Genomic DNA, 72,089 nt, shown 5'->3' with positions numbered 1-72,089 from the left:
CCCACAGGAGTGCCAGGGGGTGGGGGTGGGAGGGGTGTCCTGTGTACACCTGGCAGTAAACCTGGAAGTTGACTGAAAGTACTTCTGGTCCATGTCCAAGTCTGCTTGAGAGCACATGGCGGGCTCTCCCACACCCACTCCAGCTCAGTGATCGGTCGCAGGGGGACCCCAGGTGCCCCCCCCAGACCCAGGAGGCACAAGTTGCTGAGCTGGGAGGTGCAGGGGAGCCCCCAGCACACTCCCTGGTGGACCTGGAAGTGGACTGGAAGTGCTTCTGGTCCACTTCTGGATCTGCTGCTGAGAGTGTTGGGGAGCCCCCCACACATTCTGTGGGACGCTCTATCTGGCCCACCATCTCAGCATTCATGAGCCATCTGATACCTTGAGGTATGTAGAAAAAACATTTAAAGCTGCATCTATGTCTGAATCACCAAATCTTTCTGAATCTCTCCAAATCAATTTGGAGGCTTCCAATTTGGAGGCATTCGGGAACCAGCAGCGGGAAGGAGAGGAGGCAGCACACGTGTGTCCCGCACGCACGTGTGCCCTTCTTACCAACCAACTGACCGGAGGCGGCGGCGGCAGCAGCAACAACAGAGGAATCGGCAGCGGGGGCAGCAGCAGCTGATCCCCCGAAGGTAAGTGGGGCGGAGGGACCCGGCGCAGCTGAGCCGGATCCGGAGGGGAAGCCCCCCGGGTCCCATATAGCTGAGCCAGTAGGGAGCCGCGCTCCCGAGCCACGCGGCGCGAACAGAGTGCGCAAACAGGTGCGCTCTGTAAGAGCACGCCGGCGTTTGCGCGGGCGTTCGCGCCGGAGGGCGGGCCAGGAGTGGGACTCCTGTAGGGGTAGGGCATAGACACCGCGCAGGTCTACAAACAGCAGCTTGTAGAATGGTGTCTACGAGGAGTACTGCTAGGGCCTCTGCCCAGGGGGACAAGGCTACCAGGGGCAGGTCTGAGGCCTCCACCCAGACCGAGCCCATGGGGGAGCCGGTGCCCCCCTACCTCCTGGCCTGTGGGGTATCCCCAGCAGGGCCGGGGGGGGCAGAGATTGGGGGCCCCCACACCTGTCCAGCAGGTGCCCGTCTTAGGGCTCTGGAGGCGCAGGTGAGGGAGCTCTGGGAGGAGGTTAGCAGGCTGAGGGGGATCAGGGAGGCGGAGGATGAAATTGACAGTTATTTCCTTTCCCTGCAGGCCCAGGCACCCAAGGAAGAAGCACCCCGGGGAATACCCTCCACAGCAGAGTGGCAGACGGTCACAGCCAGGACCGGAGCGGCACGCAGTGAACCGGTACCAGCTTCTCCAGTCTGACTGGTGAACAGGTACGAGGCCCTGGCGACCCTGCAGGAGATGGAAGGGGAGGAGGACACCCTTGGGCAAGAAGAAACACCACATTCTTCACACTCCAAACAGATCAAGAGATCCACGATGACCCAGAGGAGGAGGCGATGAGTGCTCGTCATAGAAGACTCCATCCTGAGAGGTACGGAAGGACCCATCTGTCGCCAGGACCCCTCGGCACGAGAGGTATGCTGCCTCCCTGGAGCAAAGATTCGGGATGTGACGGAGGTAATCCAGGCCAGGATCAAGCCCACCGATTACTACCCCATGGTCCTAGTCCATGTGGGTACTAATGATGCGGCCAGGAGAACCCCCGATCACTTGATGGCGAACTACTGTGCTCTGGGCGGCGTGCTGAAGGAGTTCGGTGCCCAGGTGGTTTTCTCTTCCATCCTACCAGTGACCGGATGAGGAAGACGGCAGGAGAACTGCATCAGAGAGACCAACTGGCGGCTTCGGCAGTGGTGTCTCGAGGCAGGCTTCGGCTTCCTGGACAATGACCCGCACATCACGACAAGGGACATGCTCAGCTGGGATGGGCTTCACCTGTCCCCCAAAGGTAAGCGTGTGTTTTCTTCTAGGTTGGCGGATCTCCTCCGGCGGGCTTTAAACTAGGCTCATCGGGGGGAGGGGAGTACGAGGGCAGGGGAAGCTGTGGACCACCAAACCATGTGGCACCCACAAGGACAGCCCAGCCTGAAGAAGGAGAACATTGGGAACCTGAAAGCCATGGGGAGGCCAGCACAACAGAACAGGTAAGGAACAAGAAGGTAAGAAACAATGGGCCCCATGGGACTGGGAGCGGGGGGGCAGCAAAGGCGCCAGTCGCAGGGCTCAAGTGCCTATATACTAATGCTAGGAGCATGGGGAACAAGCAGGAGGAACTAGCGCTCCTGCTTGCACTAAACACCTATGACTTAGTGGGGCTAACAGAGACCTGGTGGGATTCATCCCACGACTGGGCAGTACATATTGAGGGCTATAGATTGTATAGAAAGGACAGGTCGGGGAAGAAAGGGGGGGGGGGGTTGCACTTTATGTCAGTGAGCAATATACATCAACCCTCATCAAGACAGAATCCAAAGCTGAGGAAGTAGAAGGATTGTGGGTTAGGCTACATGGGGGACAAGGAGAAAGGGATTTGGTGGTAGGGGTCTGTTACAGACCCCCACACCAAGGGGAAGAACTAGATTTGGGGCTCCTGAGGCAACTCTCGGAGACCATAAAAGCTAAAGAGGCGGTAGTCATGGGGGACCTAAACTACCCGGACATCTGCTGGGAGACGCAGACAGCAAGGTCCCATCGCTCACGCAGGTTTCTAACTTGTGTACAGGACCTCCACCTGACACAGGAGGTGTATGGTCCCACTAGGGGGAATGCCATACTGGATCTGGTATTGGCAACGGGAGATGACATGATAGGGGACCTCCAGATCGGTAGCTATCTGGGAGACAGTGATCACCTTATAATAGAATTCAACATAAGACGGCGAGTGGGTAAGGTAACTAGTAGGGTAAAAGTGCTAGACTTTAGGAAAGCTGATCTCATTGCACTCAGGCGATTAGTCAAGGAAGCACTGCAGAGTAGGAGTTTTGATGGGATGGGTGCCCAAGAAGGGTGGCTGTGCCTAAAGGAAACGATCTTTTGGGCACAAAGCAAGACGATCCCCGAGCGAGGCAAAAGAGGGAAAGGGGCCAGGAGGCTTCCATGGCTAACCAGAGAAATCCAGGGCAGCCTAAGGGCCAAAAGGGGAGCACATAAAAAGTGGAAACAGGGTGAGATCACTAAAGATGAATATACCTCCTCTGCTCGTGCTTGTAGGGAGGCAGTTAGGCGGGCCAAAGCTACCATGGAGCTGAGGATGGCATCCCAAGTAAAGGACAACAAGAAATTGTTTTTTAGATATATAGGGAGTAAAAGGAAGGCCCAGGGAGGAATAGGACCCCTACTAAGTGGGCAGAAGCAATTGGTGACAGATAGGGGGGACAAGGCTGAACTCCTCAACGAGTTCTTTGCCTCAGTGTTCCTAAGCGAGGGGCACGACAAGTCTCTCACTGGGGTTGTAGAGAGGCAGCAGCAAGGCGCCAGACTTCCATGCGTAGATCCTGAGGTGGTGCAGAGTCACTTGGAAGAACTGGATGCCTTTAAGTCGGCAGGCCCGGATGGGCTCCATCCGAGGGTGCTGAAGGCACTGGCCGACGTCATTACAGAACCACTGGCGGGAATATTCGAATGCTCGTGGCGCACGGGCCAAGTCCCGGAGGACTGGAAAAGGGCTAACGTGGTCCCCATTTTCAAAAAGGGGAGGAAGGAGAACCCGGGCAACTATAGGCCGGTCAGTCTCACCTCCATCCTTGGTAAAGTATTTGAAAAAATTATCAAGGCTCACATTTGTGAGAGCCCGGCAGGACAAATTATGCTGAGGGGAAACCAGCATGGGTTTGTGGTGGGCAGATCGTGCCTGACCAACCTAGTCTCTTTCTATGACCAGGTTACGAAACGCCTGGACACAGGAGGAGGGGTGGATGTCGTATACCTGGACTTCAGGAAGGCCTTCGATACGGTATCCCACCCCATACTGGTGAACAAATTAAGAGGCTGTGATGTGGATGACTGCACAGTCCGGTGGGTGGCGAATTGGCTAGAGGGTCGCACCCAAAGAGTCATGGTGGATGGGTCGGTCTCGACCTGGAAGGGTGTGGGCAGTGGGGTCCCGCAGGGTTCGGTCCTTGGACCGATACTCTTTAATGTCTTCATCAGCGACTTGGACGTGGGAGTGAAATGTACTCTGTCCAAGTTTGCAGATGACACAAAGCTATGGGGAGAAGTGGACACGCCGGAGGGCAGGGAACAGCTGCAGGCAGACCTGGATAGGCTGGACAAGTGGGCAGAAAACAACAGGATGCAGTTCAACAAGGAGAAATGCAAAGTGCTGCACCTAGGGAGGAAAAATGTCCAGCACACCTACAGCCTAGGGAATGACCTGCTGGGTGGCACAGAGGTGGAAAGGGATCTTGGAGTCCTAGTGGACTCCAAGTTGAACATGAGCCGGCAGTGTGACGAAGCCATCAGAAAAGCCAATGGCACTTTATCGTGCATCAGCAGATGCATGACAAATAGGTCCAGGGAGGTGATACTTCCCCTCTATAGGGCGTTGGTCAGACCGCAGTTGGAGTACTGTGTGCAATTCTGGGCGCCACACTTCAAGAAGGATGCGGATAACCTGGAGAGGGTACAGCGAAGGGCAACTCGTATGGTCAAGGGCCTGCAGACCAAGCCCTATGAGGAGAGACTAGAGAAACTGGACCTTTTCAGCCTCCGCAAGAGAAGGTTGAGAGGCGACCTGGTGGCTGCCTATAAGTTCATCACGGGGGCGCAGAAGGGAATTGGTGAGGATTTATTCACCAAGGCACCCCCGGGGGTTACAAGAAACAATGGCCACAAGCTAGCAGAGAGCAGATTTAGACTGGACATTAGGAAGAACTTCTTCACAGTTCGAGTGGCCAAGGTCTGGAACGGACTCCCAAGGGAGGTGGTGCTCTCCCCTACCCTGGGGGTCTTCAAGAGGAGGTTAGACAAGTATCTAGCTGGGGTCATCTAGACCCAGCACTCTTTCCTGCTTATGCAGGGGGTCGGACTTGATGATCTATTGAGGTCCCTTCCGACCCTAACATCTATGAATCTATGAATTTGATTCAGAGAGATTGAAGGGTCTCCTGATTTGATGTGGATTTGGAGAGTTGGCCACTGAATTGGGCCGAATCTCTGCTGTATCGAATCAGGGACTGAAGCTTTGCACAGCCCTGTTGACTGGCCTCAGGGGGAGCTCAGAGAGACCAGACAAGACAATTTCAAGCCAATGCTCCCCTGGGGGAATCCATGACAAGGGGAATATGCTGTCAGTTCCACTGGTTGACCTTTCTATATGTGGCTCAAACAGTCATTGGAGAAGTCACTGGGCTACATCCCTTTTCACGTTACATGTCTAAATGGTGCATACATAGCCATGTAGTTGTGGTTTTGGCCTTTGCACACAGTTTGTGATTCAGCATTACCTGCACTAACGTACTGGTTATGTTCAGCAGATCTGTGCTCTGACTTGGCCACTGAGTGAGGAAATAGAGTTGTCCAGGTAATCACATTAGGGCAAGAAAGTACTGAAATTGTTATCGCGCAAAACCACTGACTAGCAGGTGCTAGATAATGAAGGAAGAAGGCCCTCCAATTTTTTAGACTGATAACCTTATGGTTAGTGCAGTTGTCCAGGAAGGGAGAGGTGGAGTTTCTAGGCCCACTTACATAGGTGTTTGAACCTGCATCTCCTGTGGTGGGAATATTTATACTTAAACTAGATTAACTTGAGCATTCACACCTGAAATTCAATCTCTCAGACTATCCTTGCAGTATAAAATACCTCTCCATCCCTAGGAACTTTAAGTGCCTAGCTATTAGCAGAGTGGAGGTTGTTAAGATGTCAGTGATACCTAAATGCTGGGTGTAGATGCATTAGGTGTCTATGTTACTATGTGCATTAAACTATAAGTCCCTAAGATTGTGACCTTTCCTGATATAATAGATATATGCACCCTCTATTTACATCACAAGTCCAGGTCCTGCCAATTCACAAAATGCTTCTCACGGCTGACAAGAATCACCTTGGTGTTAACTAGACTGAGTCAGTCAGTTGGTTTTGTATGAGGCCCTGGCTTCAAAAGACACTGGGAAAGCAACAGAAAAAGCAATGCTCAGAAAAGATGAAGAACTGAGTGTTATCAACAGGCTGGTGAGGTTGTATTCATATTCTTACACTCTTTTCCTTAGTACCATTCAGCAGGTGCGTTAAGCCGGAAAGGTAACAAAATGGAATGTATTTTGTAGTAATTGTCTATATGTCTGTTAGCCAAGTCTTAATGTGTTGTGCTTCCTTAGCACTATTAATACCACTTAAAAATATTTGGGGAATATTTTTTTTCAAAATTCTGGGTGTTTCCAAGATTCTCTAGTGAGTTCAAGGGTGTAGAGTTTCCCCAGGCTTCACTGATCCCATTTGCAGGGCTTTGCTATCTTAATTGCTGTGCTGTTGCTCTGGTATGAGTTCCACCTTCCCGCTGGGTCTGCTGAATCTTAAGGCTCATCTGCTGGATATTTTCTTATGTCATAGCTCAGATGCCTTAATTATGTCAGCAGAGCCCCCTAGTGTAGACAGAGTGTATACCTACTTAAAGGTTTTTTCTACAGGCATAGCCAACCAAGCCTGGATGACATAAACTAGGCTGGCAAAGCTCTCTTAGGCCATAACTACATTCTGAAGAGTGGTTTTAGATAAGTCAGCTAGGGGTTGAGATTTTCACAGGTTTAGCTGACATTTCTCTGACGGACAAACTTTACAATGTAAACTATGATTTAGGAGAGTGGTCTGTCTGGTATTTTGCTCTTGACATTGGTGGTTCTGTTGTTACTTACCATATTCAAAGCCTCCCCTCCAAAAACCCCCCCAAAAAACAAAAAACCCAACCAACCAAACCCCATTTAATCCTGTCACTCCAAAAATGGTGATTTGGAAGAGTTAAAATGTTTAGTGCCTCTGCTAGAAAGTTTTTAATATCCACAAGTTTTATTTACAGTTTTGAAATATGTTAATTTTGTTTTGCAATGTTATTTGCTCTTGGCTTTGTCTTTTGGCAATGTATTACAAATCATGATGTGTCTGGAGCAGTTTGCCGAAGAATGGGATTTTACTCCTTTGATTGACCTTCTTAAATAAAACAGTCAATCTCATATTTTTTAAAAGTCAATAAAAGTGGAACAGTCCAGGAAATAGCTAGGGAAGTACCTCTTTCTGGGTGGTTTAATATTCTCTGGCAATTTCATATACATTATACTAGCAAGTGTGAGCTTATGTGTAGGTGGTCCCCATTTTTGACACATTATATTTATCTGCATCTTTGCAGCTGATCAGAAAAAATCAGGGTATTTTTTATTTCCTGAGTATTACCATTAATATAAAGTATTATGGAGATTGCATTCTGCATCTTGAGCATTCAGTTAAAGATAGCTATAACTACAGTTGGTGATATTTTGCCAATGAAATAAAAAGGAGCTATATAGGGAGAACATGTAAAGGCAGGCAATAAATTTTTTATGGCCTCAAGTGGAATGACCACATTACTCAAGACTCCTAAGTGGGTAAGCTATGAATGGTTCAACCAAATGAGCAGCAGTTAAAACTTTATAGTACCTCACACGGCTAGGTATTTTGTTTATGCCAGCTGGGTCATATTCCGCCCTTCGTTTCATTCTAAGTGGCATAGCTGAGGGCAGAATGCGCCCTGAATGTTCATTTTAATGGCATGCATGTCTATTTTGTTTGTATTGTGCCCTCCCTTGTACTGTCCCTCTGCTTTTTCCTCTTTTAAAGTGTATTAGTTGTTATGGAACTGTGACCTTATGGGTGGTGCTCCTGCATAATGGATAGTTAAAACCATATAGGTATGAATGCGCCTTAACCTTGGATCTTTGGATTCAGATCTAGAGTGTTCTGGTATGGGCCTATCCATAGAAATTACTCAGGTTCTCCCATGACTTTTTTTCCCCACACCTCTTGCACCCATTTTTTTTCCTTTTAGGTTTTCACCTATACCCCTGTCAATGCCAGTCAGAACCTGGCCCTGCACTGGCAAGGGGTGGAGAAGGAATCAGATAAGTGTTATGGAAAGGATAAAACACCTTATTAAAAAAAGAGGACAGAGTCTGGGGAACAGGAAATAAGACAGGAGGGACTATTGAAGAAAGGAGCTGGGATTGCAGGATCAGTTTAGAAAATAAAATAAATGGTCTGAGACTTTTTTTTCCCCCCCCTAAACACCAGTTGCCAAAACCTGTCTGGCTCAGTCCAATTCTCATAATGAGAAAAAATGGCCCATTTCTATATCCAGTCCACAGTCATTTAATCTGAACCTCTCCTTGTCTGTCTGTGTTTGGACTTTTACCATGCTCACCAACACAGCATCTGAACCCAGTGGGATCTGCTGCCAGAGAGACAGACGTCTGTCTGCTTGCACTGTGGGGAGGCAGATGACATATAGAAGGCAAGAGGGTTTGAAAGGACAGACTTCATTCTCTGCAAGATGGATGACACAGGTAGGTGGGAGAGCAGTGAGGAGAAGGGAAAAATGTGGAGACAGATGGGAGTAGAGCTAGAAAGGGAAATGGAGTTTACTTTATAGTTTTTATTAGAGAGCACTAACAAAGGTAATGGGTAGGGATTTGTTGTGCTAAAAGCTGTTCCTGCCCTAAATGCTTCTGGACCAGATGGGCCCTTTGTTCTTATTGTGTGATGAGCTCATGCCCTTTCATTATTTTACAGTGTAAATAATTAAAGAAGTCTACTTGGAACTGTTATAGATGAGCAAGATAAGGAACAAATGAACACTAAATCAGAAAAGAAGTTTGAGCCTTGTATGGAAGCTAAAATACAATAGCTCCAAAGAGCCAAAAGATTTTAAAATGCAGAGTTCCAAGTGTCTCCTCACTGACTGGTAACATTTCAAAATATGAGTGCCATTCCATGCCATATTTAAATTTGAACCAATAGGGATATATTTCTGGGCAAGAAAGGATTTGACTTTGCAGAAAGATTTGCAGGAAGTTCAGCGTTGATGTGAAGTCAAAGAGGAAAAGTCTTCAAGGCCGTTCTGGAACTCAGCAGTCAGATGGAAAGCTAAAGCAGCAGGAGAATCTTTCTAGGAAGCACTTCAGTCTTTTTTTCATGATAAATATTCTGACAACTGATTAAATAATAATAATAATAGTAATAAACCCTATATTAGTAGAAAATAATAGTAGAAAACCAGAAAGAGGGAAGCTGAGAGGTGGAGCAAGAGGCATCTCTCACCACACAGGGGATGAAGAATACTTATCCTTCCATGCCACCTAGTGTAGGAAGCAAAGCAGTTCTTCTCTGCAATACTTTGATCTGGCAGTGAATGGGAGTTAATGATGCTCAGGAGCACCTCAGAATTAGGCCCTGTGGGCTGGGGTAGATTAGATAGGAAGTGAACTAGAAATGTGAAGTGCAGCATTCAATCCATTCAAATCAGAAGTGGCTTAAGTATTACAACAAAGTATGCCATTTGTTGCTGGTAAGATTTCAGTTTGTAATAGACTGAGGTTTCTAAATAGGACTGCTTGCTTTATTTAGCCAAAATATAAGAACTAAAAATATTTTTAAAAATCCAAAATATTTTTGATAGCATTTAGGCTTGGCTATTTCTCTTTTTTGGAAAGAGAGCAAGGCTCAGTAACTAGCAGTTGTCAGCATGCTGGGCACAAAGTTAGTACAGTCAAATGAAATGTTTGCCTTATGTCACTTTGTATTAATATACAGTTTAAAAGTCCTCATTTCAAAGTAGTGAAGCTGGTGTGTGGTTAAATGGGCATAATGTGTTTTTATGACAGGCCTGTCTAAAGGGGAAGAATCCCTTTGCACTTGGCTTGTCTAAAGCGAAAAGTACAGGGGAAAATATAAGCTGTGACTGCAATTATTTTGACACAAGATAAAGAGGCTAAAAATGTGGTGAATCTTTTAACTGCTGGCCAAACACATGCTTCAGTGAACTGGTTAGGAAAAATAACTCACCCTATCGGCAGGTAATTCATCGCTGCCTACTTGAGGGCTTCTTAACCTTTTGAAGTGCTTGGTGCTGGCTATTGTTTCAGATAGGGAAGCAGATTAGAAGGACCACTGGTCTGGTGGGTATAGCAGTTCCTGTCCTATCAAGACACTTACAGCAGAAGAGGATGTCCTGTTTTGACCTCATTCAGTAACTGCCTCTTACAATACTGTACTGTAAGAACATTCCAGGAAGTTACCAGTTTCAGAGTAATCAGACATATGCACATGTTTCATTTATGGTCTCTGGAAGTGTTTAACAGCCCCTGTGCTGATTGGCTCCTGCAATTTGCCAAACTTCTTTATGCATAAGCTGCTAACAATGTTCAGTGCAGGGCTGCAGGAGCCCCTGTAGTTGTATATTAGCAGTAGCGTACTGAAAATGTACTCTCTCAGTGGTAAAACGTGCTGATGACTTCAATGCCATAATAGATATCTATTCCAATAACAAAACTAAAGCAATATATTATAATTATTACTGAGTTTCTGACCTATCCCGCAACTGAGTAACATTTTGCCCTTAGCTTCCTAACCTATCTAAACTCTTTATATTCCTTCCAATAATCATCTATGTATTCTAGCCAACTACTGCCCTGCAGGGACTGTTAAGTAGGTACACAAGTCTCTACTTTTAATTTCAGGGTTTATCTAGTCACCTTATCCCTAATTTTAAAACAGAATAGTACCCACACACCTTTACATACATGCTACCATACCCCTATGTGTATACCTAATGGCATATACAAAGTTTATAAAGTATATGGATGAGAAAACTCCCAGGAGCAAAACTGCAAAGAAAAGACTGGTTTGTCTCTTACCAAAGTACAGAAATGTAGGCTGTAATATTAATAAGGTCGATACATCTTTGCTGTATGTTAAGAAAAGGGTAAGGCATGCTGCAGTGGAGGAGGAGACGGAATCACATCATATGCTTTCCATTTGCACCCACGTAAAAGAGATAATATTTCTACTTTTTCCAATTCAATATGATGTATGTGTCTAGTTGCATGATTAAAAAAAGATTAAAATGATTTAAAATATGTTTCAGCATTAAAAAAGTGGACACTGGCCATTTTGAGTATGTAGCCAAATGCTTGGCTTCCTGTTGTTTTCTTTCCTAGAGCTTGGAAATCCCACGTATCTATAGTTAATAGTGTCTGTAAAGATGACTGGTGTTTAAATATTTAAACTTCTTCTTTTTCAACTTTTTTCTAACCTAATTATTGATCCCACAATGTTTAGTATCCAAGAAGCAATCCCAAGTTCCTCAAATGAAAACCACCTTCCAAAGGCCAGGCTTTTATAAAGATGACTCGTGGGCTGGCACTTGAACATTTTCTGGCACTTAACTTAAAAGTGAGAGGTTTTTGAGGAGAATTTTTGCGTGTGAGAGAAAGTCAGAAAAAATTGCCTGGCACATAGCCTGTCAACATTCAAAGAAGAGCATCATAAAATCACCAAGTGTCCAGACTGAATTTACGGTGCATTACTATTACTTGCTTAACTGTCTCAGAAAGAGTTTTTCACTTTTGAATGTTCAATTAGCTCTCTCAGAGTGATTCCATTTTTTGCATGAAGTGTGTGGGGTATAATTTAATCAGAAAAAAAAAAACCTGAAAGGGGCTGCACTGCTCATATGTGGGAACATGACAATTCACTGTTGGAGTTTAACTGCCTTTCTTTTGCGGAATGCTAGACAACTTAGCTCCTTCAAAAGAGCAGTTCCTCTGAGAGCTGCATTCCTCTCAGGTATAATTGGAAGCCTGGGTGTGTGCCTCCTAGTCCTGTTCTCCTGTTCCTCATGCCCACTGGCTTGCCTTACAAGAGCTGCATTGTTAGAACAACGGTAACCAGTTCTCTTGGAGCCCTCCTCCTGCTTTTCAGGTATTAGGGTGACATTACATGTAGACAATAGTCAATCTATGAAATATTAAACAGATTAAGTTGGAATGTGCTGTGAGCAGTCACACATTGAGGGTTAATACAATTTCTTGTCTGCATAGTTCTGACTTGCCGCTAGGGCTAGGGACAGACATTCAAAAAGCCGGAGCCTGCATTGATTCAATCTTTGCAGGTTAGTCCAACCTGCAAAGATCGAACCAATTTGCAATGAATGGACATTCACTGTTGATTCGGGAAATGCAGGCGTGTGCCTGCAGTGGCTCAGGATAGGAGCTGGGGGGTACTAGAGCAGCCCTCCTTTCCCTTCCTTAGCAGCCACAAGTCTGGAGGGAAGCTGACCTGGGCAGCATGGCCAGGCCCTGGCAGGGGCTCAGTATGATTGTGGAGGGGTTTAAACCCCAACCCTGGCCTGTAGGGATCCCAGTCAGGGCGTGCTGGAGGGGGAGGAGGAAGGGGAGGGAGAAGCAGCCCTTGCAAGGCTTGTCCCAGACGCCAGACATTGGTGCCTCAGGTGAAGAGGGGCAGGGGGGTGGATTAAACTCCCCTGTCCCAGATGTGATTGGGCCCCCAGCCAGAGTGTGCCCAGCTTTGCTCCATGTTTCTGCTTGGGCAGCGGGGGGCCTGGCCAGAGCTGGCTGGCATAGCCTTGCTATCTGCCTGGGGCTGGAGCTGCGAGGCAGCAGGACTGGGGCTGTGTGGCTCAGTCGAGCTGGTCTGTGGGTGCTGCTGAGGGTGGATGCGGAGGGGCCAGCCCAGGCTGGGCCAAGGGGACTGGGCCCTTCTCAGTGGGCTGAGGCTTGGGCTGGGGTCATGGGGGCTGTGTAGCCAAATTACTCCCGGCTCCCCATTCTCAGGCTAGGCAGGGATGTCATGGACCTGCACCCAGGTCCAGCAGCACGGGTAGGGGCTGGCTGGGCAGCGGGCTGCCTGGGCTGGCTCGCATGTGCCAGTGGGCCCTGAGCCCAGCAGCCACTGTGCCCTTGCCCCGTCCTGTGTAGTACCTGGTGGCTGCAGCTGTACCACAAGCTGTGGGCTGGCCAAGGCTGGGCAGGCTGTTTTGCCTCCCTTGCCTCTAGCTGCTGCTGCTGCCACCACTGCCACCCCTGCCCTTGCCCCTGCTGCACTGCTTTGGGTGTGTGGGCAGGAAGATTCAGCCCAACGGCTTCTGCCCAGCACATGCAGATCTGGCTCTAGCTCCTGGACACCTTCCATCCACTCCACCCTCAGGGGTTGCTCATCACGCCAGGCAGGCAGAGAGGATGGAGGGCAGCTGGAGCCAGAGCTCCATGCGCTGGGCAGAAGCCACCAGGCTGAAGCTTCCACCTTCCCCAAACAGTGCTGCATGGTGGAGCAGGAGCAGGAGCCACAGCTGGAAGTGAGGGGAGCAGAACAGCCCTGCCAGGCCAAGCTAGCTTCCCCTCACCTCCAGCAGCTCCTCTCCCTTCCACTCCTGCCCCTGCTGTGCTGCTCCGGGTAGTGGAGGTGGGGGGTATTTCAGCCCAGCAACTTCTGCCCAGCGCATGGAGTTCTGCCTCCACCTCCGGCTGCTTTCCATCCTCTCTGCCACCTGGCATGATGAGCAGCCCCTGCGGGTGGGTGGAGTGGGTGGAAGGTGGCTGAGAGCTGCAGCTGGAGCTCCCTGCACTGGGCAGAAGCTGCCAGGCTGAAACTCTCCCTGCTCCCCTGCCACCCAGAGTGGTGCAGCAGGAGCAGGAGTGGAAGGGGGAGAAGCCGCTGGAGGCGATGGGAATCTGGCTTGGCCTGGCAGGGCTGTCCTGCTCCCCTCACCTCCAGCTGTGCCTCCTGCTGTACCATGCAGCACTACTCAGCGTGGGTGGAAGCTATAACCCAGTGACTTCAGCTGAATGTGCAGAGCTCTGGCTTCAGCTCTGGCTGCCTTCCATCCACACGGCGAGATGAACAGCCCCTATAGGCAGAGCAGATGGAAGGCATCCAGGAGCTGGAGCCAGATCTCCATGCACTAGGCAGAAGCCATGGGGCTGAAGCTTCCTCCCACCCATCCAGAGCAGCATGGCAGGGGCAGGGGCAGCAGCAGTGGCAGCTGGAGGCGTGGGAGGCAGAACAGCCTGCCCAGCCCCGGCCAGCCCACAGCTTGTGGTGCAGCTGCTGGGTGCTGCAAAGGGCAGGGGGCATGGAAGCAGCTGTGGCGGGTGGCTGCCAGGCTCAGGGTCCATTGGTGCCTCCAAGCTGGCCTGGGCAGCTCATTTAACTTACGTGCTTACACCCCTTGCAATATGGGAAGGATAGTCCTTGACAGTTTGGTTTCCTCAGTCATATTGGGCACACCTACATGAGACACTACATCACCGTAGTGATGAGCTATGGCGACATTGGTCATTGCTACAGTGACATAGCATCAGCCAGCACTAACCATGACACCACTGCTACTGCACAGTAGGGTTGGAAATGACCTGTGGGCCACCAGGACTGCACAGTACCACTGGTGGTAGTGTACAGTCATTTAGTACTTATTAAATGTCAGGAGCATATGTAGATGTGCCCACTACGGGGATTTGACAGAGGTACGCTGGGGCAAGAAACCATTGTAGAAACACAGGAACTCTACAGCTACCCAGCAATACAATGCAACCAATGGGAATTCTGGGGATCCATGTATTTTATTCTGTAGAGTTAGAAGAAATTAATAACCCTTTAGAGGGTTTAATCTAAAAATGCATCTACACATGCATTTTCAATTTTCACACGTAGATGCAACAAATTATCCCGTATTTACTCTGTTACTATGAAAACGCATGTTCTTCTGTGGAGACGGGATGGAAACTACAAAGAAATTCCACTGGAAATAATAATGGTAATAACACAGCAACTCATGTTATTTGTTGGTAATTTTGTGATTAATGTGCTTCATTAACACATGTTTCTAAATTAAAGTGGTTTTTCTCTTTGTTTTCCTGCTGAAAGCTGCAAATCCAGCTGTGGAAAGCTCTGTCACTGAAATAATGTAAGATTAACACAAAGACCATGGCAGACTGAAAGGTGGATCAGATGGTCTGAAAAGCCTTTTTCCTTTCTAATATGAACATTTGTGACTAATTGCCTTGAATTTCCAGCGTGTCAAGTCTTTGCTGTAGTTTACAGACATACTTTATGGAAAAGAAAAATCTGCCTTTCCCCAGCGCTTCTTCTGAGTGCTCTCATGTTAATGGCAAGTGACTACCTCAGTTCCAGGACCTGATGAAAATAGTCAGTGTTGGAGATCAGGAATCACATTGTCTAAACTCTGGAAAGACAATTTTCTTGTGATTTTTCCAGTTGGTCTACTAAAAGATATCATTTTGGAACCAAGAGTTCTAGCTTTTTGTATGTCTTATTGTCTAAACTAGAAATTAGCATACAGAGATAGGGAAGGGCACTGAGTTTGCAAACCAAAGATACCTGGTGTAGCTTGTCTTCTGGAATTTCAGTCTGTGGGATATGGTTCGCTTGCATTCTAGTGGTAATAAAGCCACCGCTCTTTAGAAGCCCCAGAGAGAACTTCATATGACTAGTCCTTAAAGAAGAATTATCAACTACTGCAAAAGTGTTACCTTTCTATGTAAATCCTTAGGTACCTTAAGACATGGACATCTTGCAGTGACAAGCTGTTCAAATAGCTCTATGTGGGAGCATGTTTGGTCAGATTCAAGGTTTGAGTTAGTGAAGTTATAACAGGAATTATTTTGACCTTGTATATGTACCATCCACTGAAAAAACAAGAACACCAACTATGCTCCCAGGGAGTAGCAAGGGATACATTAACCTTGGGAGGTAGACGGAGTATGCGGTCATAAATTAAAGCTGTCTCTAGTGGAGATGGTAGACTTGCAAATTCCTGGCTTGCTTACCTAACCCAGAGAACACTTGTATATTCCATACTGCCTGCCAGCATGAAGACTTAGTGTTTGAGTCTGACACTCCTTTCGTTTACACTGGAGTAAATCAGGAGCATTTCCAATTAAAACAAGCAAAACCAGGAGACTCCGGTTATAGCCTCCCTCTCAGAGGGCCCAAAATCTGCAGGGCTGGAGGGTCATTACTTTCATACTTCAACGGTATTTCGTTTTGTGCATAATAGTGGGCTCTAGTCAACCTGGCACGCAGATTAAGTGAAAAGTCACTTTGAATTATGAATGTGAAAATATTTTGTATCAGAAATGTCAATTAGATGTTCCATTTTTTTATTAAAAATAATTATTCAAAAATACTTTTCCCCCTGACACAAACAATTTGGTAAAACAGAGATGAATTTGGCAAGTGTTTAAGTGTGGCCAAATGTGTATTACTGTTTTTGCTAAAATAAAAAGTATGGGCTAAAGAAAATTGACCAGTACTAGTCACCATTCTCCATGACATGTTAGTATTATGCTAATACAGAATGACTAGGTAACTCATGTTGAATGAAGGCTGCCAGTTCTGTAATGAGCCTTCCTGATATGTCTTGAACACACTGCACTCAGTTCTGAATGGGACAACCCAGAGGAGGGAGTTAATTTAATGTGTAAAATAATTCAGTTCAAGGTGGATTTTCAGGCTCATTACTGAGTCAGTGCTATACTCTGTGAGTGTAAATTCACAAGTAGGGTCCCAGGTTCTTTCTGGTTTCCACCACTTTGGGTATATTGGGTGTGTCAGGAGCAGGAGAGGGTAAGGAGGTAAAATGGGAGATGTGGAGGAGCTCTGCTATGTCTGGTCCATTAAGGTCTCAACATCAGCGATGCAACAGCAGGCATTCTAAGTAGTCTGGGAGCTGCAGCTGGCACTGAAGATGAGCAAGCTGTAACTACTTCTGTCATGGTGTGCACCCCATAGAGCTTTGGAATCTGACTTTGAGTTAACTTCACCTTACCCTTTACAAAAAGACTATCACATATGTTTCCAAGTGTAGCAGAAACATGGGCTTGTTTCTGGACCCATCTTGAATGAATTGCCTGAATTCTGATCTGTAAATCTCTACATGCTCATTTCAGATTCCATCATTACTTTGCTGTTGAGTTACATGCCCCAGATATCATTCTCCCAACAACATATACATTACAAATGAATGTCTCAGGGGGGCCATTGCAGTCACTTCAAATGTCACCATAATCCAATATTATTGCCTCTTTTCTCATGGAAACAAAAGAGCATATAGACCTCCATTACTCACAGTCATGCATCAAAGCAGTTTTTGAATCTAAACCGCAGGAAATGTTTGAGATTCATTCCTCAGTGACAAGGGTGACTTAAAACACTGCTACAGCTTTTTTCATGTCAACCTGAGTTTGCCTAACCTCTTATTTAGCTGACTCTGATCTTTTTTGAATAGATGTGTTTATCTTCCTCATTGTGCAGTGGCAGTACTAGTTCTGCTTCTTCACTTAGGGCAGTGGTTCTGAACCTTTTTCAGTTGACGTACCCCTTGGTCTCAGAGTGAGACTTCACGTACCCCCTTTCAATGGGAAATTAATTTTTTTAGGCCCTTTGACCTGTGTTAGACAATGTATGAAATATATCTCACGTACCCCTCTGATGAGGCTTCATGTACCCCCTGGGGGTACATGTACCCCTGGGTCAGAACTGCTGACTTAGGGCATCTCAAGAGCTGCTCTCATTAAAATGCCAGCAGTGTCTTGTGCATTCAGTGCCCCATGCTTCAAAATGGTGGTGGAGGTGCTTTAACTAAAGCTTGTTCAATGAGCTTTAGTTAAAGTGCCCCCACTGCCATTTTGAAATGCGGGGATACTGAATACACCTGATGTCAAGGCTGCTGGAGTGTTCTAATTAGAGAAAACTTGATTAATCAAATCTATCTGCCTGATTGTTCCAACATGGTTTAATTGGAATGTGTTGGAGCAGGCGTCGGGCACATGTATAGGTGCCCTTAGGCTAGGGACAGACATTCAAAAAGCTGGAGCCAGAATTGATTCAGCCTTCACAGGTTAGTGTAACCTGCCATGGTTGACCCAGTTTGTAACAGGACAGACATGCAGGCACATGCCTGCAGCTGCTCAGGCCCGGTGCTGGGGGTGCTAGAGCATGCCCTCGGCTGCAGGGAAGCTGTTAGGGTGGGGTGGGGAATGGCCAGTCCTGGCTTTACTGGGTAGGGATGGGTTTAATTCCCCCTCTCTATCTCACTGGCAGGGACACAAGCTGGGTCTGCTGGGGGCTCCTCCCCCTCCTGCAGCAGTAGTGGGATACCATGGTCCATGAGGCAGAAGGGGGCAGAGAGGAGGGTTAGTCTCCCTTCTACCCCCACTGGCAGCCAGGTCTGCCCACCTCATGGCTGCAGTTGCTCCCTGCATAAGAATAGGACCCTGCTGTCCCCCCTGTGGGACACTGGAGGGAGGAGGAATAACCCTCATGCCTGCTCACCTCCAAGGAGCCCTGCCAGCTGGCATCTGGCCATGCCCCTGCCCGGCCACTGTAGGGCCCTTGTTGCCTTAATGTCAGGGAGTGTGGAGGGGGGCCCCACTGCAGGGTGGGCAGAGCTGCGGGGGACTGGGTGCTGCCGCACCAGGGTCTGGAGCCCCTCCCTCAGTGCTGACCCCACAGCAGGCAGCAGCTAGCACCACCTGTTATTAGGTAGTATGAGGCAATCTTATTCTAATGCCCAATTGCTATTTGCTAATAACTTGGCCAACCTTTAACTGTTTGCACTGAATTCTGTGCTGGATTCTGACTTGGGCTGAATTCTTCTGGAAAACTGAAACCAAAACCTTTTGGCCACTCTAAGAATGAGGCTGTACAAATATATATAAGGTAAATATACATTTTTACTCACGTTAAATATTTGGGGTGACCATTTTTGATAAATTATAGTGTCACCTTATGCTTTGGAAAAGGGACTTGAAAGCTGGTGAAAGGGTGGTCTATGTCAGAAGTTTACTTCTTGCCATTTCCATGAAAATCCAGCCTTATTTGCCCATGGTTTGAACCTCTGCAAAGTTCTAATTTACAGATGACATGCTTGATTTTAGAAGGTAAACTTTTTGATATTCTGCCCTCACTGCATGCTCAAACCACAAAACTCCTGGTGCTGATTGAAATGTAGTTTGCATATAGCTAGCCTGCTAAAGCCTGAGCAACAAGGATAAAGCTGAATTATCACTGTAACCGCTGTTTTCAGCTGTCATGGAGCTAGACAACTGAATTGGGAGCTCTCTCTCCTGTGCTCTCAATGCTCCCTCTGCAGGCTACTCTCTATCTAATATACACAGCTCGTATCAGATTCCTTGACTACCTACATTTCTAAATAGAGTTTCCATTTAATTAAATGGAAATTAAACTCTTCCCATTAAACTAATAACAACAACAACTAACAACTATTAACAACACAAGGAGAAGATAATCAAGAACAGCAGAATAACTTCCCTTTCCATATTTTATGTCTTTACCAAGTGTCTTAGTAGTTCTGTAGTAATCAATAGCTTGGGGTCTACTTGAGAGTACATAGCAGGTGGGGTTTCCCAAGAGTTTGTCTTGGATCTGGTAATAGAGTGTACAGTTAGCAAATTTGCAGATGATATCAAACTGGGTAAAGCTGCAGACACACTGGAGAGTAGAGCCAAGAGCCAGAATGACCTGGATAGACTAGAGAAATAGCCCACAGTCAATTAAATGAAATTAACACGGACGAATGCAAAGTCCTTGGGATGGAAGAATAGCATGCACAAACGTGGACTGGGGAATGACTGGCTAAGTTATAGTATTGCAAGAAGGACCTGGGGCTTACAGTAGACTGTAAGCTGAATATAAGCCAACAGTGTGCTCTTGTTGCAAGAAACAACAACAACCCCCCCAACCCCAAAACAAAACCAAACCCCAAACAAACTAACAGCATCCTGGGTTGTATTAACAGGAGTGTCACGTGCAAATCAAGGGAAGTGATTCTTCTACTCTATTTGACACTGGTGAGACCTCACCTGGAGTACTGTGTCCAGTTTTGGGCCCCTCACTTCAAGAAAGATTCGAACAGTTTGGAAAGAGTCCAGCACAGTGACAAGAATGATTAGGGACCTGGGTGGCAAAACTGATGAGGAAAGGCTTGAAAATTTTCAAGAACAGGTTATACAGACACTTGGATGGGATGGTTTAGCCAGGGGAGTGGATCTGATGACCTTGAGAGGTCCTTCCCACCCCTACTTTCCTATCATCCTATGATCTCTTGACCTTAGCCTAACAAATAACTGACCTTGCTGCTCTCATAATTGACTGTGCTCAACAAATAACTTGAGCAGATGCTTAATTTTAAGCACATGCCTAAATACTTTGTTGAATTTACTGGACCTTTATTCTTCAGCCTCTGCTGAAAAGAGTGATAAATATGTGGAAGTTCTGAGGTTAGAAAGAGCTGTGCATTAGGAACAGCAGAAAAACCACCAAGTGATTCCACATGGACCACCACACCAAACCATCTTCAGATTATAATTATTTTCACTCACAATCCCAGTCTGTGGTACAGATGAAAAGTTATGTAGCCTTTGTCCAACTCCCTGAGCCATCTAATCTTCCCTCCATAATTTCTTTAATAAATTCTTCATCTGTTGCTCTAGTCTCCTGACACTTCGGCATCTGATTCTGAGAACAGCTGAATTCTCACATGAGGGAAAATACATTTCCACATGTTTTTATGTATTTCATAAGCCTAGTTTTTTTCAGTGGGTTGCAAATGTTAAAAAACAAAAAAACCCAAACTGGCACATTTTCAGTGGACTTCCCATGAGAGTATCCAGCAGAAAGGAGAGAGAACCTTATATAAAAGCATGATAGAAGTTCAAGTAGCATCAAGTCAAGACATGTGTCTGTGTAAATGAGTGCCTAATATTTTGCATAAACAGAACTGAGTCTCTCTCTCTCTCTCTCTCTCTGTGTCTTTCAACATTATTCATGCCTCTTTTACCTGTTTTTATTCAAAACTCTCTTTACTTTTTTGTAGGACCGAGTAAAATATACAAGGCCCAGTTCTCCTTGTACATTAATTTTATATCTGTGTTACTTTGGTCAGCTGTAACGGACACACACATCATACATGGTAAAAGTGCACTTCAGCATGCTGCACTGCCCCTTAATTACTAGGGGCAGAGTACTTTTGTCTCTGTGGTGTCATGGATAAGCTGATTAACATAGGCTAATTGACACGGTCATTTACCATTGTTAGAGGTCACTCTCCTGTCTCTAGCTTAGGAGATCAACCAGACTGAACCAGTTCAGTATGCGTGAACACAGTACTGCTAAGCATAGTAAATTTACCAAGTACGCAGAGCCTCTAACTTCAGTGGAGTTATTTCTGATTTATGTTAGGAAGGGGAGAGCTGGCATTGTACAATCTGATGTTTGCTATTTTACTAAGATACTGTGCTTATTTCTGCTATCATTTATGCCAGTGCAAGTTAGAAGTCAGTCCTTTCAAGTTAGTGGCATTATAGCAGAAACTAGTGGGCTAACTTCTGCTCTTTATTCCTATCACAAGGAATTATGGAAAGAAACAAAGAAAGAGATTTTCTGTGCAGAAGATAATGTTCTTGGTTACTCCCCCCATCTCTAATGATATGAGTGGAACTGCCCAGGTTAGAGCCAAATTTGGCCATGTATATCCATATAATAGTAAAATTCTGCCTCACTGAAGCCAATGGGCCTGTCAATTTGTTGTCAATTTTAATGGGGCCAGGATTTCACATCCAGTATATTATGTTTTATACAATGTATAGTATGCTTTATATAATGTGTAGGAATAATATACATATTATGAAATGGAATATATGCATAATATAGAATATAATAACCATAGCTAAATTGAAACTGAAAGCTCTTCTTTTAAAAGAGTGGAAAGCTTAGTAACTACTAATAACTTACTGGAACAAGAAGGATGTATATCAGACATGATGCCTGTATTTTTGAAGCATTCTATCATAGGTGGCATAAAAATTATGTTGCGTCATAGATTTAAAAGATGGCATTTGTAATTAGCAGCCTATAAGAATCCAAGGCACAGCACTGGGAAGAAAGAGATTACAGGTAGCTGAAATAAAAGAACTCTTTGCATATAGCAATAACATGGAGTCCACGAACTTTTGTTCTTTGGGCTAACAGTATTCTCTGTATCCAAGGAATGAAACTGGATCATGTCAGGCATCTATATTTTCCAAGAGAGTGGAAATCTTTCCAAATTAGAGAAAATGTGAGAATGGCAGAACTCCATTTGGAGATCCCCCCTGCTGTGCATTTTCCAAGAAACTTTTCCATTATTTCATGGATCACCAAAGCTGAAATGAGTCAGTGATAGACAGAAAGCTTCCTGGATGGCAAAAGCACAGGGTTTTAAAAAATATATAAATTGTTATTGAAGATTTTGAAACAATGGAGAATACTTTACCATCCATAAAAGGTAGTACTGCACTTTTGCTATACTGCAGATTCCTTGGCTTACTGTCAATTAATTAGGCGACATTCCAAGTAATGACAGAAGAATGTATTTTGGAGTACTCTTGGGATGTATGCAAGTGACATTATGTTTTCACTAATTTTGAGATTTCCCCCTTTTCATATTGGATAATTGTGCTCAGGGCAAGCTGCAATAGAAATTGTTGATTATGTTGGCTGGAAAAATAAAGATTCCATTTTAATAGAAATGTTTGAGGTTTCAGAATTTGATTCCATTCCATGTGCATGTCATCTTTTTAAAGGTTTCTGGAAAAAAGACATGTTGGGGGGAAGACCAACCCCAGAACAAACCTATAGCTTGGTGTTTAGGGCAATCACCTGGATTGTGGGAGATAAATCACTGCCTAAAACAGGTAAATGCCCTAAGTGCTAGGTTATTAGGTATTGTTCCTCTCTCTATTTCTCTCAGCAACTGACCAATGGAAACCCTTCATAAAAATCCCCCCCACCCCTGTTCTGTGCCATAGTTTAGGTTTGATAAATTGCCATTTTGGCAGAGAAATTTCACTGAAACTTTTTTCACTAGCTCTATGGTTGACCTGCTGACCTAAGTGTACACAGTACCTCAGCACAAAAGGCCTAATAGGTATCCGGGAGGAAGAAGAACTTGTGAGGATGTGAAGTAAAATTGACAATGTACTGACAGAATGTCAGATCTGCCACCAACTCACTGAACAAGTTACTTAAATTGGCTGGGCCTGATTCTCTCTTATTTAACCGTATAGATTAAAATAGAGTTAAATTAAGCAACTGTTGGTCCTCTGGATCCTGGTGTATGCTTAAGAGGAATTACCATAGGATAAATGATAAGAGTGAGCCTCCTGTATCACTATTTTTCCATCTAAAAAATGAGCATAACAACTATTACCCACTTCACCTTGGCAGGGCAATGCTTAAGTAATGTTTGGAAAGAGGGCTGAATCTGTAGGTCAGGTCCTGAGGAGGTTTGAGGAGTATTCCTGACTCTAGACTGGGAGAAAAGGTAACTTAGGGCATTACCAACCTGAACAGAATAGAGCTGGTGATGTAGAATTTTAAAGCTCCATAATTACTATTCCCCCAAGCTATTAATTTCCCTAAACTTTATTAATATATGCCTAACAATATCCAGTTTCATGGGAAAGTTTTAGCAGCACTGAAATGTTTTACTTTTCAGCCTGTTCTGACATAGTGAGAATAACTTAAGAATCATCACCGGTGCCCATTATGACAAATGCAAACCTAATAGCTGGCAAAATTATCTCAGGGCTAGACCAGTTACTCGTGGAGAAAGAGGTATCATTTGCTTTCATAATAAATATGCAGAAATCATTAGGATTTTCCAGCAACTGTAAAAAAAAAATCTTATAAAGGGGCACAGGATATAGGCAGGTCAGATGAATGCATATGTTATTTACATATGTTATTTACGTTGATATTTGAGGGCCAGATCCTGTTTGCCTAACAAGCAAGTTTCCTCTTGACTTTATGGGACAATAAAAGTTCTGCTACAAAATCAAAAAGACCATACTTAAAGAAATTCAGTAAACATATGGAATAAATTACCAGGAAAGGAAATTGAAGCAAACAGTGCAAATGGGTTTAAGAGACACTTAGTTTTATTTCTGGAAGAAAGATGGGACTGGGGGATGTGGTACAAAAGAAGGGAAGCAAGAATTAAATTTAAGTGAAAGAAGGACAGATGCATTAAGGCAAATAACCTTGTTCTTGTTTTTGACATGTCTTGTGGTTTTTTCATAAATCTCCCTTACAGGTATGAATGCATTTCTGACTATGAAGTAGTGCATTGCTTAGTGGTGCTAAATCTATGGAATCTGCATACTGTATATTCTAAGTGCAAGCAGGTGCATTATCAATACCAGATCAGCAAGATACATATGGTGCATAGGATAAAATCTATTTAGAAGTTAAAGAAACATTCCAAACACAATGGTTTAAACCCTTAGTTCTCACTAAGGGCTTGATCCTGTATCACTGGAGTCAACGGGTGCATCTACACAAGATGCTTTACTGCACCGTAGCATAGCTTACTGCATAGTAAGTGTGCACATTAACATGTGAGCTTGCTTGCTGCACAGTAAATGATAATACTCAGGAGTAAATTTTGCTACCTTCAAATGCAAGTAGCAAATTTACTTTCAAGTAGTCACTACACAAAAACACATGTGTAGACACCAAACAGGAGCAAATCTGCTCCTGGTCAGCCCTGCCACTAGGGGGACCAGCCTGAGGCTAGCCCCAGGGTTTGGCTGGCTCTATGCCTGCCCCTGCCTCAGGCTCTTAAAAACCTGCAGGTGTTTTGAGCCCTGGGGCACATGCAGATAGCTTGAAGCCGCTCTAGCCCCTGTGTCTCTCTGGGCAGGCTAGCCACACCAGCCTGCCTGCAACCTGGTGCCACTGCCTGGCACCACAGTGCCGTGTGGCTGTCAGGCCCATGCTGTTCAGGCCTGAAGGGTACTTCAGAATCCTGCAGGCAGGTCCTGGCCTTTGGGGTCTGCTTAAGCTGTCCATACCTTGCCCCCAGCAGCCTGCTTGATGCCTGCAGGTTCTGTGGGGCATTGCTTCTCCATGCAGCTGCTAGTCCCACACCGTGTCCCTATGCAAGGTGCTGCAGGCATCTACCAAGGTCTGGAAGTGCAGAGACAGTTGCATGGAGGCCTGGTGAGCTGGCGCAGGAGCCCTGATGGCTTCACTGCCTATGCCAGTGCCCTCTGCCCTCTGGCCCTGGGGCCCCTCCCCAGGCATGCCCCCTGTGGGGAGGGCAGGGGAACAGCCAGTTCCTCATCCCAGTAATCCAGGTGCCCCGTGCCCCCTGAGCCGAGGCACTGTGGGCTGGCTGGCACCACAGGAGAGCAGCTGGCCTGTAGGAGGAGAGGTGGGGGAAGTGGGTTCTGGAACTGTAGCAGCAGATGTTGCCAGGAGTCTTGCCCATCCCACTGTGGGAATGGGGCAGGGAAGGCAGGCTCCCCATGGCCAGCACCCAGTGGCCCACCTGCCCCTGGGGAGAGTGGGGTGGGGGGCTTACCTGGCAGTTGCCTAGGCCTGGCCCTGCCCAGTGACTTACATTGGTCCCTGGGCACTTGTGCATTGTGGATCCCCGATTTGAGGCCAGGCAGCACATGGTCCCTGAGACAGGGCATTTTATCTCAGAAATGTTGCAAACTCTCATAAACAGCTTCTTTCTCGAGGCTCTGCAGGTCCTGCAGCTGCACACAGGGCAGCTGGGATGCAGGCTTAGGGTCGTCACTACCCACAGCCAGGGTCCTGTGGATGCACCAGGTCATGGGTGACTGGTGCCTCCAGAGTCAAGGGGGGCACTTGTCCCCCTAGTGGCCAGTTAGTGACTGAGGGGGGGCCCCCACAGCTGATCACACCGACCAACGGAGGTGTTCCCCCTGTGGCCGATCATGCCGACTTCCAGGCACGCCGCTGGCACTTATGGATCAATGCAATCAGCCACGGGGACACCCCCCCCACAGTCAGCATGATCGGCTGTGGGGAGACTGTGGGGATCGCTTCTCCTGGTGCCCCCACTTCCCAACTGGTGCTCTCAGGGGGGCACCAGTGCTCTCGCCTGCCCCCGCTGCCTGTTGCCTAAGTGGGGAATGCTGGCTGCCAGGGGGTGCACCCCCATGCACCCCTTACACATCACCACTGTGGCAGGTCCATCAGAGGCAGACGCAGGGACTGCACTGTTCTCCTTGACTGGCTGGTGATGGTGTTGGAGGACCTTCTTGAGGATGCACGTGCCTGGTGGGTGAAGGATGAGGCCCACGAGCCCATGCGTGACCAGGCAGACTGGGAGTTCTGGGCACAGCATCTGCCCAGGAGTATAAGCACCTGGAGGCCTTGTGGGAGCAGAGCATGGTCCTGGGCAGGGCAGTACAGGCCATGGATGACAACTGCCGGGTGCTGGACAGCACCCTGGCCCTGGCAGTCATCTTCATGATGCCAGTTGCCTGCTGCCTGGTCCCTGACCCTAGTCCCTCCTGTCCCCAGACAGCCACCTGCTGCCCAGCAGTGAGCCTCCCCCACCCCCCTGGGCCTGGGAGAAGGTCCTGTACCACCTTCACCAGCCAGAAGCTCCTGCCCCCCACCCCATCTGGGTCCCCCTCCACCCAGCCCCCCCACCTGGGTCCCGGCCTACCACTTGCCCCAGCTTCATGTGGGCATGGACCCGGAGCTGCCTGGAGTGGGACCAGGACTGTACACTAGCTTGAAGAGAAAAGTAGAGGACATAAAGGTGTTGGTTTTTGTATCAATAGAGGGCAAAGGAGAGAGTAGCAGAAAGCTGGAATGTCCTCTGTGATGGCCACCCTACTAGGCAGACATTTTTTTCTGGCTTCTCTGCCTGTTAGTTTGGCTTTAGAAAAAGAAGGCAGAAAAAGGAAAGAAAAGGGAAATAAATATAGGGAAAAGGGGGAAGAGGATCAGTCACCCTTAGATCCCCTCCCTCTCTTGTAATGGGGTAGGCCCCTTTACAGTGGTGCAGAGGTTATACTCATTCGGGTTACCTTGCTTAGCTCACTTCTCCCTCTGAATAATATGACTTAATAAATGCATACTGATTAGGCGTATATATCACCACATCATTCTGTATGTACTTTTGATCTCTTTGCTATCTATACATACTGCTATATTGAACCCTATATGCATGGTTTGACAAATAACAGCTTTTGTCATGGAAAGCACCTGTTGTATTAAAATAATGTAATTGCTTATAAGCACTAGAAATATCTTAATTTGATTTTTTTTGCACTTTATATTAAATTTCTTCCTCACTAGGGAAAACCTAATAGGGCAGATACTGAACAATATTACTTAACAGAAGAAGTGATGCCCTTGTGAGGCCCTTCAGGATAAAAAATATGTTTACTTTTCCCATATCGGTGTACTGTCTGAGTTTATGCCACCAGGCATTTTTTGTTTACTGCTAAAAAATATATTGATGTTAGCTGTCAGTTTGCATCATTTAACATTGTTGACGAGCCAAAGTCACAAACCTATGATCCAGTATGCTGCATAATGTTATATTTGTGTTTCTTAACAATGCACTTTTAACTAGGCAAGCAATGTAACTATCAAGCAGGCAGTTCATTAGACTGGCCCATCAACTTAGCAGCTTTCAAGAGAGTGAATTCAATTCCTTTTCAATCTGTGGGCTGTATGCCTGGTTGAAAGTAGCCCCTAGGGACCATGTGTCAGCCAAGCATTGCTGGAAACCCAGAATAACATCTGCACACCTTTTAGATCAGAAACTGCTATGCAGTAATGCAGGAACTGGCCATAGCCATTGTGTGCCAGCTGGATTCCTCCCATGCTCAAGAAGCTCGAGCTGTCAAGATTTATGTGTCTCCATTGTACTCCAGAGTGATGCCAAAAGATTGGAATGCAGTGAAGGCAACAAAAACAATGCCCCCCTTTTTGTATGGGCATCAGTTGGTATGTCTATATGGCCTCTGGAGTAAGCCCAGGGCCACCAGCAGGGAATAAGTTCTGCCCACTCCATGCACCCACAAATTAGGCAGTGCAGATGACAAAGGAACTCTAATGGGTCCTCTGATCGGCTCTGGCCTGGTCCTGAGTCATCTACATTGCTCATTTTGTGGAGTAAGGCACATACAGAGTGGCCATGAGTAGGAAGAGCTTATTTCTCAACAGCACTCCTGGACTCACTGTGGAGGCTGTACAGACATAGCCTGTGACTCCATGAGGTGTAAGGTGAGGAAAGTGTTTAAAATGGTTGGTAGGTGTGTTACGTTAAAGCATGTTTTGTACATTTGCTCTGGACATGCTTTCCTTTGCTTATTTAAGTCTTCCCCTCCAAATTAACATGAAAATAAATAAATAAAACCAAAAAGCCTAATTTAATGATGAAAACCAAAATGTAAGGGCATGGACTCCATAAGCCCAATGACTAGCTGCCAAGTGTGAGTGTGTCAGTAGTGATGCTAAATGCATGAGATTTTGCTGGTACCCAGCTCTCAACAAAGACTAAGGTGTACAGGGAAGAGGTTTTGCAGTAAGTAAGGTTGTGAATTTACAGCACAGTAACTCCTTTGCCTTAATGCCTCACATGAACACTGCTAAGGATGACTTTGAGGTCCTTAGTTCATTTAAACTTTTCTAAAACCACCCTGATGGATCTGATGAAGTCATAAATAATCCGATAAAGCCCAGAAGAATGGCTCTTTCCATTATAGGGCTTGTGAACATCACAGTGGTGCTGAATTCTGGCTTGGTCATGCCCTGTCTGCCCATGTCCACAGGCATGCTTCAACCCCAGAACTACACCAGTGGACTGCTCCAGATTCTTCTCTTTGTGCCTACTTTGGAGCCCTATATTCTGACATTTCTGAGAGAAGCTAGCAAGTCCAGAGCAGCTTCATTTATGAACTTCTGGGCTTAGAGCATGTCAGTGGGCATTCTGAGATATGCTTCTGCACTGGGATTCACAATGACTGCCATATGGGCAGTCCCTTAAGCAGGTTACTCCACTGTCAAAAGCATTCAATGTGGAGTAGGTAGCACTTTGTAAAATAATTTTGTAGATTACTGCCAAGCCTTAAATGTCCTTAATATTCTTGCCTGTTCAGATGTGCACTGCAAGCTTCGCCCCTGTCAAACTCCCATTGGTACAATGGAATGCACTCAGTAAGGTCCATCCGGTCCAATATGCACAATGTAAATGTAGTTAGTGCCCAAGTGTTCCAGTGCAAAAACCCTATAGTAGACACAGAGGACGTTTTTATATGTGCTCCAGGAGTGGGCACTTTAATTAGAGTGGCTCCAAGAGCAGCTCTAATTTGAGCAGGTCTAATTAGAGCAGCTCATCAAATGAGCTTTAGATAAAGCACTCCCACCACCATTTTGAAGTGAGGGGATGCTGATATAGGAGGTGCAGAGGCTGGCTGGAGCATGGTAATTACCACATTAATTATCGCGTAATTACAGTGCATTGGAACAGTCTCTAGGCTCGTGTACAGGCACCTAGAGGTCCCAGGTAGAGGCTTTTTTTTCTCCCAGCTGCATGTAGGATACATAGCGTAGCAGTCTGGAACCCACGGCAGTTGCCATGACTGACTTGCCCCTATAATTGGCTCTGAGTGGATACTTATGGATTAACCAAACTTTCTTTTATAACTCCAGCAACGATTAACCGTATATTACTTCTAATTTTACATAGTAGATATGCATGGAAAAGGAGGTTGATCCCTGAATGCTCAGACCATAGATGGCTTTGGTGTCACTGAAAAACACTACACACGTTGTGGATATCAGCAAGATGTAGTATTTCCTTTGCCTTGTCTTCCCACCATCTATTCTTCATATCATGGGTCCTCCTTTGGACCTCTGCCTTGGATTCTGTCCAAATAAATTGATGAGTCACTTTCTTTTGCTTGGAGTTGATGCCATCCTGCCAAGCACAAAAGGCTTTGCACTTGTGGTTGATCAACTCTTGGATCTCCCGGTCATTCTAATCAAACCAGTTTTGATGTCTTCTGGTAAAGAATCCAGGTGTCTCCTCACAGGTGTAAGCTGGGTGGTACTCAGACAAGGTACCCGCTCTCTAACAGAAGGGATTTAGCGAGTGCTAGTATGCTGTGGGAGGGGTAGCTGCTCCCTTCCTATCCCTTATAGAGCAGAGCCAAGACCAGTTGGAACATAACCATATACAGGTTTAATAGGGAAAGAACCAGATAAAAATATGACCCACAGATGGGGTGAGGGAAGGGCGGGGAGAGCAATGGGTGCAGGAGAATTAGAGGGGATTCAATAAGGGAAGGTATACATATACATCTGGCTGAGGCCAAACAACAACAACTTGAGGTGCAGGGTTTCACAAAATATAAGGCGCAGGTACCTTGGAGGGGTGGGAGAAAAGAAATGAAGAACCCTCCTCCCGGGTGGAGATTCCCTCTTCAATCAACCCACCCCTCAGTTGTCTTGGTCAGGAGTCAAAGCTGGGTCTTCCATGGGGCAGACTAGAACTCTAGCCCTTAGCTAACAAAGCCTATGCTGCTACCTGCAGCTCCAGCCTCTAGTCCCTCCAGGATCCTCTGTATGCTGTCTGCACACCAAACCTCCTGCCCAGCCTCATGCTGGGGAAAGGAAAGCCCAAGCTCCTCCCACAGCTCGGGGCAGCTCTCCTTCACTTCAGAGAGCCCCTGCCTTCTTCCCAGGGATGTTGTGGGGCCCAGGCCGCCTAGTGTAGGCCCAGGACCCTCTGTATACTGACCTGTACACCAGTGCCAACCATGTGCCAGGGATGGGAAGATGGTGGTTGCATCCACGCCACCGCCTAGGGTCCAGGCAGCTGTAGTCCCCATTGGGGATTCCCCGCATGCCACTCTGCATGCTACCTGCACACCACCTGCATGCCGAGGGCAGCTGCCCTCTGCGGCTTCTACTGGAGTCCCTGCTGGGAGATTCCCTGCATGCCACCCTGTGTATGGAGCTCCTGCTGGGGGTCAGATGCCCGAGCCAGAGAAATCCAGGGCAGCCTAACGGCCAAAAGGGGAGCACATAAAAAGTGGAAACAGGGTGAGATCACTAAAGATGAATATACCTCCTCTGCTCGTGCTTGTAGGGAGGCAGTTAGGCGGGCCAAAGCTACCATGGAGCTGAGGATGGCAACCCAAGTAAAGGACAACAAGAAATTGTTTTTTAGATATATTGGGAGTAAAAGGAAGGCCCAGGGAGGAATAGGACCGCTGCTAAATGGGCAGAAACAATTGGTGACAGATAGGGGGGACAAGGCTGGACTCCTCAACGAGTTCTTTGCCTCAGTGTTCCTAAGCGAGGGGCACGACAAGTCTCTCACTGGGGTTGTTGAGAGGCAGTAGCAAGGCGCCAGACTTCCATGCGTAGATCCTGAGGTGGTGCAGAGTCACTTGGAAGAACTGGATGCCTTTAAGTCGGCAGGCCCGGATGGGCTCCATCCGAGGGTGCTGAAGGCACTGGCCGACGTCATTGCAGAGCCACTGGCGGGAATATTCAAATGCTCGTGGCGCACGGGCCAAGTCCCGGAGGACTGGAAAAGGGCTAACGTGGTCCCCATTTTCAAAAAGGGGAGGAAGGAGGACCCGGGCAACTATAGGCTGGTCAGTCTCACCTCCATCCTTGGTAAAGTATTTGAAAAAATTATCAAGGCTCACATTTGTGAGAGCCCGGCAGGACAAATGCTGAGGGGAAACCAGCATGGGTTTGTGGCGGGCAGATCGTGCCTGACCAACCTAGTCTCTTTCTATGACCAGGTTACGAAACGCCTGGACACAGGAGGAGGGGTGGATGTCGTATACCTGGACTTCAGGAAGGCCTTCGATACGGTATCCCACCCCATACTGGTGAACAAGTTAAGAGACTGTGACTTGGATGACTGCACAGTCCGGTGGGTGGCGAATTGGCTAGAGGGTCGCACCCAAAGAGTCGTGGTGGATGGGTCGGTCTCGACCTGGAAGGGTGTGGGCAGTGGGGTCCCGCAGGGTTCGGTCCTTGGACCGATACTCTTTAATGTCTTCATCAGTGACTTGGACGAGGGAGTGAAATGTACTCTGTCCAAGTTTGCAGATGACACAAAGCTATGGGGAGAAGTGGACACGCCGGAGGGCAGGGAACAGCCGCAGGCAGACCTGGATAGGTTGGACAAGTGGGCAGAAAACAACAGGATGCAGTTCAACAAGGAGAAATGCAAAGTGCTGCACCTAGGGAGGAAAAATGTCCAGCACACCTACAGCCTAGGGAATGACCTGCTGGGTGGCACGGAGGTGGAAAGGGATCTTGGAGTCCTAGTGGACTCCAAGATGAACATGAGCCGGCAGTGTGACGAAGCCATCAGAAAAGCCAATGGCACTTTATCGTGCATCAGCAGATGCATGACAAATAGGTCCAGGGAGGTGATACTTCCCCTCTATAGGGCGTTGGTCAGACCGCAGTTGGAGTACTGCGTGCAATTCTGGGCGCCACACTTCAAGAAGGATGCGGATAACCTGGAGAGGGTACAGCGAAGGGCAACTCGTATGGTCAAGGGCCTGCAGACCAAGCCCTACGAGGAGAGACTAGAGAAACTGGACCTTTTCAGCCTCCGCAAGAGAAGGTTGAGAGGCGACCTTGTAGCTGCCTATAAGTTCATCACGGGGGCACAGAAGGGAATTGGTGAGGATTTATTCACCAAGGCGCCCCCGGCGGTTACAAGAAACAATGGCCACAAGCTAGTAGAGAGCAGATTTAGACTGGACATAAGGAAGAACTTCTTCACAGTTCGAGTGGCCAAGGTCTGGAACGGGCTCCCAAGGGAGGTGGTGCTCTCCCCTACCCTGGGGTTCTTCAAGAGGAGGTTAGACGAGTATCTAGCTGGGGTCATCTAGACCCAGCACTCTTTCCTGCTTATGCAGGGGGTCGGACTCGATGATCTATTGAGGTCCCTTCTGACCCTAACATCTATGAATCTATGAATCTATGAGCCACTGCCTGCAGCTTGGGGTTTGGATCCCTGCCACACACCGCCTGTGTGCCAAGTCCTGGTTTCCCTGCTGGGGGGTTGGATGCCCCAGCTGCTGCTAGCAGCTTGGGGCCTGGATCCCTCCCACACATCTGCATGCCAAGCTCCTGGCTTCCCTGCCAGGGGTCGGATGCCTGAGATGCTGCCTGCAGCTCGGGGCCTGTATCCCCGCTGCATGCCGCCCTGCACACTTCCATCGCTGAGCCGAGCCACCATCTGCAGCTCAGACCCACTGCTGGATTTAGGGCTCTTCTGGGGGGCAACTGCTCCACCCCCGCTGGTCAGCTCTCACCAGCTGTTCAGGGCCCTTCTTCTTCGTCCCTCAGTGATCTCTTCTCCTGGGTCCAGGCGCGCTGCCCCTTTTATCCCCCTCCAGGTGGCTGGTGGGACCAATCAGGCAACATAGGAAGTGAGTGTACTTTCAGTCCTGGTTTTCCTACCTGGCCCCTTCTCCTCTTCCAAGGCCTGACTGATGGGAAAAAGGAAATCCCCTTCCCCACCAATCATTTTCGAACTTTTCAAAACCTCTGGGCCAAACCGCCACCAGCTAGTCCATCACATCGGCACAGATGATGGTGGACTTGAAGGTATCTCAGGAGCTGCTGACAGTCTCCCATTGTTGTTGATTAGAATTTGCTGGTTTCTTATTGAAGCACTGGTAGAAAAAGTCATGCTTGACTGGGTCCTTGAGTCCTTTGATCTTGATCTTCTGTCAGCATTGCTTCTTCTGCAGCTGTCATTTGGGAACCTGTTTGAACAACATAACCGCGCGGATCACTCTGTGATTGGTTCGGCAATTGTCAGCTCCTAGCATAACTCAGGTGATGAAAACATCTTTGTAATTCCGGGAACAAAAAATGGCATAGTTAATCAAGTGCCAGTGCTTGGATTGAGGGTGTTGGCATGATGTCTTGTGCCTATTTTTCTGGTGGAAGAGGGTGTTGAAGATGATGAGTCCATGTTCCATGCATTTGGTCAAAAGGAGGATGCTGCTGGCATTGACCTATCCTACTCCTTCCTTGCTGATGGTTCTGTCTCTTCCAAATATAGTGTTGAAATTGCCAAGAAGAATAAATCTGTCTCCTTCCAGAACACAAGAAAGGACCTGGTAAAGGTTGGCATAGAACTCCTTCTTGGTTTTGTTGGCAGCATCCAGAGTTGGTGCAGATACGCTAATGACAGTTGCATATTGCTCCCTGCCAGTTTAAGACAAGTCATGAGGCACTCATTAATTCTGATAATGAACTTGTTGAGTTGGTTTATGAGTTCATTCTTGATGGCAAAACCAACTCTGTGAAGCCAGGGTTCTCTTTCTTATTTTCCCTTTCAGAAGAGGGTAGAGCTGCCTCCTTGTTCTTTGAACTGCCCATCTCCTGCTGGCTAGGTCTCACTAAGTGAAGTGATGTCAATGTTGTGTTTCCTAAGTTCTTAAGCAGTGCAGCACTCTGGGTGTTCACTATTAGGATTGTCCATGAGGGCCTTGATGTTTCAGGTCCTAAAATTGAATGTGTGTCTTTGTTGATTTCAACCACAGTAACAGTTATCCCACTGGCTGCGGTTATCCAGTCAGGAAAAAAGTAGCCAGGCTATGCTTAGAGAACCTTTTCTAGTCCCCTCCCCATGTGGGGTAGTAGAGAAGATCCTGAAGAGGGCTGCTCAGTCACAGTTATAGTTGCCTGATTGCACTCCTGATTATCTCCTTCAAATGCTAAATGACCTTCTTGTAACTGCTGCCTTTGTCCTGGTTTGTGACTAGGAGCTTCCAGACCTCACAATCCTGTGTCTGTTGTCACTAGTTGGTTGCCAAAGGACTTGAAGGATGTGTTGGACAAGCCATTTCCGTAGAAGACATCTGTTCATGATTTCTTTTATCATGGAGAAGCTGTTGCCCATCAGCTTCCACATATTTTTGACAAAATGGGGCCTTGATCCAATGGCAAAGAGCCTAAGACAATTGGAGATCTCATTCCACTGCAGCCTTCATCTGCCTTCACAGCCATTGAGATTCTAACACCTTTTTCTGCCTGCTCTGCTGTTGAGGACTTGTAAACTCCCAGCTGGGGGCTGAGCAAAATTATTATAATGGTGATGTGTACTCACCACATCATGGTGCTGTGAATTTTCAGGAGGGAAAGTACTGCCATCCCCTGTTCCCACAGTGCTACTACTACTTATTTGTCTGCAGCTGCTTATTTGTTAAGAGTTACCCCTGCTTATTTCACAGCTAACCTTCCCTGAAGGTCATTCCACTATTTGCCACCTGTGGATACACTGGGTAGCAGTGCAGCTTCTGAGGATGAAGAAGACCTGATCAAGGAAAGGGGAAGGAGTCATCAGTGGCCACTGGAAGGAGCATTTAAAGCCATTTTCAATTGAGACTCTGTTGATGATGAGAGTGTTCTCAACTCCATCCCACAATAGCCAGTCAGAGATGATCTTGGAATCCCTCCAACCTTTGACAAGGTGAGGATGGCCATCAAGCATATGAAGAATGACAAGGCACCTGAAGCTGATGGAATCCCCACCAAAATCTTCAAGCAGGGGGGAAAGGAACTCAAATCACACCTCCATGACCTTATTTTAAGGATCTGGAATGATGGGGAAATCCCAGATGACCTCAGGGTCACTATGACAATCTTCAAGAAAGGACTGTGTCTGACTGTGGAAATTACAGAAGGATAATTTGCTGTTCACCACAGGAAAGAGCACTGCAAGAACCCTCCTGTAACCACCTCCTTCCACTTGCTGAAGAGCTCCTCCCGGAATCTCAGTGTCGGTTTAGGACATCAAGAGGCACAACTGACATGATCTTCACTGCATGACAGCTGTAGAAAAAATTCTGGGAACAACATAAACCACTCTACATGGTCTTCTTTGACCTCATGAAAGCCTTCGACTCTATCAACTGAGAAGTGCTGTGGAGGATCCTTCTGAAATAGAGATGCCCACCAAAATTCATTGCCATTCTTTGCCTGTACCATAATGGTATGTGAGTGGTATTTCTTAATAATGGATCTATCACAGCCCCTTTGAGTTTAAGACAGGAGCTAAGCAAGGCTGTGTCATTGCTCCAACACTCTTCTTGATATTCTGTAAGGCAATGCTACATGCTGTTGCCAGGCTCACTCATTTTCAAGAGGTCTAGGCCTAAGCTACAGAAATGTGGCTAGGGCAGAAAGGGCCAAGAAGCCTGTGTCTGAGTGACTGTAGCATGAATCTTCGCAGATGTGGCAGCTAGTTTGATCAGCAAAGCAATGCAAGGCACCTATATGTTTAATTAGACACAATCAGAGCACAAAACCAAAAAGGAAACACTCTAAGGAAGAACCAGACATCAAATAATCCAAATACTCTATATCATAGCTTCATCTTAAAATAATTAGAAGTAATGATTAATATAACCAAATGTATTGAATGTTATGTTACTATAATAGATGTGTTTTTGTTAGCTTAGATAAATTGTAAAAACAAAGCAGCCTTGTGACCCATAAACTAGGGTGAAGAAATAACAAACCAGTTTGAAACAACATTCCACAATGGGAAGGAAAAGGAAATAAGGAAGCCTCCCTTTTTCTCCCCTTCCTTTTTTCCTCCCTTTTTCTCCCCTTCCTTTTTTCCTCCAGTCAGTGATCATTCATTAGAATATTAAAACCAGCCATCTATACATTTTGGGCATAAGCTGGAGAGAAATTTCAACTTCAATTTTTTTGGACTTCTCTGGAGCTCAGCAAATCAAATCACATTCCCAGGGGAACACAGAAGCCTGGCTAGTGGACCTGTTTTCTCCCTGAATCTGAGGCTATGTAAGCATTACCTTTATTGATCTAAATAAGTCTTTGCTATTTTAAGTTGTGACTGGACTATTCTCGTTGGTCAATAAATCTTTTTTCACGCATACTTAAAATTAAGTGTAACATTTCCTTACTGTGAGGTTACATCTAACCACCAACAAGCTTCCAGTTGGAGTGAGGCTAAACTGACAAATGGATGGTAAACTATGTAATTTCTGCTGACTCTGAGCCAAAACCAAGATCACCCAAATCTCAATCACTGAACTCCAGTACACTGATTATGCTGCAGTGTGTGTTTATTCAGAAGTAGATCTTCAGACAATCACCAACGTGTTTACTGAGACGTACAAGAAAATGGGACCAATGTTTAATATTTAGAAGACTGAAGTCTTCCATCAACAAGCTCTTAATGTGAAGCCTCCAGCTCTGGAATTTCAGATTCATGGTGAGACTCCGGAGAATGCTGGGAATTTCCCATACCTCAGAAGCCATCTCTCACAGAAGACTGATATTGCTGGAGAAATCCAATGTCACCTCAAATGTAGAAGATCAGCCTTCAGACGCCTGAGAAAACGGGTGTTTGAAGATTGCAGCATTGCCAACTCTCATGATCTTTGGCATTGTTCTTAAAGTCTATGCTTCAGGAATGTGAACAACTTAGCTCTTTCTTTCATACATATATATATATATATATATATATATATATATATAAAAGAAAGTGCTAAGTTGTTCACATTCCCAAGGCATAGACTTTAAACACAACTATAAAAATCATGAGAGTTGGCAACACTGATATTGTGATATCAGATCCAAAACCAAGCTCATGGTTTATCAAGCAGTCATGATCTCCACCTTACTGTATAGTTTCATAGTTTGTAGGGTCAGAAGGGACCCTGACAGATCATCAAGTCTGACCCCCTACCATGGCAGAAAAGAGCACTGGGATCAAACGACCCCAGCAAGGTGTTCATCCAGCCTCCTCTTAAAGACCTCCAGGGTAGAAGCCAGCACCACTTCTCTTGGAAGTTGGTTCCAGATCCTAGCTGCCCTGACAGTGAAGTAGTGCCTCCTGATGTCTAGCCTGAACCTACTCTTAGTCAACTTGTGACCATTATTTCTAGTCACTCCTGGTAGTGCTGGGGGGAACAGGGACTCCTCCAATGCCTGCTGGTCCCCTCTGACTAGTTTGTAACAGGCCACTAGATCTCCCCTCAGCCTTCTCTTGTGGAGGCTGAACAGGTTCAGGTCCCTTAGCCTCTCCTCATAGGGCCTGCCCTGCTGCCCCCTGATCATGTGGGTGGCCCTCCTCTGGGCCCTCTCAATGCTGTCCACATCCCTCCTGAAGTGCAGTGCCCAGAACTGGATGCAGTACTCCAACTGTGGCCTGACCAGTGTCGGATAGAGGGGGAGGATCACCTCCTTGGACCTGCTTGAGATGCATCTGTGGATGCATGACAAAGTGTGGTTGGCCTTCCTGACCGCATCCCCACATTGTCGGCCCATGTTCATTTTGGCATCAATAATGATTCCAAGATCTTTTTCTGCCTCTGCACTGACAAGAAGGGAGTTCCCCAGCCTGTAGGTATGCTGCTGGTTCTTCCTCCCCAGGTGCAGCACCTTCAACTTGTCAGTGTTGAAACCCATCCTGTTCTCATCTGCCCACCCCTGTAACCTGTATAGGTCTGATTGCAGCCTATTCCTCCCTTCTAGCGTGCCCACTCCCCCCCACATCTTAGTGTCATCAGCAAATTTGAACAGGGTGCTTTTTACCCCCTCGTCCAAGTCACTGATAAAGATGTTGAACAGTGTGGATCTGAGGACTGAGCCCTGGGGGACCCCACTGCCCACATCCTTCCAGGTTGAAAATGACCCATCCACAACCACTCTCTGAGTACGGCCCTCCAGTCAGTTAGTGACCCATTTGACTGTGTAGGTGTCGACACCACAGTCCCCTAGTTTTTTAATGAGAATGGGGTGAGAGACAGTGTCGAAGGCCTTCCTGAAGTCCAGAAAGACTACTTCCACTGCTACCCCCGCATCTAAGGATTTTGTGACCTGGTCATAGAAGGCCACCAGGTTGGTCTGATCTCATTACTTTGAAACCTTCTGAAGACAATAGGAAATAGAAAAGTGGGGGTGATAGAAACAGTGTGTCACAGACCTGATTAAGAACCCATAGCCACCCAACCCACACAGAAACGTGCTTGGTTGCAACAGAGTCTGTTGATCCTGGATAGACCTTGTCAGCCATCTTCAGACCCACAGATAAGACAATCATGGAAGACAATCATCCTTAACTGCAAGGGATTGCCAGTGATGTAGGGAAGGGAAGAACGCAGAATTACAAATCATTTCAACTTTATATTTATTAATAACAGAGTGAAAACAAGTTACAAGTGCAGGGATTCCCAATATCAGTAAGTCCCATGGAAAAGGATGAGACTATTCCCAACTGTTTTGTCTGCAAGGGGTTAAAGGAGATTTCAGATGAACACATAGAAGATGGTCCAAAGAACAAAGTCTCAGTGAAGATTTCAGAAGTTCCAAGATGCTTAACAGATGTATTGTCTTTCAGAGTTAAACCTTTGGGAACTAGAGACTTACATTTTTATATGAGAAGTTGATTGCTGGTTTCTTTTGTTGTTATCTTCCTGTTTTAACGTGCTCAGTTGGAAAGATTCTTAAGTCAAGCATGGCAATTGAAGTCTTAAGTCTTAAACTCCAGCTATTTCATCTCCTATGAAACAATATCACATTTGTGCCCATTGAAATGTACATACCACTTTTTAAAAAAGATATTTAGATATCTAAAAGGTTGAGATATTTGCAATTCCATCAGGCAGCTGTGCTCTTGAAAATACCACCATATACCTATCATATTTACCCAAATATAATTTAATGTATTTCTCCCCGTTCCACATGAGAAAAAGAGCTTGCTGTCTTACATTAGCATATGAGAATGCCTCATTAAATATATTGTATGTCATTAAACTGCTTCCAACAGCAGCATATGCTCAGTAATGGAACCCAACTATGAAGTTGACTAAATACAACCAACACTAAACATAACCATAATATACATAGCTCATGGTGGGCAAACATGCTGATAAAAACCTACCACAAGCATAAGTTATTGCATCCAGTCTTAATAAGATATCTAGTCAGTCCCCCTCAAAGTGGACTCTTTTTCAAGTCATGGTGGGCCACTACATTGAACTTTCTCTTCACTTCCATAACTTCTCAACTTTCTCTTCACTTCCACAGCTGCTGTGCCTTTCTTTCCTATTTCCAATGATTCCTGTTTCTTTACCAGCCTTAAATATCTGGCAAATGTCACCATATGGGGCCCCAAACATTTTACCCAGAACCTCTCTGTCGCTCTCTCTCAGACTGTTGCATATGATTAGTGTGGCCTTGCCCTTCATGAAGTGGAGCTGGACCAGGTTGCCCAGCACATAATCTTTATATAAATGTTTGGAGGATCCCAGGACTCGTGACAAGAATACCTGGTTCCACTCATGAGTGGGGGGCTAATTAACACATGGCACCTTTCTGGGGGAAATCTGGGGTATACACACCGATGGAGCAGAGGTGAGTTATGGGGTCACAGTATGGCTTGAAATGCTGTTGACTCTTCTGGGGCCTGGGTCAGTGAACTGTATGGTAAATCATGAGCTTTTTGGCTTTGGGCTAATATCTTGCATAGTTTTTACTATATATAGGTACAAATGTACTACTTAAAATGTGTGTTTACAGAGTCCCTTTGCTAAAACTTGCAGCAATTTCAAAAAAGGTAAAATGCATTAATTCTTGATGAACCATAAGTCTATGGTTACCCGTAGCAATTTGCCTATTTGCAAATTATTGTAGGTAGGTTTATTTTAAAGTCAGTGGCTTCAAATTTTCCCTTTGATTCTATGTGGTAGGGGAGTGCAGGGCATGATAGCAAAGTGACAGTGGGAACGGGCTGCAGTGGGGTGAAGTTTGTGGTTCAGATGGCAAGGCCCCTGACTCCCCACTGACTCCCAGATTTATTTTCACTGCTGTAGCAGTGGGAGGGGGACAAATTCAAGGTAAACCTCTAATACTTAGATTCTATACCTGGAAAAATATAACAAATATATACATTTTCCATATATAGACTCTAATTATTGGGGGGTTGTCTTATTATCAGGGTCATTTTATATTAAATTAAATATGGTATTTGCATTTTTAGGTTTCTAAAGGTTTTTAACAATCAGGCATACTGTGACTACATGATTACACTGGATACAGTAAACTTTTAAAAATGGACTTTAGATTGGCATGGGATACTTTTAATGAATTATACTGATATCTTTTTGTGGTAAATATATTTTTACATGAATTATACTTCAGGTGGGATTTATTGACTTTCCGATAATCACAGGTGCAAAAGGAAAGATTAACTGAGGTCGTAAGAGAAAAGAAAGGTGTGATATGGACACTAGTTTGACACTGAATGCCAGGGATTCCTACTGGAAGAGGTTCCCACTGTTTTCAATGGGCATTGGAACAGGTCTTGTACCAGGTGAGCTATTTCGTTTACTAGAGTTGTTTTAAATGACAGATATATTTGCATATGAGAAGGTTCAGTTATTAGTATGGCAGTTTTAACCATAAAGGATTTCTTTTAGCTGATCATTAATCTACATTGGGGGTTGGCAATGTTTTGGAGCAAAATGCTGCAACCTTAACTTGTAAGATATTGGCATGCCAGGGGTGGATGGCAGGGGAGCTGTGAGGGCCCTGATCCTTGTGGCAGTGCAGCTCTGGCCCCTTTCCTGTCATCTGCCGTGAGGCATGGGCGCACTTGCCACCAGCAATTAACCAGGCTGGGCCTTCTGGCTGCCTGCCACAGCCAGCATGGGCTCTGGGTAGGCCCCTGCCATCTGCCACAGAGCCTGGGCTGCTCACAGTAGGTTGTGGGGAGGCTGGAAGCAGCTGCACTGCAGTCTGCAGAGCTGTGACCTGTCTTGTTGCTGGCAGTGGGTGCATGCACACCTTGAGGCAGACAGTGGGGAAGAGACAGGGGCTGCACTGCCAGAACAAGGATTGGGGCCCTTGTGGCTCCCCTGCTGTCCACCCCGAGGCATGCGTGCCAAGCAAGATGCCTTCGCACGCCACACTCTGGCATCCATGCTGAGGGGTGCCTGCTCCTGGTTTATGTTTTGTGCATCTGATATTTTTGAGGTACCACAGACATGCCACATAAATATGGATTACTAGAAATGTATGGAGTACATATCCTGCAAATATTCATTATATGCTAACAATTGCTGTTACTTTAATTATCTGAATGGGACTTCTGGGTTCTAATATCCCATGTGGAAGGCAAAGTCAAAACATTATTCCTCCAGCTTTGGACAAGTCTGAGGAATTATACACATGCTTCATGGTAGCATAAGTACATCCACTCCAAAGCGAAAGTATTTACACTTGCGCTATATCCCCATGAATCCTCTCTCCAAGGGTGCTCAGAATCCTGAAGCCAGCTCTGCACAAAGAAAAGTGATCAGAAAGTATTGGAATTATGTACATTTTGGGGAGCAATGGAAAAAATTACTTTGCAGTCCTAAGGATAGCCTTAGGGTCATTAGCTGATTTAAACTCTTTTCTACACTTCCCTCCTACAGGATTTAGCCTTAAACATTCTGATGACGTGCAGGAAAGTGGTTCTTTCACTGTGTGGACTTAACATACATAGCATTTTTCTGATGTAAAATTGATCTCATTATGTCCAGATGAAGCTGGTTTGGTGAACCAGGAGTAACAGAAATATGGGAACTGCTGTACTAAATTCATCAAAGGAATGCAGGATTTTCTCCTACTAAAATGAACTTTCCTGGGTAAAGATTTTTTCTCGGAATAATTTTATTTTAGTACATTGTCAATCAAAAACACAACATTAATAATATCCAATTAGAAGGGAAAAACCTGCAGGAAACAGAAGCCAAGTTAATATAAAGGGCTATGAGGTTACAGACCATCCTGTCAACTAACTGATGTTATAAATGTCTGAGAAGGAAAGCTGATAAGATGACTTGCAAGGTTCTGACTTCAAAATTCAACTCACAATTAGTCACCCATCTCAGGTAGCTTGGCACAATGCACTGTCTACTTGGGTATTGGGTAGGAGTTTGCATTTCATAGCAATCTACGGCATAAGTGTGCCATTGCTTAACAGCTGCCACAGATCTAAGGCTACCGTTCCCTCAATGGCCCTGATGGACTAGGAGTCTCCTTTGGCCATATCCTGTCTCCTACACAGTAACAACCCTTCTGTCTCCAGTGGAGAGTTCTAGATTTGTAGCAGGCAGAGATAATCCATATCCACTCCATGCCCTCTTTCCCTCTCTTTCTCTTCCCCCATGAGGAAGATCTGTCCCGGGCCTGCTGCTGTGGAAGTTACATGGCCACAGAGGCAAGTTTTGCCCCTAAGTCTTATTCCTGTGAATTTGTGCAGAGCTGGTTTCTGATCTTGTGTAAACAAGTGAGGCGTGTGATTGAAGATGCTGAGATTATTCCATATTCTCTTGGTTTCAGCTCCTTGCTCAGATCTCATTTAGATCATATTATATGCTCATGAAACCAGCTGGAAGTGGGACATGTAAACAGCAGTCACTCAACAGTAGCTGCTTCTGCCAACTTAAATGGAACATAGTGTGATAATTAAACTTACATTTTCTTCCTCTCCTACAGGAAAAATAATTTTAAAAAGCTCTTTACATTTAGAACCAGATATTAGCTCATGTAAAATGTCAAAGGAGCTACCCCAGTTTGCAACAATGGAGGATCTGGCCCTATCTATCTATATCTGAATCTTATGTGTATCTTAAAAAAAAATCTCACCTTCATGGGAAGGGTGAACATTTGGTTATGCAAAATGAATGCCTCTTCTGTGCCAAAGAGAGAGCCAACACACACAGCATTGACAGCTCTGTTACTTTAACTAACCCTGGTGTTAATCTTGGCATTCTGGATACCCAGCAGAACAGGATTAATGATGAATCCTGCAATGCAATGACTTTTCTTTAAAAACTGTATTGACTGAGCTGATAGATGACCAACTGGCAAAACTGGGAACAAGTCCTTCATTCATGCACAAAACAGGTGTAGCTTGGGCAATGGAAGAATAAACTTCCCTACCCGACCCCACTTATTTACCTTTCCAGGAGGGTTCACTTCCTGTGTTGAGAGGGTGATAAATCATTCTGTCTTTTTAACTGAAACTACTAACCAGAAAGCCAACCATAATGTGAGGATGTGTAATGTATGGGCAATTAAATCAACTGGATCAATTCAAGGTCTCGTCACATACGCCACCAAAGAGTTGCAACCTTCCAATCACCTTCTAGTCATACGTGTGCAAGTGACCTAAGAATGAAAATCTTTGTATTTTGTTCTCAAATTCTGAGCAATTCATTCCATGTTTTGCATCCATCTTCTTCTTTAGAGATGAAAATAAATGTCATGGATAATACTTGAAATACCTTATTGCTTCTCAAACCCAATCATATATCATATCATATCATATCATAAAAACAGTTTTAGCAAAGGTATCAGGAAAAAATAAAAGAAAAAAAGGAAAAAAGCACTCTTGATATTCAACAGTATTTATGTGAAGACAAGTAAAATAATTTAGCTTGTTTTGAATGCCTAGATGCTCTGAGAATAGTGTACATCTTTTTGGGCAGGACTAAAGTATAACATACTTGAATTTTGTGTTGTAATTGTACTAATTATCACTCTGCTGGAGGAGAAAAACTGGGACCTACCTCACTTCTGACAACAGAATTAAAATCCATTAATTTTTGTATTAATAATTTTAGCGATTTTGTAGGAAAAATTAAAATGTGCCAAACTAAAAGGCAGACAAGGTTCTTTAGGTAAATCCTGTATCTTATTAGATCAACTAAAATTTTAGTTGAATATACATGAAAAGAGAAAACTTGGCTAAAGGTGAAGAAAACACCTCTTTTGCTCAATAGTACTAGTATTTTGGAGGTTTATAATGCCTTTCACCTGGAGGTGTCCCTGATATGAAGGATATGACTTGAATTGGAACTGAGCAGTTGTCTGATCTGAAACCAGTGCTGCCTTGAACATAAATGTTCATCATTAAAAATTAGTAATTAATATTGGCTTATAAAACACCTGCCACATCTTCTCTGCTGCTTAAAATATGAGTATAAGGTCCAAGGACATAGGCAGACAAGGTAAATGGGTAAATGATGGGTAAATCTGATATTTTTAATTAGACCAACTAAAATTTTAGTTGGTCTAATAAAAGATATCGGATTTACCCAAAGAGCCTTGTCTGCCTATGTCCTTAGACCAACATGGCTACAACCAATACCCCCTCAAACTAAAAGGCATGTTTTAAAATTGGGCATATTGTTTTAGCCACTTAGATTTAAAACTCTTTGTGGTACAGACATATTTGTACAGTAGGTGGTAGCACAGTGGGGTCTCTGACACCTCATCAGTAGAGATCACTGTAATTCAGGCTCTGGCGGGGGGAAAAGCAGGTTCCCTGCAGGATTGCTGGAGCCAGTTTCAGACATCTTTCAGGGCAGGCTCTCCCACACCTCTGACTGGCTGAGGGAGCCTGCCATGGGGCTGATTACCACTGAGCAGCAGCACACCGGCTGTTCCCCATGCCCCACTGTGGGGGCAGGCATCCAGCATGCTTATGCCAGCAGCCCCTAAGGCAGGGGGTACTTGCATGCTTTGCTTTGGGCAGGGCTTTTAAATTCCCCATGGAAGTGGAGAATTGAACAACCTGATTGGCTGAGTCCCAGCAGGGGCTCAGCCTGTACCAGGCTATCCCTGGAAACACATGGGGCTTCCACAATGTTTCCAGGGCTCTGCTGCCTTTCTTCTCTGCGTTTCAGGTAATTTTTTTTTTAAAGTTTTTTCCCTACCCTACCTCTCCCCTGCAGTTTCAGGCCATTTCTGGCCAAATCTTGGTTTTCCAGGGCTCCAAGGGAAATAATAACTTTTGGGCTTTCCCCTGAAATCCCATGAAACACAAATTACAGTTGTTCCTGTGCATCGGAACATCTAGATCAAGGTTGTTAAGACTCAGTGCATCCAGTCTATGGGGGATCCTCATAGGACAGATCCAAATGCAGCAACAGTGGGGCAGATAGCAGTGGCAGTGGAGCTAATGGTAGCTGTGGTAGGGCAAGTGACAATGTGGGAGTTAATGCAGTCATTTGCTCACATCCCCTGCCAAAGACATACATCCTAAGTGAGACTCCATACCCTAGATTTTGGTAGTGAGTCCCAATCCTGCTTGTCCCATCCTTGAACTTCTCTTTGGGATCCCTTTGGACTGTACAACATGGCTCTGTGGCCCTGATTCATCTCCCAGGCTGTATGTTTGACAAAAGGCCTTGGAGCATATCCACAGATGTTGCGTGTGGCACTTAGGTTCACACAGTTGATAATGAGAAGTTTTAAAATAACTTTCCAGAAGCATGGGAAGCATATGGGGAAAATGATTAAAACTGTAACTGAGAAAATTAATCTCTTTTTATATTCAGGTTTTAAGCAGCAGGGAAGATGTGACAGGTGTTTTATAAACCAATATTAATTACTAATTTTTAATGATGAACATTTATGTTCAAGGCAGCACTGGTTTCAGATCAGTCAACTGCTGAGTTCCAATTCAAGTCAGATTCTTCATATCAGGGACACCTTCAGGTGAAAGGCATTATAAACCACCAACATATTAGTACTACTGAGCAAGAGGGGCTTTTTCTTCACCTTTACTCAAATTTTCTTTTTTCATGTATATTTTTTCCTTCAGAAAACACAGTTAGTGTGAATGTAAGAATTATGTAATATTAAATACACAACCCCTCTGGGGTCACTAGAGATATATATGTATATATATATATATATATGTATATATATGATATATATGTATATCTCTAGTGACCCCAGAGGGGTTGTGTACTTTTATATATAGACCAGCAGCACCGAGTGTGGGGTACTTCTCATTAAATTTGCCTGAATTAAATTAATAAAAAAGTCCCAAATTATCTTTTTACTACAACAACAAATGAATAACAAACAATACATGAAAACCTTGCAAAGAAGACATTTAAAATTGCAACAAATATGCATTATGTTGCTCCTCAGTGATGAATATGCTGCAAACCAGTTTCATTGTCCTCCACTTCTCCATTCTGTTGCAGCTCTTAATGCTCACTTCTTGACCTTTGCACTTGAAACTCCAGCTTTCACCAGATTTATCTCCCTCTTGCTAGGGATATTTAAACCTCTAGGACAGTGTTTCCCAACCAATATGCTACAGCACAAAAGCATGCTGAAAGAAATGAACAAGTATGCCGTGGAATTTTGCCATGGCAATGAGCTATAATAGTTATGAGGATGGGGAATGCCTTAACAGGTGTGCTGCAGAAAAATGTTATTAATGTAAATGTGCCTTGGGCTGGAAAAGGTTGGGAAACACTGCTCTCGGTACTGCTTTCCTTCCCTGGAGCCTCTGGATGGATCCAACATGCTTGTGTTATATTACTTTTTCCCAGCAAGCACTTAAAGCAGGACACATGTTTCTCTGGCTGAGAGAAGTTATTAAAATACCCCTCAACCTCTTTCAGTTCCTGGGACACTGAATAGATTTGTTACCTATTGCTAGCAGGAGCCAGAGCTCACCCAGCCCTGATCAGTCAGTGCTTTTATTTTTCTTCTTTTTAAGAGGACAGTCTGCTTCGTTCAGCCAAACCCTGTCCCTCTTCACAGAGAGTTCTCAGTGTTTTCTCTTTCTGAGCTCCAACATATCTCAGCTTGGTTGCTAGCATACCATTTACTTCCCTTGACCATGGTGGCACACCCAATATGACACCAGACACCATTATTTCCCCTCTGAGTATGCTCAGAAGGGTCTTACTGACTTTCCCAAGGTGGACACATTTTGAAAAAGTCTCTCTTGCAGTCCAAAGGATTACATGAATAATACTGGGCATATTTTAACTCTTATTTATTCTTCAATTCCTCTTGGAAGCATACAGCCTGGTCACCCAAGCTTTTCATAAAGAATTTACCTTTGGTAACATCACAAAGCAAGGTGCTAGGCTCACTGTTTTTCTCTAGAAGTATGTCTTTAATTCAGAGCGAAAATGAGAATAGCTATGAGCTTGCTTATCTTTGTGTTGGCATGTGAGGGTCTTAAGCCAGTCTTTTACCTTGTACCACAAAGGATGCTTATGTGCCAGAACTAGAGAAGGGAAAACACTAGGTTCTATTATGGCTGTTAACATTAACGGTATATGATGGGGCTGTTTCTGTCATCAAGTGTCCCTAAATTGAGATGGCTGCTTTACCTGCTGTTTGGTTCAGCTTTGCTGACATATTCATCTGTTACTGGCTCTTTTCTATCTTTGACTGGAAATAGACATCATCCGTGGAGTGAGATTAGCTGTGCCACAATATGTCAGGGCACAGCCTATCATGTTCCATAGACATCTATAGATGATGCTGATTTCTGCCTTCTGACTTGGGGTGCTCGTGCAAGTGGGGGAAACCTCTGCTTGCAGACATACCCCCTATGTTGGGGTGTGGGTGAATCCCCTGCAGGGGATCTCCCCAGGGCATGTCTGCAAGCAAGGAGGAGGGAACCCTTATCCCCACTTGCAGATACATACCCTGTATTGGGGTGCAGATACATGCACCAGGAGAATCCCTCTGCAGGGGATTTTCCCAATGCGCAACTGCTAACATGAAAGGGGAAACTTCATTTGTTGCCCATTTGCTGTATTTGCTGCCTGTGCCCCACACTACTATTAGAAATGTGTGCCAGGGCCAGGGGCAGCCCTGAATTTCTTCACTTACCCAGACAGGGCCAAGAGACTCTGGGGATGTGTCTGAGAAAGCTGGAGCCCCGACTTCCATGCTTACCCTGATGCGCCCCTCAGACTTATCTAGGTAAGCAAGGAAAGCAAGACAGGCAGTCCTGAGGCTTTAGGGGCCCCTCAAGCCCTCAGAGCCCCTGCCCTAGGCAGCTTTCCCACCATAAACAAACAGATGTGGGCCGCAAGAAACAGTCCAGTTTATTACTACCTTCTGTCTTGATCACAAATTTGAGAATTTGTGATGCAACAGAAGGTATGGCCATCTGCTATCACCTTTTTTATGGAGGAACAAAGGTTACTTTTTTTTCTACCCTCAGTGTCCCAGGTTCTTCATGCAAACTATTTATGCATGAAGAAATTCCATGCTCAGCAATGCATACAGCTTATTTTCGTTTTCAAACAGAATAATGACCATGGCGACCTTCCAATGATTCTCGATATTATCTGAAGTCTCTGTGAGTCTTTATGCAAGTGAACAAAGCTTTCTAATGGATAAGCAAGGTCCATTAAATCTCTGTGGACCACTCTGATTTAATGAGATGAATTCTTTCTTTCTGCTTTGTGCAATACAAAACCTAGTATTGAGTATAACCACACACGTTTAATTTTACACCGGTCCAGAATAAGACAGGTATTTACCTTTAGTGATATATCCAAAGAAGATGCAAAAATTATTTACTCATTTTAGAATCAACATTGCAAAGTAGGACCAGAAGGGACTTCAGGAGCTTATCTAATTCAACCCTCTGCTCAAGGCAGGATCATCCCTGACTAAAGTACCCTATTCACATCTTTGTCTGTTTTGCTCTTCAAAATTTCCAGGGATAGCCTGTTTCAATGCTTATCCACCCTCATCAGGAGAAAATTCTTCCTAATATTCAACCTAAATTTCCCTTGCTGAAATTTGAGTTCACTGCTCCTAGTCCTGTCCCCTGTAGATACAGAGAATAGTCTATTTCTATCCTCTTTCAAACTGCCCTTCAGCTATTGCTAATAAGCAAATTTATTGATACACAGTGATAACAGAAAAGAAACAATACAAACAATCAAGCAATTCTATATATCTACAAAATTCTAGGGCTGTCATCAGAGTCAAACTACATCTGGTCGGGACGCAGTCTTCACTCTGATGCTCTCTCTTAGGTATCAGGTGTCAGCATGTCAGCAGTCTGGAGGTGGGATGCTGAGGCCCACACCACCCCTCAGTGGGGTAGATGAGATGGGCTGGTGGTGTGCCTTCTGTCCATGGTAGCCTTGGGACCCTCCTGAGGGGTGGGGATGGGGACCCCTCTCAGGGATGAGGAAGAGGACCCAGGTGAGATGGGGAGGAGGGACTCTTAGCTGTTCCAAAATCCTTCTTTTGTATTCTTCTTCCCTTCAGATGACTCTTGATCCGTGGCTGTCTCTGGTTGGTCTTTCTGTGTTTGTCACGCTTCCACATAGCTCATCACATACACACATATTCATTTTGTCTTTCTGGGCCCTCTCTGAATTTGGTTTGTTCCCCCAAAACCGGGACTCAGGCTCCCCCACTCTGGGGCCTTGTTAGCTAGTGCTATCTTATCTCATGTTATGGAAAATTATGGTACATGCCCCCATTTCTCATACTGTGTGAGTATCCATTGGCCTTGTTTGTTAGATAGTCTGTTTGTTTTGAAGGCTGTGTGTGTGAGAAACCATGTGCGTGTGAGACCCAGGTTTCTGAAATCAATTAACCCCCGCTGCCCATCCTGAACCATTTCAATGTGTATACATATAGATATAAGTCAATTTCCAAAAAGCAAACCTCTAAATACCATTTTTAAGCCATCAGTGTAAGGACCTGTGACAGGGGGCCGTCCCAGTACTGGTCCACCAACCTGTCTAGGGCAGTCTGCCCTACATTTCCCTACCATGCTTTTGAATATTAATACTGGATATAAAATACAGGAGGCTGCTCATTTTATGCCCTAATGCTAGGACATTATACACAGCTCCGACCTCCCCTTTACTGTGTCTCATGCCTCGCAGATGGCATCCAAAGTACTCCTAACTCCCCCCTGCTCCATTGCTGGGTCACACTTGGCCTCTGGTCCACACTTGGCCTCAGGTGTCCGGAGACTTACCTTGGCCCCATGCCCCCTCATTGGGACCTCCACTCATTCATCATTCTGGGCTTCCTGCCTTTTATTAGGCTCCTAGCCCTTCTAACTCTACCCCTCTCTGGGGTCACTTCTCCGGCCCCTCACTGGAGCTGTGGGGCCATATACCTGTTAGGCCTCAGGGGTCTGTTGACATGCCTGGGCTTTACTCTCAGCCTACAGCCCACTTGGGCATCTATTGGCATACCTGAACCTTACTCTCCTCCAGGCCTCTCACTAGGCTTCACTCACTTAGGCATTGGGCCTTGGGCCCTCCTGGACCCTGTTCTGTTGCTCAAGCCTCACTCTCAGGCTTTGGGTCTCAGGCCCTCTTGGCTTCCATGTTGTTGCCCAAGCCTTCTGCTTTTCTGTCAGGCTAAGGGAGCACATCCTTTCCCTTCCACAGGGTCACTCACAAGGCAGCGGGGGCTGAGCCTTTCTGATACCCCATACTCATCATTGGCTAGGTAGGCACTGGTGTGTCATTTCCTGTGGACTGTCCTCCTACTGGCAGCCCCACCACACTATCCTTCCCAGCAGGGTGTAGTTTTAGGTCATTCCCCAGGACCAATGGAGAGGCCTACCTGCTCTGGTCTTTCTTCAACTCTAGTGGCTCCTGGGTGTTCTCCCTGGGCTATTCACTCCAGCACTCTGTTGCAGCCTCCATCTCATAACCACACTCCTCTGCCCCATCTCACTTACCCCTTTTCAGATGCCTCCCATCCAGAAGCTGTGGCTCAGCTTCCTTCATCCCAGCCTGCTGTCCAGCTGAGCCTGCCCTCCCTATGGCAATGATATCCCCCCATCGAAGGGACCTTCAGCCACTTTAAGCTCTAGCCCCACCTCCAGACTAGTCAGGGTCCCAGATGGCTCTCCAAAGCCCTGGCCTGCCTCTTGCGGTAGGCTTAAATGCCATTTGGCCTGTTGGCCCTGTCCTCCTTGACTTGACCAGTCGGGATTCTCTGGCATCCGTGTAGCAGCAGCTGACCTCCCTAGACAGCAGGGATCCCCTTCTGGGCCCCAACATAAAGCCCTCCTTTCCTGGGCTGGCCTGGTGCCCTGGAGATCTTATAGGAGGCAGCCCTTCACACAACTGGGCTCACCTGAATCCCCTGCTTACCCCTGCCAGTTCTCATCAGGAGCTTACCTAGCCCTTGTGTAGGCCCACAACCCTAAGCCCTTTTGCAAGGCTGGCCTTGCTCTTCTCTGGGCCCAAAGACTTCTCCCTGAGGTTTGGGACCCCACTGGGTCCCTAGGAACATCCTCCTTTCCCACAGTTCCTACCCTGCACCTTGGGAATGTACCTGGGAGCAGGGGAGCTTCAGCTGGATGATGTTAACTCAGCAGCATCCCTGCAGCAACTGCCAGGTCTACTGCTCAGGGCCTGCTCTTATCCTGCAGTTCCACAGCCCTGCTCCAATCAAGCAGCCTCCTGATGGCCATGTGACTCTCCTGATTGGCACTGCAGTTACCTGCAGGCTGCTCTGCTGCTTAATCAAACCCTTAAAGTGGCACCAAAGGTGCACTGCCACACACTTCCCCCCTTAAAATGGCTGTTGTGGGGTGGGGGCAGAGTGTCTCTCTGCCACTCCCCATGCAAGCAGAGAAAGTCCAGAGGTCAGCCACCCGTATGATCAAAGGCCAAGAGAGCAAACCTTACAAGGAGAGGCTGAGGGACATGGGACTCTTCAGCCTGGAGAAGAGAAGGCTCAGGGGAGATTTGGCGGCAGCCTATAAGTACATAAGAACAGTTGTTCACCAGAGCTCCCCAAGGAATAACAAGGTCCAACAGCTACAAACTCCTAGAGGGCCAATCTAGATTGAACATAAGGCAAAACTTCTTCACAGTCAGAGTGTCCAGGGCCTGGAACAGACCCTCCACTCCTGGAGGTGGTGCAAGCACCTACTCTGGACTCATTTAAAAGGTGTTTGGATGTTTATCTTGCTGGGATCATTTGATCCCCACAGACTTCTTGCCTATGGCAAGGGGTATGAACTTGACGATCTCGCAAGGTCCCTTCCAACCCCTAATATTTATGAAATCTATGAAATCTAGGCTCCTCTGTAGCCTGCACCAGCCCTCTAAGTGGTGAGCACCCCAATGATGCTCCACCACAAGGCCATATGTAATCTACCTGTGTACCAAATATGGGTGGTATGTCAAGGCTAGGACAGATCACTGTAGGTGCATTGACAGTGCTGATATATTCTGCCTGTTTTCTGCTGCTTGTGTATTCTAGTTAACAATAACCACAGCAAAACTGTCACATTGCTAATACCTCCAGTCATGGCCATTTCATACGACCTTGGTGGCTGGCTATGCACAGTCACTGTGCTAGCTCTGCAGTCCCCCTCTGAAGGTAGATATGTGGTCAGACCTACCATTCTTATGTCTGCTATACATCAGCAGAGTAAACAAGGAATGCATAATTATTACCCTAATTTTAGCACTAAAGTGAATAATTCCAGGAGGTAAAGATTCTACTAAGATGCTGTTGTTTGCCATGTGGAGTAAGAAAGAAGGCTACTGAGGTACATTGATTCTGGCTCCATTGCGGGATGTGATGCAGACAATTTTGCAATTCCATTCCCTCCTTGGTCCTGAATCCAGGTGGAAGGCCCTGATCTACAGCTTGTGTCAATGCTATGGCTGGGCCTTCTATAAGTTGTTGTTTGCAGTACAACTTCCAGGAAGGTAAGATTTACTTATTTACACAGCTGATAAGAGAAACAGGCTCTTGAGAATTTACATTCTATTATGTTATTTGCACAAATATATGAAAATATGGCACAAAGTGTCTCATGTAGATTTAGCATAAACCATTTAGGGCAGAATTCAAGTTCCCTCTGTGCTGTCTCTATCAGGTGGTTAAGTCAAGGCATGGGATTCAGGACTAGTGTTAAAGGATTGACATGACAACTCATTTGATGAATGCCAGAAAAGCTTTATTTCCTGCAAGTATTCACTGTTAAATGAGCCTAAAGCAAAACAAAGTCCAGCATATTTGGCTGTAAAAGTGATAGTATCTCACCAATTGCAGGCAAAGAGGCAGTCTGTCTTGTCAGTTTCTCTAAGGTGTGGATCCATTCACAAGACGATCAGCTGGGCACAGTAGCAGTTCTTGTCAGAATGATTTCTCATTCTTGATTTGTGCCCTGTTAGCTGTTTCATTCCTCTTTTATACCATTCAGCCTGGCATCTTTAAAGCATCCTTGTAGTTGTATAAATCCAGAGAGACTCCCAAGCAGTAATTACCAGGAAAATGCTGTTGATCAAACTGTTCATTATTGGTTATCAGAAAGTCCCAATTTTGACTGAATTGTCTTCATCAGTAACAGAGGCTATCCATTTCTACTAAGTTGGAACATATCAAGAAACAGCTTAACAACTAGGAAAAACACAAGTGTTTTGAGGAGTCATCCTTGGAAGATCAAGGGAACCACTGAGACAAAACAAGAGTAAATCAGGAGACACCTATCAAAGCCCATATGGAGAATGTCTCTTCATACACATAAACAAGTTAATTGCAAAGAAATATTTACTATACTAATTAATCAAGGCTAGACATTTCACACAGTTACATACCAGACAAATAGGAGCCTGCTTAAAATCATCATAAATACAGCAAGATAAGCTGGAAGTGATGCCTCCTCATTTCTTTTCAGAAGGTCCAACTGCAAACTTCCATCCTTTTGCACTATGAAATTGTCATCAATATTTTGTATTTAAACTTTTGTGTTAACTTTTGTGAGTAGGCCCAGCTCAACTTGAGTTTCACAGTTATCACAGGGTTAATGGTATTTTTTAGGGCTGTGCGAAGCTTCGGTCCCTAATTCGGTTCAGTGGAGATTTGGCCTGATCTTGTGGCCGAATCTCTGAATCTGAATCAAATCAGGAGACCCTTTAATCTCTCTGAATTGAATCAGAACCCTCTGAATCGATTCAGAGGGATTTGGAAAGATTCAGCGATTTGGATATAGACACAGCTTTAAATGTTTTTTCTACATACCTCAAGGTACCAGGCAGCTCGTGAATGCTGCAGTGGTGGGATGGATGGAATGTTCCACAGGAGCACGGGAGGTCTCCAGTGCACTCGGCAGCAGACCCAGAAGCACTTCTGGTCCACTTCTGGGTCCGCTGGGGAGCATGCTGGGGCCCCCCCCCGCACCCCCTGGCTTGGTGACTGGTGCCTCCTGGGTCTGGGGGAGCACCTGGGGTCACCCCATGGCTGATCACTGAGCCGGGGGGGCACAGGGGTCTGCCCCTGCATGCTGGGCGGCAGACCCAGAAGTGGACCGGAAGTACTTTTGGTCCATTCTTGGTCCGCCGCCGAGCATGTGGGGGACCCCCCACCGTGCTCCTGTGGGATGTTCCATCTGCCCCAGCATTGCAGTGTTCATGAGCCATGCTTGGTACCTCGAGGTAGGTAGAAGAAACATTTAAAGCTGTGTCTATGGCTGAATCGTTGATTCTCCAAATCAGCATCAAATCTTCAAATTTGGATTCAGCCAAATTGAATCAGGGACAGTGATCCAAATCAACAAATTGAATCACTGTCCCTGAATCAGGTCAAATCCAAATCCGAATTGAATATGGCCCATTTCCCACATTCCTAGTATTTTTGGCACTTATGCCCAGGTTGTGATTCTGTTACCGCTGCAATGTGGACATAAAGGTTTGCTCATGTAGATTAAGCATGAACAGCAGACAATGCACAGGCTAGGCAAGCACATGGCTATGTATGTACATAAATCAGCGAAAGTCAGGGGGCAGGGGCAAGAGGGGAAAGACAATGATTCTGTGCTAGTTCTAATAGCTAAGTTGTTAGGGCACTTTTGTAGGCAAGTATGAGACCTGGGTTCCATGGTCTCTCTTGTTCTGAAGAGGTCTGAAGCTGCATTTCTCTGACTTCTGTGTACAGTGGTCAGGCATTTTCCTTCCTTTTCTCCAGTTCTTTTGAGGCAGGCCCTCTGGACAACCAAGCAAGGAGGATATATGGGGATAGAAGAAAGAGAACAATCTCAACCTAGAGGTTGTGGCCAGGTACAGAAGTTACACTTACTACATGGTAGACATGTTTTCTCTACAAGTGTAACTGAACAGACAGTTAGGGCAGTGCTGTAAAAATGGCAGCTCCTGTTCTAAGATAACCTTGGATGGATGTGGTATCAGACTTCAGCTCTGTAGGTTAGTAATGAACATCTGGACCAGATCCCATTGTGAATCACTTTAGGTTGCATTCTGCTGGGAACCCCTGGGGCTATGTGGCACCCCACTCACCCCAACTCCCAGGGTGATGCTCTAGCCATGTCCAGAATTCACATGGTCTGCCTGAGCATTGGACCAGCTCTGCCCCTGGGAAGTCACTGACAAGAGTCAGTGAAGCTTCTGTCCCCAGGTCCATTCACACCATCCCTTCACCACGCAAAGAAAACTGCTTATTGCTGAATTTCTCTTATTGAATATTGTCATGGGTGCTGGTGAGCCAGTGCTGAATGTAGGTATGCTCCTAGTTTGCCTCTCCTCACAGTTAACCTATCTTAAAAATTGATTAATTTGCAATGATTTCTGGCAATGGACAAGTTCCCTAATAGAAGTAAATACGATACTTGAACATGCCCAAAATGTATATGAGCATGCATAATGTGGCATCGCTACTTTCCAACTTGTCTGGGGAAACTGAATGCAAGTGTAAAATGTAGATTGTGAGAAGCACTTACACTGCCTGTGCTCAATACAGGATGTAGGACCAGGAACTCGTGAGTCCAGCTCACAGACCTGAAGTCCTTGGGCCCGCACTGTTCAATTTCTTTATCAGCAATTTGGATGGTGGGGTGAAAAGCAACCTGTTTAAATTTGCTGATGATACCAAAATTTGGGGTGAGGTGGGCATGCTAGTAGAGAGGGAAAGACTGCAGCAAGACCTGGATAGGTTGCAGGGGTGGGCTTACAAAAACAGGATGCGTTTCAATACTGACAAGTGCAGGGTGCTGCACTTGGGCAATAGTAACCAGCAGCACACATATAAGATGGGAAACTCCCTTCTTGAGAGCATGGAGGCAGAAAGGGATCTTGGAGTCATCATTGACTCTAAGATGAACATGGGCTGACAATGCGAGGTCACGGTCGGCAGGGCTAACTGGACTTTATTGTGCATCTACAGGTGCATCTCAAGTAGGGCCAAGGAGGTGATCCTCCCCCTCTACGCAACACTGGTCAGGTCACAGCTGGAGTACTGTGTCCAGTTCTGGGCACCCCACTTCAAGAGGGATGTGGACAACATTGAGAGGGTCCAGAGGAGGGCCACCCGCATGATCCAGGGACAGCAGGGCAGACCCTACAATGAGAGGCTACGGGACCTGAATCTGTTCAGCCTTCATGAGAGGAGGCTGAGGGGGGACCTGGTGACCGTCTATAAACTCACTAGGGGGGACCAGAAGGGTTTGGGGGAGACCTTGTTTCCCCTAGCGCCCCCCGGGATAACAAGGAATAACGGCCACAAGTTGTTGGAGAGTAGGGTTAGATTAGACATCTGTAGGAACTACTTCACAGTCAGGGCGGTTAGGATCTGGAACCAACTTCCAAGGGAAGTGGTGCTGGCTCCTACCCTGGGGGTAATTAAGAAGAGGCTGGATGCCTACCTGGCTGGGGTCATTTGAGCCCAGTTTTCCTCCTGTCCAGGCAGGGGGTTGGACTTGAAGATCTACAAAGTCCCTTCCGACCCTACTTCTATGATTTTATGATTCTGTGATAAGTCCCAGAAATCTTGGAGGCATTCAGTGGCCCATAAAGAAGCAGAGAGCGTTTCTCTGTTCTCATGTCTTAAAGCCAATTTCCAATAATTCTGGTCACTCGAGTAATGGTTTGTAACCATGTGCATTTGATTGAAAGCTGGTTCAGACAGTTAAAGAGTTTAAGGTATGCTGCTGGGAGTTCTACAGGTACATGCATAGGGCAGCTAGGTCCAAGAACTCTTTTTTTGTCAAGCTTTCACACTTTGTTTTATTAGTTACCCTTTTTAGTTGTCACTTTTCCTGGTTATAAGAAAAATAATATCCAATGGCCTTGCTAGCCTTCATGTAAAGTTTCTTTCTTGAACTCACTCAGCAATTAAAAAAAAAGCCATCTGGGACACAATATCTATGATGTTCTCCTTAGGAAACACCTCACATTCTTCAATGGGAGGTGAGGAAACTCTTTCTCTGCCTTCCCAATCTGCTGCCTGCAAAAGAAGTGATGATCTTCCCTTCTGAGCCAGTAGATTCCCTAAAATCTGTACAGAATTTTGGAAGTTCACAGACAAAGAGGGTCACCCTCCTGAAGCCCTAGTAAGTGGAGGCAATCAGGTTGTCCCATTTGCCAACTCATGCCCCATAAAAGATGACTTAGGATCACCCGGTATTTGGTACTGTGCCAATATTCTCTCAGTTCTTTTTTAATTGTCTAATTAGCTGGCACCCTAACATTAGCAGCTGATATGTGGCACTGTGTGTCTGCAGGACAGGTAGTGGAGCAGGACAATAAACTGGGCACATCTGCACATGTCCCTACAGCACCGTTGTTACTGCACTGTCATTTATTGCTTCCTTTTGGAAGTACTAAATGATGGTGCAGTAACAGCCTGTACTGGGCCTCTTCTTCACTTAGGACCCTAGGCATGTACCTAATTTGCCTATGCGTTAATCTGGTCCTGGACGTAGCATTACATGTAGATGCGCCCATTGTTTAAGAAATTGTTCAAAGGTTTTCAAAGACATTGTTTGTTTTCAAACTCCTAAGCTGTGATTTCTGAACTAGTCTAATGGATAGTGCAGGGAACTCCGGGGAGGGGAGGAGTTAGGTTTATCACATAGTCTTTCAGTCACATGCAAATTGTTGAAATGTAGTTATACTTAAATCTGAAATTGGGATAATTTTCTCTTGATTCCAAGTGGAGCAGGATTGGGTCTTTGTTCTGTACTGTTTAGTGTACAAGGTATATCTCTAGCCGTCCCTTGTTTTGTCTTCCAGAAATGAATTAGAGAAATTGCTTGAGCTGGGGAAAATCACATCCCTAACTGGATGATCATTAAGAAGAGTTAACAAATATTCATAAATCCTACAGTTCTGGGGAAAGGAGACAACAAGTCCACAGATAAATGAAGCCAACTAAGGCTTATCAGGTGAAGCTACTGAGCTTTATACACCTGTAAAGAAAATTTTAAAAAGCCAATTATATGTGTGGGTGTAAATTAGGAAGCAAAATCTTGTCTGAAACATTTTACTAGCACTCCCCTATATTACTCCAGCCAATCGCTTTTGTGGGGAAAAATAACATAAAAGTAAATTGTATTTCTTGTTTTTAGTATCTACAGTCAATACGATCTACTCTATCTTGCATTCTCCAAAGCGATTTCAAATGTATCTGATGCACTAAGTGGCTGCTTACACACAGAAGTATTTTATAAAGTCTTGATGCAAATAAAGTTTTGTTCAAACCAAGTTTGTGTTAGTCTGAGATTTAGGTTTGTTCTGAACTCTGAACCAAATCACTTTCACGTAGAGGTGGGATAAAGCATTAAATATGATATTTCAATTGAGGTACATAGAAGAGAGTTTGCATTAGAGTCTTGGATCTGAACCTGGCATGTGGTTTTGGTTCCAACACTAGAATAGTTTTGCTTATGTCTGTTCTTGAAGGGTTACAGCTGTGGATGAAGGAAAGTAATAAGAGAAGATGATCTCTTCTTATCTCTGTCTCATACTGCTTTTGCAATCTCCTTCCTTTTTAAAATGCAATTCATAATAATGCAAAACAACCACTTGACAGTGTGTTTCCTTGTGCCTCCTCACTTGTGACATCTGTATTTGTATTGAAATCTCCTCAAAACAGGGACTTCTACAAAAATAAAAGTGGAAAAAATAAACTTTAATAAAATTTGGCAAGCACTATTTGGGGTTGAAATGTATAACAATCCAGTAATAGAATCCACTGCACTAAAGTCATACATCTTATAAGCCTGTAATATAAGGGTGGCTGAGTTGGACCCTGAATATTTCCTATCCCCACTCTTTTTTCTGTTTTTGGAGGGAAAGTTCCTGTCATGTCCTTAATTCTCATTCAGTGCAGATTGACTCACCCTCTTCTTCCTCACTGATCAGATATCTAGTAGATAATCAACCAGGTAGTTCAGTGTGTGTGTGTGTGTGTGTGGCGGGGGTGGGGGGGGGAGGATGTGGTTGGGGGTCCAGGGCAAGGAGACATATACCCCTGGAACTTAGGTGACCATGTGTGTTATGGACCCTTGAATTTAATAGCCCAGGCAGGGCATGTGGCATTGCCAGAATCACAGGGCATCAGTTGAAATCCCCTGCACAATTTGAGATTATGGAGATGACCTGAGTAGTGGAGCCCAGGTGAAGCAGGAGCATGGGCCATAAGCCTCTGGCTAAGTTCGCAGATGACACCAAATTATGGGGAAGTATGGTCAAGCTAGAGGATAGGCTGGCAATTCAGGCCAACCTAGACAGGCTTACAAGGTGGGTGGATCAAAACCTGATGACATTCAACACAGAGAAATGCAAGGTGCTCTACCTTGGGAGAAAGAACCCACATCATACTTATGTGTAGGCTTTGCAGTGCTACATTTACTAGCACCATGACCGAAAGAGACTTGGGTGTCATGATTGATCGCAAAATGAACATGAGTCACCAATACGATGCCACAGCCACAAAGCAAACAAAACTCTGGCTTGCATCTACTGATGCATCTCAAGCAAGACCCAAGAAGTCATCCTCCTGCTTTACTCAGCCTTGGTGAGGCTGCAGCTGGTGTACTGCATCCAATTCTGGGTTCCACACTTTAGAAAGGACATGGAGAAGCTTGAGAGAGTCCAGAGGAAAGCCATGCACATGGTTAGAGGTCATGAGAGCAGGACTTATGAGGAGAGGCTGAAAGGCATGGGACTCTTCAGCCTGGAGAAGAGAAGGCTCAGGGGGGACTTCGTGGCAGCCCATAAGTATATAATGGGTGTGCATCAGGAAATGGGAGAATGTCTGTTCACCGGGGCACCACAAGGGAAGACAAGGTCTAATGGTCACACATTGCTGGAAAAACATTTTAGATGGGACATAAGGAAAAACTTCTTTACTGAGTCTCCAGAGTCTAGAATAGATTCCCTCTAGAAGTAGTGCAAGCACCTACTCTGGATACATTCAAGAAACACCTGGATGCTTGCCTTGCTTGGGTCATTTGACCTCAGCTGACTCCTGCCTTTTGGGCAGGCATGCAACTGGCAATTTGGGGAAATAAAGGATCTCATCACCATCTGGGGTGAGGAGGACATCTGGACATCTGTGATGACTATTCATCTTTGGGCATCACTGATTGGTCTATCTGTGGTTGTCATACTGTCCACATTCTGTCCTGTCAGCATATTCCTTTGTTTCACAAACCCATCACATGCACACATCCTAATTTGGGCATTACTGGTGACTTCCTAATTTGGTCTGTTCCCTCAAAACCAGAAATCTCAAGGGCTCTGCAGTTGGGCACTATGACCTGATGCCACCTTATCTCATGTTATTGAACACTGTGGAACACGTCTTCAATTTCCCAGCCTGTGTGTCTGTTTGCTGCTTGCCTGTGTCAGACACAGTGAGCCTTGAGGAAACTTTGCCACAAAACAGGCTTTTTAGAAATCAATTAACCCTTGCCATGCCCTGGAACATTGTTCTACTGCATATCTACTTTACCTACAAGCCAATTCCCAAAAGCAAGCCTCTAAATATCATTTTCTAGCCATCAGTGGGCAAGTACCAAAAATGCACCTTACGCATCTAGATAACTGGCATTTATGTGCAGAAAGGGAAATGGAATGCTGCTCTTGGTGTGACACCTCCCCATTTTTTCCTTCTACATGAGTGCTCAGCACTGAAATGTGAGAGAGGAGAGCTCATGAGTGCAGCGCTGTGGGTGTCACAAGGTTCTTTGTCATCACTCTGGTACAGATCCTGTGCCTACCTGCCACCGGACGACACTTGGAAGAGTACTGGCATTTTAAATGATCTTATTCACAGTTAAACATATCAGATCAATCACTCAGGAAACATAACTTGTTTTGTTACAGGCAGTGGTGACTAATTATCCCTTAGCCCACCTTTAGCACATTAAAGGGATGTCAACCTGACAAGCAGAAAAACCTCTTACCCAATCTTTATTGTACTCAGCTGACATAGGAGGCACCTACCCTGCTGCTATTAGATCATGATGAGAAAATAGGGCTTCCAAGTTCCTTTTTCGTATCCTTGGAGCTCTGTTACTTAGGTTATAGCAAAAATATGTTTCTCACATGGCATTACTAATACATGTATAATCCTTCTTCCCCACACATACATTATAACAATATTCACTTTCAGAGCTTCTATTTTTTAACCCTTCCTTGCATGATACTTGTTTTAAGGCTTGTTTCTCATTTTTGCTTAGAAACTTCTACATTATTCCCCGGTAGGGACATGTGGGACATATACTGCTTTAATGGATTAGCTAGAAATTCCCTTGGCAGAGAGGAAACTGCTGGGTGACACAAAGACAGTAACTTTCCTTACTGTGGAGAGGGCTTGAGTATCATTGCTTTCTGGTTACTATAAGCACCATTTGGAACCTGAGACAGTTGGTGTGAGTTAGCTTTGAAGCTGCTGTAACTGAGGCTGAGAGCTAAATTAGTCCTTTGTCCTAGAATTGGGAAGATGCATAATTTGCATCTACTTGGGCACATCTACATGGGAAATTAGTACACCTGAATAAACTCCGGTCCAATTCACACCAGAGTCATCTGCTCCTGGGTGCAGCATGTTCACATGCACCCAGGACGACAGCAATTTGAGCTGGGGTGGTATCGGGTGCACGTGGAGTTGTTGTGCCTGGGAACAGCTGACCCAGAGCAGGGAACCTGGGGGTCAGTCCCGAGATCAGGGTGGTGGCAGCGGGCAGTGGAGGGGCTAGCTGGGGCATGAGGGTGCTATAGTGCAGGGCTAGCAAGCAGGCATTCCCCACACTGTATCACCCTCGTGCCCCAGCCACCGTCTACATGTGCTTCTGAGCACACATAAGTACTCCATCATAGGATAGTATTTGTCTGGGGCAGTACTATCTTACAGTGGAGTTAATTAGTTTATTGTACCCTAATAAGGGCACACGTGATGCTTTACTGTAGACTGTGACTGTAGACTGTGACGCTTTACTGTAAAGCTAATTAGTCAACTCTGCAGTAAAGCACACATGTAGATGCACCTCTTGAGACCTGAATCAAATGTTGCTCAGCTGGACATGAGAATCAGGATCTTAAACTGTAGCAGAAGTTGGTTTCCAACATGCTCCATTAATATATATTTTTAAATTTAACAGTGACTGCTGAAGGATATCCTGTAGCTAGAATATGGGACATTTTAGGGCTAAAAGGAAACTAAATATCCTTTGTGATAACTGATGTACTACCAAATATTTGTCTTTTAAGTATTTTCTTAGGCCTTTAAAGAATTGTAGTGTCCTATTGTTTCTTTTGGCGGCTTCTTCTACCCATGAATTTCTTTCTGTGTAATGAAATTCCACCTACAGTAAGTCTTCTCAGTGTGTGATGATTTCTGAGACTTAACTCTTTCAAGCCTAATTCTCTACTCTTCTGATACCTCTGCAGTGCTGCAACTCCATGGTCATGTCTACATGAGATGCTGACTGTGCAGTTGTTACTATGCAGTCATTTAGCACTTGTATAAACCGGAGTTACTGCACAACAGTGTCACCGAATGGCTTTTTTGTGATGCTGACTACAGTAGTTCATTACTACTCCACAGTAGTGTCACATCATGCTTCCTGCTAGATGATGCTACTGCGCAGTAGTAACAAATAGCTACTGTGGAGTCAGCATCTTGTGAAGACATAGCCCCTGAGTGTGTCTACATGTGCGTTAATGCACCTTTGCTATTGTGCATTAAGTATACTACCACTAATATGAAGTACTACATAAACGTGCAGTCGCTGGTGCCACTGCATAGTAGCAAAGGCGCATGGTCTTTTTGTGACACTTAATGTCCGATAGATTAATTCTACTGTGGATTAGCACATTAGCATGGTTTTTGTCATGATGCGCTAATGCACAGTAGAATTAGTCTACTGCACATGAAGTGTCTCATGCAGATGTGCCCCTGACTATCTAACACACTTCATTTGGCCATTAAAGGGTTAGACTCTGTTCCACCTACTACTGGATGTTTAAGTGGACTAAGATGCCTAAGTATGATTCAGTGCCACTCTATTCAAATCCCTAAAAACCCGTTAACACACCTACTTTTGTAACACAACATCATCTGACTTTAAGCCTGAGTTGCAAAAAGCAGTGGATCCACCCATTTTTGTATTAACAGTATTTTGGCGACTCAAGTAAGGTGAAAGTGCCTAACATCAATTATGTTCCTAATAGGTGGAAAAGGAATGGTATCTAGGGGCATTTTTACATGTGCTCTGGGTGGGTGGGTGGGGGTATGTGGAATAGCTCTTTACTTAGAGTGGCTCTGAGAATGGCTCTAATTAAAGCACCTGGAGTGTCTCATGTATCAGCATCCCCACACTTCAAAACAGTGATGGAGGCGCTTTATCTAAAGTTCATCAAATGAGCTTTAGTTAAAGCACCCTTGCTGCCATTTTGAAGTGTGGGGACACTGATACACAAAACATGGATGCTGGTTAGAGTGCAGTAATTACCACACTCCAGCAGACTCAATTAATTTGCTGTAATTACATTACCTTTCCTCCTTGCTTGTGTACAGGCACCCTAGGAGTCTCCAAGATCCATGTGCTAATCCTAGGAGCTGGCAGAGGGTGGGGGAAGGGAAAGGGGGGGGGGGGGGCTGTGCAGTAGAGCTCTCCTGAGCAGTGCTGCGCAGGTGCATGTGCGGTCTGTTTGCCCTCCCCACCAATCCAGCCTGTGGCTGGCCCTGTGGTGCTCCAAATGGGGCAAAGGCCTGCCTGCTTCCACTTGGGGCAGTCCACTCTACGCTTCTGCCAGCACCCACCCAGCACCCACCAGACAGCACTGCCTTGGCTCCAGCTAACATGCACAATTTCCCAGTGGGGCTGCTGCTGCAGCTGCCTGGGTATTGCTCAGCTTCCCCCCACCTTCAGTGGATTTTCTTGCTCTTCCTACCCCTGTTGTGCTGCTCCAGGTAGCAAGTACTGTGGGGAAGCCATGGGGGGCATGTGCTGGGCAGCAGATTCCCAGCCAGGTTCGGGGGGCGAGGGGGAGGGGGTGGAATCTGCTCCAGCACATGGAACTTTAGTTCCAGCTCCCATCCACCTTCCACCCACTCCATCTGGCCAGCATGAGGGCAACTGTCAACTGGGGGCAGGTGAGTGGGTAGAAGGTGGCCAGGAACTGGAACTGGAGCCCTGTGCCCTGGGGCAGGAGCCACCTGGCTGCAGCTTCCCACCCACCTGGCTGTGTATCTGCTGCCTGGCACATGTCCCCATGACTGCCATTGCTTCCCCATGCTACCTGCTGCCTAGAGTGGCACAGCAGGGGCAGGAGGAGGAGGAGCTGCTGGAGGCATGGGGTGCTGAGCATTACCTGGGCGGCTGTGGCAGCAGCCTCACCAGGAAGCTGTGCACGCTGTCTGGGGCTGTCTGTGGATGTGGGTAGGAGCATGGGGCGGGTGTGGGCAGGGCTCAGCCCCATGCATAGTGTTCCCAGGGCAGCTGCAGGCTGGATAGAATCAATTGGTGGGTGCCAGGCCACAGGCCAGATCCAATCAGTTGGCAGGCTGTATTTTGCCCACAGGCTGTATTTTGCCCACCCTGGTGTAGAGGAAACAGAGGTGCATAAATAATACAAATTGTCCAAGGTAATGAAGTAGGTCACTGGAAGAGGTAGAAATGAGTCTGAGACCCATTCTGATGCCCTTTCCACTGGACTAAACTGCTGTAATGAATGGCATTTTCAGAGGCTTATTGGAACATTTTGGTACCCTGGGCAGTGGGTGGATGGAGTGGACCAGCAAGTGCTTACCTCCTTGTGTGGGGGCAGTGGTAGTGGTGCAGACTCCCTGGGTGGGTGCAATTCTGGCAGTCCCTCTGAATTGGCACCTGGGACTGGTGCCCCACTCGGTCTCCCATCCCCCAGGTTTCACTACTGAGTATTTTTACCTGTTTATCATTGTTCTGTTGTCTTATATTTCTCCAGAAAAAAGTACAAAAGCCCCTTAAATTGTTCTCCAAACAATTGCTGTTCAAATCCTTTCTCAATGCTTGCTTCTGTGATTGAAAAGAAAGCAGCTACTTCAGTGGAACCTCTAAGACCTGTTCATACTATAATGCCTGTTTCAAAGCCCACTGAAGTCAATTGACGAACTCCTATTGTTTTCAATGGATAGCGGTTGAGGCACTGGAGCTTAGATCCTAACTGTATTTTAGGAGTGATTCTAATCACGGAGGCATTGACATACTAGAGCCTTGCAAATGCATTATACCAGTTGTCCTTTCTTCCTTTCCCCCCATTTTTCTTGACCTACTTATGATAGAACTGCTACCTTCCATTTGCAAATAGTTTGTGGGAGGAAGCAATTTTTTCTTGAGAGCTTAAGACGCAAACAACAGTAATAAATAACAGTAGAAAATAATACTCTATCCAAGTCATTGTGAAGGGCTCTGTCCCCTTCTTTTGTACTCACTGGCTGCTTTGAATTAGCAGCAAAATGTGTTTCCATAGAACACATTCTTTTTAATATAATGTCACACGCATACCCTTTGCTCTAATCCTTATACCACTCCATTAGTTAGTGTTTTCCATAAGGAATTATTTCCACACATTTATATTTGTTCCTTTGGTCATAGACTGACAGTGAAGGAAAAACAAACTCATCCTGATTTAAACCTTTATAAAACAGTGTTCAAAGTCTCTGAAAGTCTCAGTGTTCAAAGTCCCATGTCTGACCTTCACTGATTGGAAGGTCAATTGTTGTGTTACAATAAGGAAATGAGTTCGAGCTATATGTGCTTTACTGGGAAAAAAGAAAGCGTTTGTACAGGCCAAAATGATAGAAAACAGGGCAGGCTACACATTTTTCTTTCTCACTGTAGCATATGAAATAGGCAAGTACTTCCCATTTATTTTGTTTGAATATATACACTGGTATATTTCCTGTTGGTGAGTAATTGGTCCTGGTCATTCCTTCAGGTGCTGTCAGCCTTACATAGCTGTGAAACAGAAGCCAATTCACTATGTTAAAATTTCCAAAATTCATTAAAAAGTGTTTGCCAAATGTCAGCATGATTTCAGTTTGGGCAATGGCTGAGTGCTTTGAATTAGGTTCTACATCCTTTAATACATATTCTCCGCAAAATGTTTTAGTAGGGTAAAGCTATTCATTTCAGTTGATAAAGCTTTCCAAGGCAACGAAGGAGCTATTTTCCCCTCTAAATTTATTAGACCTCTATTAAGTTATGGTTATCTGAAATGAGATAAAGAATATGCCTACATTGCATAATGCAGTTCCATGTGGAGCTATCCCAGCTAGCTTATGTATTAGAAGGCATATAGCTGCATTAGTTCAACTTGAGGTAGTTTACCTGGAGAAGCAGGGTGTGTTATCTTGGGCAGAGAGCCACAGTGAAACAGTTATAGGGCTCCTGGTGTCTGAGCTAGGTTGGGTACCTATACATGGCACTATATTGCACAAGTGGAGAAATAGCCTTATTGATAAAACAAGTCCTTCAAACACCTGTTTTGTCCCATTCAGCCTACGTAAGTGACCTACGGCATTATCCTATCTAAACATCTTGCTTTCATGAATGGAGATGGGAGAGGTGAGATAGAGAAGAACATTCTGGCCAAGAAGAGGCATTCATTTCTGTCAGTAGAAATCTTTCTAGGAGAAGCATTCAGCCTACAGCTGCCCTCTTTTCTGCTTTCTACACCTTCACCAGGCATGGGGAACAGTGGGTGCTCCACTCTTCCCAGTCTCGTATATCTTCCCAGTCTTGTGGGGTGGGAAGGCAACAAGGCAAAGCCCCAGCCCATTTCCCAGACCAGAGATTCCTAGTCTGGGAAGTGAGCAGGGAGCTTCAAGGACTTCTCCACCCCCCCCCCCCCCCAGATCAGACCAGGAAAGGGGACATACAAGTGTTTGTTCTTGTGAGAGAATTTCTCACAAGAGAGACCTTTGAGGTTGATACCTGGGATATCTTTCTGCTGAAGGAAGCACAAATTCTTCAGGAGAAACTGAAGGACCTCTAGTACAATCCTAGGTCTCCTGGAAGACTGGTAACTTTCCCAGTAGAAACATAATGGCTTATACATGGCCACTGTCTTTTATAGGTCAAATAGAATAAAAATGCCTTTGGATTCAGCTCATTACAAAGATAAAAGCTGGCATTACATTCCTATCTAGATGTGAATTCACCAAAAGTTCAGGGGTTTCAAGGACTGAGCAACACCAGAAGCCAGGGAACAGGCCCGCTAACAGGGGAGTCTGAATAGAGGCTATTGCTTGGAAGAGAAGGAGGAGACTATGATTACCTTGGGAGAGAGTTTATGAATGCTGGTGGGTGGTGTGCTTGCTTGATTTAGGCTTTGTGGTTTGGGTTTGGTTTGTTTGCCATATTGCTGGGTTGCTTGGGGCATGTGTGGTAAGCTGCTGATAGTTGAAAGCAGCTCTAAATGAGAATTAGAAATTCTTGCCTAGGCAGAAAGGCTAAGTCTTCCAGACTCCCAGCCATGTCAGGAGCCAGGCAACGGCCAGCTACCAGAGGAGTTTGCAGGTGCAGCTCCCCACATCTGCATTCTAAGAATTTTTTGCTGTAAGGTTACTGAGCACCAGCAGGTAAGGGAGGAAGAAGGCATTTCTAGGAATTACTGAAAGAAGGAAGGACAGGCAGGGAAAAAGGAGGCAGTGTTGCTTTAAGCATGAGACATACATTTGTTCTGAGGTGCAGCCTGGAGTGGGAGTTTCATAGTTTCATAGTTGCTAGGGTCAGGAGGGACCTGAACACATCATCTAGCCTGACCCCCTGCCACAGGCAGGAATGAATGCTGGGTTCACAAGACCCCAGACAGGTGATCATCCAACCTCCTCTTGAATTTGCCCAAGGTAGGGGTGAGGACCACTTCCCTGGGGAGTTGGTTCCAGATTTTGGCCACCCTAACTGTAAAATATTGCCTTCTGATCTCTAACCTAAACCTATTCTCCATCAGCTTATGACCATTGTTCCTTGTCACCCCAGGTGGTGCTGGGGAGAAAAGGGCTCTTCCTATTTGTTGTTGATCCCCCCTGATGAGCTTGTAGGCAGCCACCAGGTCCCCCCTCAGCCTCCTCTTGCTGAGGCTGAACAGGTTCAGGTCCCTCAGTCTCTCCTCACAGGGCCTGTCCTGCTGCCCTCTCACCAAGCGGGTGGCCCTCCTCTGAACCCTCTCCAGGCTGGCCACATCCCTTTTGAAGTGCAGCGCCCAGTACTGGACGCAGTACTCCAACTGCGGCCTGACCAATGTCGCATAGAGGAGGAGTATCACCTCTCTGGACCAGCTTGAGATGCACCTTTGGATGCATGACAAGGTATGGCTGGCCTTGCTGGCTGCTGTCTGGCATTGGCGGCTCATCTTCATCTTGGAGTCAATAATGACTCCAAGATCCCTTTCCACCTCTGTGCTTTCAAGAGGGGAACTCCCCAGCCTGTATGTATGCTGTGGATTCCTTCTCCCAAGGTGCAGCACCCTGCATTTGTCTACGTTGAACCCCATCCTATTCTCATCTGACCACTTTTGTAGTCTGTCTAAATCTAGTTGCAGCCTCTCTCTCCCTTCAAGTGTGCCCACCTCGCCTCACATCTTAGTGTCATCAGCAAAATTGGACAGCCTGCTTTCCACCCCCTCATCCAAGTCACTGATGAAGATGTTAAACAATGCGGGCCCGAGGACCAAGCCCTGGGTTACCCCACTGCTCACATTTTGCCAGGTTGAGTACAACCCGTCCACCACTATTCTCTGGGTGTGCCCCATCAGCCAATTTTTTACCCATCCAACTGTGTAGGCATCAATGCCACAGTCGCTTAATTTATTGATGAGGATGCGGTGAGAGACAGTGTCAAAGGCCTTCTTAAAGTCTAGAAAGACTACGTCCACGGCAACACCTGCATCCAAGGATTTAGGGATGGTCAGAAAAGGCAATCAGGTTGGTCAGGCAGAACCTGCCTTTGATGAACCCATGCTGATTGCCCCTGAGCATGATCTCCCCTTCAGGCCCCCCACAAATGTGCTTCTTGATGGTTCTCTCCAAGATCTTCCTAAGCACCGAGGTGAGGCTTACAGGCCTATAGTTACTTGGGTCCTCCTTCCTCCCTTTCTTGAGAAGTTAAGCTTGGTGAAAGTCTCTACATCAAGATAAAAGAGTGAACAGCAAATGTGGTATCAGACTAGGTCTCTGTTACAGACTACTAAACCAGAAAGGGGAGGTGGTTGAAGCTTTTTTCAAATAACTGACCAAAGTATCCAAATCATAGGGCTTGGTGTTAATGGGGGAGTTTACTTACCCTGACATCTCTGGAGGGTAACACAGAAGTTCAGAGGCAGCCAGCAAGTTTTTGGAATGTGCTGAAGTTAACTTTTACACTGCTTACAGACGTAACACCCCCTCCCCCCAATGGCACTTTACTTTAAACTCAGCACAGCCCTACGCTGAGCCCAGCATATGCCCAGAAGAGGCATTGCATTAGTTTGACCCATCTCACACAAAGTCTGTATAGATTGGGCATTTCAGTGGGTTTTTTTGGTGCTTTTATCTAATAGCTGATTGAGTCAGCTATTAGATAAAAGTGCCAAAAAGCCCCACTGAAGTGCATGATCTATACAGACGCTGTGGAGCAGGGTCAAACTAATTTGCTGCCTCTTCTGGTAAAGCATGTTTTTTTCCACACCACATCTGTCAGCATCCTTAGATACACACTATGGAGAATCCAGCTGGGAGGAAGCTCTTTTTTATTTCCTGGTTCTGAATAGGGAGGAATTGGTTTAGAATGTGGGGGTGGAAGGCAACTTGGGTGGCAGCGGCCATGAAATGAGTTCAATATCCTAAGGGAAGGAAGGAAGGAAAGCAGCACAGTGATTCAGAAAAGCAGACTTTAACAGACTTAGAGAACTGGTGGGCAGGATCCCATGAATGGCAAGTTTAAAGGAAGAATGGATCCAAGACAGCTGGTTGTAACTTAAAGAGTCTTAAAAGTGCAAGAGCAGGCTATCTCAATGTGAAGAATAATAAGTACAGTGAAAGACTGATCTGGTTAAATGGTGACCTGGTTAAATGGTGGAGCATGGGATTTAGGGCAAAATTAGCAAATTTGCAAATGACACAGATGGAATTGCAGGCACCCTGAAGGATAGGATTAGGATTTAGAATGACCATGATAACCTGGAAAAGTGGTCTGAAATGAACAGATTGAAATTCAGTAAAGACAAGCGTAGGGTCCTAAACTTAGGACAGAACAGTCTCATATATAAATACAAATTGGGAAATGACTGGATAGGTTGCAGTACTGTAGAAAAAGTCTTGAGGATTACGTGTTATTGCTTCAAAAAGGCCAATAGCATACTGGGCTGTATCAACCAGAGTGTCACCAGCAAATCAAGGAAAGTGATTCTTCTACTCTATCCAGCACTGGTCAGACCTTACCTATAATACTGTGCCTAATGTTGGGTACCCAATTCAAGAAAGATATGGACTGATTGGAAAGAGACCAGCTGAGAGGAACACAATGATTACAGATCTAGGAGAAATAAGGTTGGGAGAACTGAGATTATTTAGTTTAGGGAAGAAAAGGCTGTGGGCAGAGTTAATAAATCTTCAAGTACCTGAAGGAGGGTTATAAAGGGAATGGTGATAAAGTATTTTATGTGGCCCCAGGGGAAAGGAAAAGAAGTAATGGTCTTAAATTGTAATAAGGGAAATTCAGGTTGGATATTAGGAAGAAATTTCTCACTATGAAGATGGTTAAGCATTGGAACATGCTGGCCAGAGAGTCACCTCTGTCTTTGAGGTTTTTAAAGACCAGGTTAGACTAACATTTTTATAGATGGTTTAGACAGGGATAACTTTGCCCTGAGTAGGGGATTAGACTAGAGATCCCTCCCAACCCTGTTTTTCTATGGTTCTAACTGGGTCCCATATCTTGTTTCTTTTTTTTCTTCATTTTATTGTTCCATGGGATCAAAATGTTCATATAGCAATGACTTTGTGATAGGGTAATAATACTTACATCCCAGTGCTAGTATACCCAGGCCAGTCACTCTCTGATAAGAGTTTGCTTTTCTAGCAGTATGATAAAGGATGGGGTTCCATTTTTAGGGGAAAAGTTGCTTTGCACTTGCAAGACGTGACAGTCTTTTCAGATTTGTTTTGGTTT

The sequence above is a fragment of the Alligator mississippiensis genome, chromosome 1 (assembly GCF_030867095.1).
Source record: "Alligator mississippiensis isolate rAllMis1 chromosome 1, rAllMis1, whole genome shotgun sequence".
Classification (NCBI taxonomy): Eukaryota; Metazoa; Chordata; order Crocodylia; family Alligatoridae; genus Alligator; species Alligator mississippiensis.
Note: the sequence above shows the minus strand (reverse complement) of the source record.